Consider the following 71,632-nt stretch of genomic DNA (forward strand, 5'->3'; position numbering starts at 1 on the left):
CAGGTGCTTGTTTGCCCTCTGCTCCAGGCATGGCTTGCTCTGCATGGAAAGCCACTGAATAAATACTTCCCTGCTTTTGGGGAAGCCCAAACTGGACCACAGTTGGCTTCAGTGTGACTTTCCAAAGCCCCCCCCTGCCCAGAGCACAGGGGTAAAAACATCCAGCTGTGAGCAAAGCAGCCCATCCCAAAAAGCTGAAGGCAGAGGAGAAAAATCGCCAGAGCATTTCACCCCATAGGCCATGTGCCCGTCACGAAAGGGACCCCACGAGCAGCCACCTGCCCCCAAGAACCTGTGCTGGCTGCTTCAGCTGGGGGCTGCTGGGGCCAAACCCCTGTGCCCCACCACCACCAGCAGTGGGACAGGCTGCTGGGGCGACAGGCGCTTCGCGGTGACAGCCATGCCACCGCCGGTTCCAAAACACCCCAAAACCAACACCGCCTCTCTCTATATATACACACACCCCTCTCTATATATATCTCCAGCTATAGAAAGAGACCGAAAGAAAGAGGGGTCGTGTCTGGCTGGGCCCCAGGGCAGGAGGAAGGGCAGGGAAGGTGCTGCCAGCCGGGGAGAGCCCCGCTCCCCTCCCGCGTGGGCGCCGGCTGCAGCTCCCGGCAGTTGCACTTTTGCTTTGCACAGAGAGGGGTGGGGACCGGCCGCCAGCGCCCGAGGCCCGCAGGGTCACACGGCAGCAGCCCGCTGGACACAGGAGGTAGGACCCAGGTTCTTTTCTCCCCTTTATCACTCCGTGGGTCAGGCTAGTGGGTTTAAATGGGGCTTCTCTTGTTAATCACCACATCATAGACTCGGTGCGTCTTCCTGCTGGCGGGAGGGGTGCTGCGAGGGGACGGGGACACCCCACTGAGAGCAGGAGGGTGCAGCGGTACCCACTGACCCCCCATGAGCCTCCAAAGGTAGAGGGAGGCACAGGCTGAGCCCAGGTAGGGGCGAGGAGCCACGACCTCCCCTTGTGAGGAGAGCAACCCTTGCAAACACTGGAGAGATGCTCTGCGTGGGGAGGGAGAGGAGGGCAGCGCTGGAGCCAGAGCAGCCAGCCATGAAGTTCAAACCCTATTTTCTGTTACTGTTACACAACCATCAAGACCCAGTGTTGGAGAATACCAACAACTGCAGCAACTCTTAATGGTTGCCCAACCCACAGCTGCTTTGGAGGGGACTTGAGGACTTTTTGAGGCCGTCCAGCCCCATCCCCAGAAGCATGAGGGGAACTGGGGCCATTAACTCACTACACCCAGTCTGCGTGGGTCACTGTGTCTGCCCACTGGACTTTCTGTGTGGTCTGTGCCTCTCAGGAGGCAGCACGCTGACTTTCCAATGACAATTTTCCACTTCATGGTCAGCACGGGGGGAGCAGGAGGCCGGGTTATCTGTGCCACAGCAAGGCTTGCAGCCCGGGGAGCCCCAGCACCAGCCGCGTGTCCCTGGGGGGAAGGCTTGGGGGGGAAGCTCACAGCTTTGGTGCTCCTTACTGCACAGGTCTGCAGGGGGTGCCAGGAAGGGAGGAGAGGGGTGGGGGTTAGGCTGCTCTGGGTTTATTTTCCCCTATTGACCAGGACACACATTAACACAGGACAAAGAGCTTTTCCAAGGGATTTAGAGGCAGAAGCAGGACACTTCACATGGTGTTAAACCAGAGTGCTTATTTTTTCCTGCATATTCTTGGAATTCACCCAGCCAGAAATCCCCCTGATGTCCCCAGCTGCCCGCATGCCTGACTCACAGCCCAGCTGCCCCCCCTCCAGCAGAGCCCAGCCCCCTTCCCACTGAGCTCCCTGCTGGGGATCCAGCCCCTTCCCCAAATTCCAGTGCCAGAGGGGGGATCTCTCCCAAGCAGATGCCAGCAGCTCTGACACTCCTCCCAGCATGGAACCCAGCCAAGGCACTGGCTGGGCATGCTACAGAAACACTGTTACCTTCATAATGAGCAAACGAGGAATTAATGACAGTAGAAAGAAGCCTCCTCATTCTGCTGTCCCAGTGCCCCACCACACTGACCTCTGAAACCTCAGCTGTGTCACTGCTGCACCTCAGGGGACAAACATTCTCCCCCTGTAGTGAGTCAGGCTGCAGGTAACCGCAGTGGGTGATGGGATGAGCAGGCACTTGCTCTGGGGTTCTACAACGGAGCCAGAGAGAAAAGGCTGCTCTCACCTGTACTGCTCTGCAAACAGCACTTCAGCAAGTACACCCTGGCAGCTCGGAGGGGGTCTGGTGCAGAACAGATGCTGGGTGAGGGGGGGATGCTCGGGGGGCTGCTGATACCCAGGCTGGGAAGGTGCTGCTGATGGGAGCCTGGCAGTGCCCAGGCTGGGGAAAGGGAACACAGGGTGTCAGGGATCCTGCCAGGTCAGGACAAACAAACATCACAAAACACAGGGGACCCCAAGGATGCCCAACAAAACCCTGGGGGCAGATACTACCAAAGAGGAAAGAAAAGCGAGGTCAGCACAAAAGCAAAGGGCAGCACTAGTCCAGAGGGAGAGGATATAAACCCCAAAGGTCTGCCAGACATCTGCTCCAAGGCAGAAGAGCCATTATCCTGCCCTCAGAGTTGTTAGGAGTAACTGGAAAGCAACCCCATGTAGCAATCAGTTTATATTTCCATCATTTCTAACTTCAGTTGGTACCTATGAGATTTACTACTAGTAGTAACCTCCACCAGAGCAGGAGAACAGCACTGCAGGTAACATGAACACAAGGGGCTGCAGGGAGAAGCCCAGCACAGGACATCGCTGCCCTACTCTGGTCCCCAGGCCAGCCCCATGTCCCCAAACCTCTGGCCAACATGCAGGGAGGGACAGAACCACCACTGCACCATCTCTGCTTCAGCAGGAAGCTAAAGCTCCTCCTGAAGTCACCCCTCTGCATGTTCTTTTATTTTAGGCCATGGTGGAAGAGGAAAAGTAGAAGAGGCATCTCAGCCAGCAGCACACCCCAGCCTCCCCCAGAAGGGTAAGTCAGCTACAGGCTTAGCACATTTTCACAGCCTAAATATCAACCCCACACCAAACACAGGGTGCCTACAGACCCACTGCTCACCTGGGCCAGCAGCAGTCCTTGCATGGAGGGTGCTGGGTGGCAGGATCTGGCCAGGCTGATCTCTTGCCCTGGCTCCAGGAGTTGGGCAGGGTCCCAGGTTTCCTAAGGGCCTGAGCTCCAGAAAGGGACCAGAACAGGATGCCACATCAGACCCCAACCACAAACTGCTTTCCTCCAAACACCTCTCCCCCACCCAGCTGGGTTTAATTGCTGCTGTGGCTTTGCTTCCTGGGGTAAAACCCATGGGATTTGCTAACGAGGGTGCTGCCTTGACCCCAGCAGTTACAACCACCCTCAGGTGAGGAGCAGCTTTGCTGATGGGGGTTGTGAGGAGCTCTGATGTGGGCATGGGGCAGAGCCCTGCTGCACTCCAGGCCCATGGGTGCTGAGGCTGTAAGCGGTGGCTCCCACAGCTCCATCTCCTGTTCATATGGAGCATCTGGAGATGCAGCTGCCCTTCAGCATGTAGAAAATACTTCATGTGCTGCATGCCCAGCCTGAGCAAGCCCTGGCTGTAAAGGCTGCTTACAGAACCTACCTGGTGCCTCTGACTCACGAAGCACAAACAAGATGTGTTCATCCAGGGCCCTGATGTGGCCAACTTGGCCAAGTGGGGAGGGAAAAAACATCTGGGGTGAAGAAGGAAGCTGTGCCTGAGGAAAGTCTCACACCTACCGTTGCACCCAGCCCCCTGCAGCGAGGGGAAGCGAGCACAGAGCACGCAAAGCAAAATTTCCTCTTTCTGGAGCCTTTTTTAGCATCCTGCTGGGTTTACAGAGCTCATTTGTCTGAACTTTGCAGTGTTACTGCTCGGGATTTCCAAAGCGTGGCTTCTCACATCACCATGTTTTTACCTCCCCTGAGGCTGGCTGCTCTTGTACACGTGTTTCTGGGTGCCTTGGTCGAGCCCCCTCGCTGCTTCCTGGCTTGAGCTGGGCTTTTTGGGACCCTTTGCACAAGGGGAGAAGCAGAAGGTGCTGCAAATGTATCCCCAGGATGGGCTGGAGGGGTGCAGGATGGCACAGCGGGGAAGGTGCTGTGTAGTGGGGATGGGGAGATGCAGCACTGAGGGGAAATGAGAAGGACGCTGGTGTGCACGTGTGAGCACGTGGGTGTGCACCTGGGTGTGCACTGGGCTGTGGACAGGCAGTCAGGCCACGACTGCACCTTGTCCTCCCCTCTGCATGTGTCTCACAGCACAGGAATGGAGGGAGGGTGGATGTGACCACCCGGGAATGAAGCCGGAGGAAAAGGAGCAGGATTCAGCCTCCCTGATGGGCTGATGGGCAAGAGAGAAGAGGAGGGGAAAGGCAAGCTTGTTAGGAAAGATGAATGTGAGAAATCAGAGGTTGATGTAGGTTTAGGGCTTCATCTTGCATACAGCCCCATAGCCAGGCACAGCCCATCCCAGCAGCATTCCCAGGGTGATGCCAGCCGGGCACACCTGGGGGGTGGCACCACAAAGTCACCCCAGCTCCTGGCTGCTGGAGTTCCAGAGCGAACTCCAGGCAAGAAGTCCAGACATGTGTTTTGCTCAGGTGCCCCAGCAGGACCAGGACCTGAGTGGGGATCCCAGACGCATCACCCTGAGGGGTTGGCTGTAGTGGTAAAGATGGGTGCATCTTCCCAGGGCCTCAGCATCACTGTGAGAACCAACATGAAAGGCAGCATCCCTGCATCCCTCTAAGTACCAGCCCCCCAGTGCAGCCTGTACCTACACTCAGCACTTTCTCAAGCCCAGCAAGGCAATTTCTAGCCACTCAGGGAGGATGTACTGGTTTTGACCAACTGCTTTGGTTCAATCTCAGTACAGAGGAGTAGGGAGGAACCCCCCTGAAGTGGGTGCCAGTCACAGGAAGCCCTGAAGGGTTTAATCTCTGAAGCCCCGGGGAACCCCAGGGCATGACTGGTACTGCCAAAACTCAGCCACATCCGCACCCCCCTCCTAGTTGCTGGAGCCAGTCAAGCTCCAGCAAATGGAAACTGAAGCCCTTGGCCCCAGTTACCCACCAGTGAGAGATGGATAAAGCCTAAGGAACAGGTCAGCACCAATTAGTTTTCCTGCATGAGGAGATTCCTCATGTTCCTAGAACTGGTTGTGCAGGTTTGTGCAGCAGAGGTTGGGGAGTGAATTCATAAAGGAATTGGGAAGTCTCTGAACAGAAGGATAATTAATGTGATGGCTTATTAATTGTCACTTCTGAAGTTTAATGGGATTACTTCACAAGCTATTTTGCTCTATTGATTATGCTAAGACCTGAATCCCTGCACCAAAGGAAAACCTTTTGGTCTCATTGGGCTCGTTACTCGGTGGTACCCAAGGGAAACTGGATGGGCAGACAGAAAAGCTGCCTGTTATAGAAGACTTTCTGTTTCCACCCAAAACTCCTTCAAAGTTTCACTGCCATCTCACTGGCAGGTGTTGAGCATCAGCTTCATTAATTGAAGTTCAGATTTTAATGTCTGTACCTGAAAGCACAGGACAAACCATCAGGGATTGCAGCAGGACAGGCATTTGTAAGAGGCATCTTGGCTGATGCCTCCAAACTTCTCCCACTGAGACCTGTAGGTCAATTCTTCATTCTGAAGCAAAAAGCACACCCCAGAATTTGGATAGAGGTCTGAATTTCCTTTATATTTATCAGATCTGTATTGGGTTTTTTTTTTCTGACAGATTCAGATGATATCAACTGCTTACTATGCAAACAGTGTTGAAGTGAAGTCCACTTACAGTCACCATAGTGACTGACAGACAGTATCTGGTATTTCCAACAGCCACCATGGTCCCATGCACAAGATGGGTAAAAGAAAGACTTAGAAGGAAGTTGAGCAAGCCAAATTACCATAATGCATGTCACTCTGTGGCTAAAAGGGTTCAATAAATGGGCTGTGCATCCCTGCCCACGTGCAAGTGTGTTTTATCTTCTGTTTATTAAAGTGAAATGAAAATGTTGACCCCCAGTTTGGTGGCAGCCACTGCCCTGGAGCTCCCACATCACGCTGCAGAGGCTGCACCAGTGGGAAATGTTCATTCAGGCCTGTGTGTCAGGCTTAGTTACACCAGGAGCAGGTTTTGTTCCACCAGCTCAGCTGTGCTGCAGTGGGGAGGTTTCTGAAGGGCTTTGCCTGGGAAGACCAAGAGAGTTAAATTCATGAGGCGGGAACATCCCTCTGCCCGAGGTAGAGAGGATGGATGCAGGCAGGGTGCTCATCTGGAGCATCTCTACACTGGCTGTGCACTCAGGCACAGGGAGAACAACATAACCAGAGGCAAAGGTTGATTCAGGTGGAAAAGCTGGAGCTGGGAAAGATGCAGCTGCTCTTGGCAGAATGTTAACTACACCCAGCAATTGGGTGTGACTTCTGCTTGGTGGTACAGCACGGGAGGTAGGTTTGCGGCAGCTATCTAGCACAATTTCTATTTATTCCTCAGTGGTTTTGCACCTCCCTTCACCAAGCAAGGTATGATGCTTGTTAGGCAGAAGAGCTGACCACCGTGGGTGCCATGAGCACTGGGTTTCTGCTGAAGAGGTGCTCCTCCTGCTCCTGCAAGCTTTGCCTTGGCTTCTCCTTGGTAAGGCCAGCATCTCCCGGCAGTGTTGTAACTGTGCCTTTCTGTCTTTCAGCTGCAGGACCACGTTGGTTGTCAACTGAGAGAAGTGGCTGAAATGCCACCCAAAAGGTGACCGAGGTGCAGCCCCGGTGACTGCTCTGGCACACAAGGATGCGTGGATTCTTGGTGTGGATCCTCAATCCTCTCCCTGTCAACCCTGCAAGTGACTAGAGTCAGGTCAGGTAAATTCTGACAAAGAGCATGAGCAAAGCACACCAACGGGACTTTAATTAACTCACTTTAATTAACTCACGAAGCTCCTCCTCAGAGCTGACACAATGATCTGGTAACCAAAGCCTCCCACACAGATGCCAGGGCTGAACCTTTTCATTTAAGCACCGAGAACCTGAGGACAACCGGGTTGCAGGAGGCGAGTGAGGAACATGTTATCATGCTGGGACTGAGCACAGATCTGGAGCACAACCATGATGAACAGTTCCAACTGCACTGAAACAGACCTCAAGCCCTACTATGCCATTACATACACTTTCATCCTGATTCCTGGACTAATAGGAAACACATTAGCTCTGTGGGTCTTTTATGGGTACATGAAAGAGACTAAAAGGGCTGTAATATTTATGATCAATTTAGCCATTGCAGACTTATCACAGGTTTTGTCCTTGCCCCTGAGGATCTTCTACTACTTGACTGGGACATGGGAATTTGGAGGAGGTCTCTGCATATTTTGCTTCTACCTGAAGTATGTCAATATGTATGCAAGCATCTACTTCTTGGTTTGCATCAGTGTCAGGCGATACATGTTTCTTATGTACCCATTCAGATCCCGCGACCACAAGCGCATCTGTGACGTGTACATCAGCATCATTGGGTGGGTGGTGGTCTGTGTTGGCTGTTTGCCTTTCCCTATTCTCAGAATTCAGCAGAATAATAAAAACACCTGCTTTGTGGATCTCCCTGTATGGGACATTGACCTTTCCGCCTCCATTGCAATGATGACAATGGGTGAATTGGTGGGGTTCGTAACACCCCTGTTCATCATCCTATACTGCTCCTGGAAGACTATCTTATCATTAAAAGAAAAAAATTCAGCCTCACATGACCTTGGAGAGAAAAAAAAGGCTTTAAAGATGATCCTCACCTGTGCTCTGGTGTTTCTGATTTGCTTTGCACCTTATCATATCAGCTTCCCACTGGATTTCTTTGTGAAAACCAAGAAGATTAAGAACGGGTGCGTGCAGAAGGTGATCTCGGCGTTCCACGTGGTGGCTTTGTGCCTCGCCAGCCTGAACTCCTGCGTGGACCCAGTCATCTACTACTTTACTACAGATGAGTTCAGGAGACGCCTTTCCCGGCAGGATTTGCAAGACAGCATCCAGCTCCACAGCCTCAAGTACCCGAGGAAGCACTCCAGTGATGTGCACAGGGAGGACACCATGGACTGCTAGCTCTGGCCTCCCCCAAACAGTTGCCAGGACTTCAAATGTTCCTTACATTTTGGGGTTTTGCCCATATTTTTTTTCCCCCTGGGACACTGACAGTGACAACTCAAGACAAAGGTTCTGCTGATTTCAGTGTGGCTGAAGAAAAACAAAGAAAACCCCCCAAAACCCAAACCAGATTGAAAATATGTTAATACTTCAGTTGCAAATTTTCTCTGAATATAAATAATGTGGTGAGGTTCCCACAGGCCCAACCTCTAAGCTGGGCAGCCAGGAGATGGGAGATTTGGCAGGAAGAGGAAGACACGGACCTGTGACAAGAGGTGATGCTGTGCCCCATTGTCACAGGTGGGGCCATTGCCTGGCCATGTCCACGGCCTGCAAGACACAGCAAAGATCTGGGATCTTTCTATGCAGAAAGAATTTGATCCCCCAAATTAGTAGGCGACAGAGTATTACGTATTTCTGAAGCAAAAGACAACCTGGCAGTGACTAATTACTATGGGGAGTTCCAAGAGCCTGACTCAAGCCACGTTCACCACCGAGCAAGGAACGTAAGGTGGCCCCAAAGGACTTGTCATTTAAATAACGAACCCAGCCTCTATTTTGGGGTGTAGCAAATAACATACCCCAAAACCATAAAGTCACTGGAGTGTCCAGACACTATTTTTCTACTATCAGTTCCCATTTCTGGCTGGAAACCTTGGATAAGCTTTAAACACAGGTCATCTTTTACCCAAGATGGGTCAAATTCAAGGGATAACAGACTCTGCACCATCACATCTACTCTTCACTAACAGCAACATGACTAAAACATGGCCAGAAGAGCCAAATCTTCTCTGAAGATTACTGTATGGAGTCAAAGGTGCCACCCAACAGGCTACAGGGACTCAAACGTGGACGTGTTTGCGACACAACGTCTTCAGGAACAAGCAGCAGCAGCTTTGGGCTCACCAGGTTTTGCACCTTCTTGTAAAATGTACTCTTCTGTGAACATCTCAAATGTTACATTTTGAAATGTAGGAATACTGTGAGAACAGGAGGTTTTATTTAATGCAAATATTGTTTTACAGATTTAATTTATAAATATATATGTTTTGTAGAAAAATGATCAAAGAATCAGAGAATTATTTAGAGTTGGAAAAGAGCTTTAAGATCAACCATGAACCCAGCACTGACAAGCCCACCACTAACCCATGTCCCTGAGCACCACACCTACACATTCTTCCAGGGATGGTGACTCCACCACTTCCCTGGGCAGCCCGGTCCAGTCACTCAGGAGAAGAGGCTGACCCCTTGGCTACACCCTCCTTCCAGGTAGTTCTGCTTGGCCATCCCAGCACACTGCTGGCTCACGTTCAGCCAGCTGTTGGCCAACACCCTCAGAGGTCCTTTTCTGCCAGGCAGCTCTACAGCCACTCTTCTCCAAGCCTGTAGCCTTGCCCAGAATTGTTGTGACCCAAGCACAGGACCTGGCACTGAGCCTTGATGAACCTCAGATCGTTGCCTTGGCCCATCGATCCAGCCTGCCCCCATCCCTCCATAGAGCCTTCCTACCCTCTAGCAGGTCAACACTCCCATCCAACTTGGTGTCATCTGCAAACTTACTGAGGGTGTGCTCAATCCCTTTGTCCAGAGAAGATCAGGCCCTTCAGGACTGCCTCCCTAGCGTCTCTGCCAACCAGTCTCCTAAACAGCCCAAAGTTTGCCCTACACCAGTCTAAGGTTCTGCTGACCCCCTCCTTACTTCTTTGAGAACTGAAAACTCAATCATTCTGTGATGGCTATAGCCAAGACAGCTTCCAACCATCACACCACCCACAAGAACTTCTCTGTGAACAACAGCTCCAGCAGGCACCTTCCTGAGCTGGCTCTCCCACCAGCTGGGTCAGGAAATTCTCTTTCACACACTCCAGGAACCTCCTGGACTGTTTCCTCTCTGCTGCACTGTATTTCCAGTAGATGTCTGGTAAGTGGAAGTCCCCCAAGAGAACAAAGGCGAGCTATGATGAAACATCTCCCAGCTACTTACAGCATATTTTGTCTCCCTCTTCATCCTGGTTGGGTGGTCTGTAACAGCATCCCCCCATGATAGCTTGTTGGCTTTCCCTCTGATTCTTCCCCAGAACACTCTACCCTATAGCCACCATCATCAAGCTCCAGCCAGTCAAACCACTCCCAAATATCCAGGGCCACCCACCACCTCTCCTTCCCTTGCCCAGCCCTCCTGGAGAGTTTATAGCCATCCATTGCCATACTCCAGTTGTGTGAGTCATCCCACTGTGTTTCACTGACAATAACCACATGATGTGAATCCCAGAAGATGCTGGAACAGACAAATAGGGTTGCTTTTTTTTTCTCTTTTTAAAACCTCTTCTACCTAATAAACCAGAACCCCATCACCTCATCTCTACAGGCCTGAGCCAGTGCATCTGTACCTGTGTGGTGGCTGAGTAAGCACTGCTAATTCATGGAAACCACACGCCTGTCACAATTCGTTCACAGCAATGAAATTTGTTTTTTATTTCCTGTTCTGTATGATGAAAAAAAATCTTTTTTTTTTTTTTAAAAAGACCCAGTAATTCTTGTCCCCCTCTCCCCTCTGTAATTGCCTGCACCACCAATGCAGGCTTCCACTGACCAATGCGTGGCAGCACTTGGCCTGCCAACACCCCTCCAGCCCCTGGAGAACATTTTAGAAGCCTCTTCCAAAGGATTTTAATCTCTCCCTTGCACTGGGGTGAAAAGCAAAAGGCTGGTTTGCAAAGGGAAAAAACAGAGCAGTGAACTGCAGCTCCTTATTGCCCCCACAAGAGGTTTATCAAGACAATGTGAATTCCTACAGCTGGAGACCAACACTCACAGAAGCCCCTCACCATCCTTTCTGGCCGCTGCCTGTCCCTGGCTGCGTGGGAGGGGTGTAGGATGGCCCTGTACAACCCCCTAGAGCTACTTTTAGCTTCTGAGGGAAAAAGATGTCACACAAAGCAGTGTCAGAACTTCAGAAATTGTTCAGTGAGAAAAACCTCAGGGAGCTTTAGTTTTCTCATCTAGAAAATGCTGTGGGTGCAACACGAGCCGGGTCCCGGCTGCCAGAGTGCTGTGGTTGATTCAGATTAGTATTAACGGTCTCTTCTACCAGGAAGTCGGCTGTAATAGTTGCAGTAGCTCACGTGAGCTGAAGTCAGTAGAGACCTGCCTGCCCTCCCCCTGTCATCCCACCTCTGCCTTAGGTGGGGTGACTTTGATTAACAGAAGGTGGTTTTCATGTCCTGTTGCTGGCTCAGGAATCCACAATTCCAGCCCCTGCTTGAGCCCTGAAATGATCACACACCAGCAGAGATGCTCTGCGGTGTTTCTGCCACCCAAGAACACCTCCAATGAGGATGACAGGAGGTTTGGAAAAGACAAGCAACACCTAGCCACCACAGCAGCATGGTACAATTGTTGCTCGATCACTTCTCTGCCCAGCTTTGGGCTCTGTGTTAGGTGAGATGTGATTCTTCAGCTGGACTTCGCTCAGCTCTGACTGTGGTTCTCCATTACCCTGCTCGCAGCCAAGGGAAACTGATTCTCCCTCAGAAATCTTTCCTCCAGAAATCCTTTTGAGTAAGAAATGGTCTGCAGCATGGGCCTGGGAACCTGAATGAGAACACAGCAGAGAGCAAAAAATAACTAACTCCAAACCATCCCCTTTATTCTGCATGAAGTATTTAATCCGGGTGCTCAAGAAGCACCTCTCCCCTGCGAGGGTTGTTGCTGCCAAGAAGCAAAGCACTGAGGTATCCAGCACCCAGAAGTGCCAAGGGCTTTCTGACACACTGTCAGGTTTAGTTTGTGCTGAGACAAATAAAAAAAAAAAGATATGAGGGAAGGTCTCAGGGGATGCTTGGGGACAATAAGCTGGTCAGAAGCAGCATCAGGTTTATATTTTGGGGTGGAAGCATTATTTACACATGAAACAAGGCATATGAGGATGACACAGCTCTGGGTAGAAGCAGAGCTCTCAACCGTTTCCGAGGCTGCAGGTCACAGCCCCCCTTTTCCATTGACTCCTACACAGCCCTGTGCCTCCAAACCCACTCACTGGAAAGTGCAGGCGTCGTCTGCAGCAGCTGCAGATGATTTCATCACACCTCAGGCACCGCTTCACACAGCTTCCTTTGTGTCACTGTCATCATGAGAAGAGATGTGACAGGGGTAGGTGGCTTTTTTTTTCTCACACACTGAGCAAAGGCTGCTGAAATGGGAGAGTGGACACCACTCCCTCTTCACGTCCTCCTCTCTACACCTTCTCAAGATGGTTGTGTTGAGCCAGATCAGAGACCACTGAAGGAGCTCGCTTCCTGCTGATGGTGGGCTCTGGGGGAGCGCTGAGCTCAGCAATCCTGCCTGGGCACAGCTCTTCTCCACTGCTGGTTGCGGGGCTTCCTGCAGCCGCACCGAAAGCATCGCTCTCCAGAGCCCTGACAAGCTCTTTGCCAACCTGCCTGACCACTGACAGCTGAGCCCACTGGTGCCTTAAGGCCGGGGCAGCAAATTCCCTATTTTAGTTCTACACAAATTGCTCGGAAACATCTCGCTGCTGCTTTGAACCAGCCACCTGACATCTTCTGGTGTCCCTTCCTCTTGCATCACGAGCAGCTGGTTCCCTTTTCACCTCCCCTGCACCACCGGTGCCTCTGCAGAGCGAGGTCTTGCCCGCGCTCGGGACACCCTGCCACCTCCTGCTGCCACCCAGAGATGGGAGCAGAGCCACACACTGATGGCTGTTCCTCCAACACCCTGTCTTCACCCCCTCTGCCATCGTCAGCCGTTGCCTGTGAGCTATCCCTGTCACTCAGGAGATCTCCCTTCTGCATGAGGAGGGCTGGATCACAGCTCCTCTTACCTAAGCTGAGTTTTTCCTCCTGCTCATACATCTTGTCTTTGATCAGCGCTAGATTTTATTTGCTTTTTTGTCATCTGGTTGCTCAATGGCCTAAGAAACCTCCCCATTTCTCTGTCAGCGGTGTCAAAGCTGTATCAGCAGCAAGCTCTGACACTTTTTACTTCACTCCCTACTTCCTTTTTCACATTTCTGCTAAGAGGCCAAAAATTAGTACCCTCCCCAGCGTGACAAAGCCAGCTCACTGGCCATAAAGGCACAGAGACCATCAAATGGACATCACACCTTGGACCTCAAGAACTGAAAAAATTGAAACAAAAAAACAAAACAAAACACCCACCCTAAAAAAACCCCAAACAAAAAACACCACAGTGAGTGACCCAGATACAAGTCAACCTCATCCAGTGCAAAACAACAGCTACAACACCCGATAAAAATCTTGTCGAAGATCATTTGATAAATACCCCAACACAAAGAGAGCAGATAAATTGGACCTGACTGGAGAGTGCTCGCTCCACACTGCCCATCAGATGAGGGCAGAGGAGCTCCAGCATTTGGACTGATAAATCAAGCTTTGTATCGAAGTGATCTATGTAACACACATTAGTGGCCAAAAGATCTGATTTTGTACAAAGATCCAGTCACTTAAAGCCAATAAAAAGATAGTAATCAACCCCCAGAATGTCTGCAACAGCTGTTCTGGGGCCACCATTTGCTGCTGTAGGAGTCTGGTGGGACCAGCAACTACCATCGGATGAAGCTGATTCGCTCCCCCTGGTCTCACACAGTGACTTGTACTTTGGAATTTAAGGGCCTGGGAAGCGCTGCTGAGAGAGAGGAGGACTAGAATTTCTCAAAACTTACAGAAAAATAGGCCATAAAGGAGAGCACCTGGGAGACTGGGAGCGATGACGTGACATTCCAGTTGAAACAAGCAGAGGGACCTGTGTTTTGCTTATCACCAGTTCTCTCACCCAGTGTTCCTTTAACGTCTTCCACTCTCCTGAAGACTCCCCTGATCTCCCAACACTGATACACACAATGTCCCAAACCCTTCTGTTGTTCAGGTCCTTTTTACATTGTCCCGTATCTCCCAAGACTGAGCTCCATACAAAGACACCTGCTGAGGCCAGCAGGCTCAGTAATTCCCATTAACAAAGACACTGACCTTCCCCAGGAGGAAACACGGATGGACACCATGATAATTTTGGATAATGTGAGGTGATGTGAGAAGGTGGCCGTGGTGCAGCCTCCTGAAGGCTCAACCCTTGTCTGAGGCTGCTCCACCAGAGCCTGGGCAACCACAGGAGAGAAACAATACAATGTCCTTTCTCATTGTGCTTCATCTAGCTACAAAGGGAATGATGGCACAGCTTGTTGGCCCAGCAGGCCTGCATCTAGGAATAATCTCCAGCTGTAACAGAGACTGCTTTTGGACATCAGTGTATCTTATTCCAGGATTGGCATCATCCTTCTCTTCCCCAGAGAGAAGAGAGATGTCTGATCCAGGGTCAGTACACTAAGGGACAAATTCAGCATAGGATTGGGGTTTCTAACAATTCAGCATCCCCTGGATCTCTCTGGGAGGAGCATAACCCAGTCCTAAAACATGGGGAAGGGATAAGGTTGCCACTGCACCTCCCTCTAAGTACAGCCCTTGTCTAAGGAGGAAGGAAAATGGTTACATTCCTTTATTCAAGAGGGGATTATAATCCCTGTTTCACCTTGCTAAAATGCCCTGGCTAGTCGGTATGAGGACAGCCTCTACTGCCCCAGCAAAGCTGTGGAATCAGATAAAACATGAAGAAGGGCAGCCCAGCAGACAGGTCCTGGGTATGGGGAACAGATGTGAACACGACACATGACTCTTGGTGGTTAGTGCCATCTCCTCAAAGGGGAAGACCTGGATGCTTGTTCCTGCTCCCAGCTCTATTTCTGTACCTTACGTCAAACCAACATGGGATACATCCCATAAACCTCACCAGCTGCTGGTAGGTCTGAGGTGGGTTTTTCTGGCTGCAGTTATCACTCCATTTTAAGGGAGCTCCATCCTGTCCATGTGGGGCTGATGACTGAGCGACAGCTGTTTCTAAGAAAGTGAGTCTGACAACATGTCCAGATGTCCCCAGAGCCCACTTCAGCAGGAGTTAGGTCTCAAGAAGCACCCTCATCCCAGTCAGAGCCAGTGTACTGTCTGGGCACACAAAGGGATAATACATGAAGTTCAAGGGAGAGGAAAAATGAAGCCTCTTGGAGGTTAGGTACCTCCCTGGTCTGCAACTGGCTGAGCTACAATCATCAGGATTACAATTTTTGATTCCAGTCTGCCCAAGCTTCCTCCCACCCCTGCTTTTTCCTCCTAAACCTAGAATTCAGGAAAAGAAACCCTGAAAACCAGAACTGCTACCAGAGGTAGGATGACCACAAATGACATAAGATTGCCATTATGGCTTGTGAGAATTAACAAGTCTCTACTCATCTGCCTACCCAGTTTCTCAGGGAGCTCAGCAGTGATGTAAGAAGAAAACATTATGGTGGGGCTCCAGCTAAGGAAAGGTCGTGGCTTTTACCAGCCACAACATGATGCTGACAGTGGTCTGCTCCAGGCACCCAATGGCAGCTTTGTCCCTCTCTTTGTCCTCCCAGGAGTCCCAAAGGAAAAATCTCTATTTTAAAGCTGCAAATCCAGCCAAACCCTTGTCTTGGCTGACTCGTTGCTGTGATCTGCTGTCAGCGTGTTTATCGGCCCTGTGATTCAGGGCCATTATCTTGCAGGAACACCACTATTACATGACATAGTTGATATTTAAAGAAATGGTAACTCCTTGTGGTCAGACAGAGGTCTGTACAGCTAGAGAGAAAGTTCCCAGGAGACCTACATAAAACAGAAGCTAGAACTCATATGGTTTGGAGTTTCTTGTTAAACTAGACGTTTCTTATTTAAGCAAATCAATGCTAACCATCACAGTCCCACATCTCAGCCTGTTCCTGTTGGTTAACAGCCTGTAAAACCCAGAGCAGCACCATCACTAGCCCAAAGACAAACATAGCACTGCTGACCGTGCTGGCATGCTACTGTTCCTGCAAGTTCCTACACCCAAAGCTTCACCCTCTGGGTTTGTTTACCCACAGCTGACCCAGCCCACATGTGTCCCACGAGACATCAAACCTCTGGTGGCATCTTTGTCTGCTTCCTGGTTCACTGGGTCTCCTACAGCAGCCACTGGCTTGGGCCAAGGCCATGCTGTCCCTATAGGGCAGCAAAGGAGGTATTTACCTTCCAGTCCCCCATTAATAATTACACCTTAAAGCGACCCATGGGCTGTGTATGACAGGCTCCAGGGGACATGCTGGCCACAGGACATCCCTATCCCCAAACAACTGCCTTGCCTCCCATGGGTGTGCAACCTTTGCAGCCATGCAATGTGGGCAATGCCACAGGTACTTATTTTTAAGGTTTCCTCCTATTGCTCAATAGCTGTTTGGTGACTGGACAAATCCCACAATTTCAGCATAAGGGAAGATTGTTTCTGGAGATCAAAACCCCTTTGGAGATATACCTGCTGCCCAGGCAGCACTGGCAACGCCCAGCAGCACGGCCCTAAAGCCAGTTTAATGCTAAACTGGTCAAACACTCTTAAGTTGAAAAGAAACAAACCCCCTAACTGTAAGCTATAGAAATATGGCACATGAGCACTTGACTAAATGCAGAAGAAACCCCAGATTCAAGCCCTGCTGATGACTTCATTACTGATGGGTTTAGTCCTCAGATGTCTGCTGCGCTGAAGTACACCCATGCACTTCTGAAGCTCACTCTGAATTGTACTTGGCAACGGGAAGGTATTCTTAGGCTGGCTCAAGGCCAGGTCTAAGACTGGTGCTGGGCCAAAACACACACAGGCTCCCCACAGCTCAGTGCCAAGGCCTCGGGGGTCAGTCATCAGCACGTGCAAGGGCCTCATCAGGGTGAGCTTGCCTCCATTTGAACTGAACAACGTAAGCAGCCCTTGGTAGAAATACCAGACCAGGCACCACAATGTTGCTGGCTCAAAGGCAAGAGGAGGAATGCAAAAGCAATGCTGCAAGGCTGAGATTTTCCAGCTTTGAAGAACATATCCATGTTCCTCAGCGCAACTGTCACACCCAGCATGACCTCTTCTATGTGGAATGGCACATGAGAGGAATGGGGCAAACCAAGTCCCCTACAACCATCTCTCCTACAAAGGGGTGATGCTGTCCTGGAGGCTATTTATAGAAGAAATACAAAAGTTGTTGAGCTGTAGCACACTTCTTTCTCTTACACTCAAGGCACTCTGCCAGAAACTTTGTTTTCCCTCCAGTCAGTATGAGTCATTTCCCTATTGAAAGTCAAGGGTCTCAACCTATGGCCTTAGAAATAAATAGACCAGCAGCCCTAGGTGCAAGCTCTCCTCAACCTATATACATGCCTGCTTCCTAGCCACATCCACCCAAGCAAGTCTTTGCCATAGTAAACACTTTCAGGCAGTCAGCAACACAAGCAGTCTGTGTCTTTTGGGCATCATTCCTGCCTCTCAGCCTCTGAATCGATCGGATTCAGCAGTGGTTTGCAAATCGTCAAGAGCAGTTAACACGGAAGGTTTGATGAGCAGAAAAGGACTCAGACATCAAGGAGAGCAGCTTCCACTGCAGCACAGATGTACAAGATAAGCAGAAATGCTTTCATTTCTTTTCAGACTAGAACCATAAGCGAAAAGCCAGCAGTTACAGCTCACAGCCGGGGATGTGCTGTGGTTTGCTTTGTTGGAGGCTGAGCCCACCCTCCCTTCTTTTTGGAGGAGGCGGCACAGCCATAACTGCTTCCAGCTCCGCAGGAGGAGAGAAGAACAGAGCAGCCTGAATGGTGCCTCCTACACCCCTCTTATTCTTCTAAGCATTAACCAGCGAAAGGGGCTAAGAACGAGATGACAAAGAAGCTACGACCACCAAGCGCAGAGAAACCACAGTACTGAATTACCCACTGTGGAGCAAGAGCAAGTTGTTACCACCCCAAACCAAACACCCCACATACACCCCCTCCCCACCATGGGAGTTTATGATCATCAAGTGGAAACAGCAGGTTTATCTATCCATGGCTCTAATCCTGAAGAATCCCACAAGCAGGCGTGATCGCTCTGCAACACCCAGCCCCACTCCCACAACGGATTCGGTTCCTAGGAAGGAAGCTCCTTACTCCACAACAGCTTCAACACTGACAGGGAATAAAACAGAGCAGCTCATCCGAACCCCAACGCTTCTCTAACACACACAACGGCTATGTCCACACTCAGAATGACTTTCAGGACAGTAAAAACCACTTTCACATTTTGTTAGTGTGGAACTGAGGTAAACAAAGTAGTTGAACCATAAGAAATAATTTCCTTTGGAGGTGGAGAGCCTTTAATTATTCTCAAGACAGGAAATACACCCAGCTATATTGCCCAGGTAATAGCACAAATATATATGCATGGTGATGAAATAATTGTAATGAAATAATGTGACTAATTATACATATTATAATTATTTTGGTCAGTGTCAAAGCTTCCATCAGTGCCAGCTTTGGGCTCTGTGCCACAGCTGGCTGCCACGCCACCCCCCACGCAGCTCAAAATTAGGACAGTCAAAGCAGCTTTAATCCTTCCAAGCCTGACCCAGAGCAGCAATTCAGCCACACAGCTAGCTGCTGTGCTGCTGCGGGGGTGCCGGGGGCTGCGCTGCATTTCTCTGGCCCTACAATGGTTCTTTTCTAGCGTTTTTAATTTATTTTGTATGCAAGATGAAATGCAAGAAATCTGGCAAGTGGTAGGCTGGAAGAGTCTGCCTTCAGTGAAACATCCTGTTTTCTTTCTCTCTCACATTCCTCAGTACTTCAGAGAACAAGAAACAAAAGCATCAACCTACAAAAGCCGAAGCTGGCAGCTGCTCGATCATTAACACAGGGACTGTCCAATTCAGCTCAGGCTGCTGCAGACAGAGCTGTAGCAGAGAACACAACCCAGGCATGGGGACAGGATTTAAAAATAGCAAACCAGAACTTCTCAGGGAAACCCAGATCTGATCCCAGTGCCCTGGTATTTCTGCCATCATTCAGCACTGACTCTGCTGAGCACATCTGGATTGCTGGCAGCTTTCCCTGCGGTGCCAAGCAGGAGTCATCCAGGCTCACTGAAATCCTAACAGGCTCTTTGCCCTCCAGGCACCTGCACACACGCTGACTCTTGCTGTGGGTGTGAGGTGAGAGTTTCTAACTACCACACTGAGCACAGCTGGGCTGCAGCAATCCACAGGAGAGAGTTGAGCTTACTGTGAAAAACCTCACTTTTAGATGAGTTTATCCAGCCTGAGGTGCTAAAGCTCTGTTTCATACCACGTTAGGCCTTGGTATGTCTTTCAAAGTCTCCACACCATCTCCACTTTTCCTTCCCTGGATCTTCACCTCAAGGTATTTATATATGCAAATAAGTTTAATTCCTATGATATTTTTACAAGTCATGCTGGAAGCAACTCTGAAGTTCTAGTGTCAACTAGCACCTACTCTAATGGAAGAGTCTGTCACACACCCACTACCAGCCCACACCTTACCAGTCACACTCAGACAGAAAACTTGTCAGGCTTCTGAGAAACTCAACATCATCTCCTCCAAGTAACAACTTTGTTGTTCATTGTGATTTCTGGTGTGCCTGATTACTTGAAAAAACCTCACATGTAGTGCTGGAAAATAAATCATGTGAAGCATTTGACTGCTTAATGTTCATAACGATATTGAGAACCTGTGTCTAAACATACTGTGTCAAAAAAAAAACCCACAACCTGCAAGGCAGCACGAAGAGAAGTTGTTATTAACAAGTGCCCAGAGACCATCGGTTGTCCCGTGCAAGCCACTGCTTTGTCAGTAAACACACCTGTAAGCAGAAGCCGCTGCAGTCCCCAGGCTTGCCTTTGCATGTCAGTAATGTAATCCCTTCAGTTACCACATCCACCTTTGAAGCACAGTCTTACTCAGACATTGTGTGGGGTTTTTACACAGACTGCAGTTGTATTTAGTACAGGTAGAAAGCAAACGAAGACACCAAGCGCCACCTAGAGCAAGCTTTCACCAAGCCACTTTTTTAGGTTTAATTTCATCGGAATACCCAAAGCCCCAAATTTTTAATCAGGTACCACACTTCACACCCAAGCGCTTGCTGCCTGTGCCAACTACTGGTGCCAAGCAGCTCTGACTCACAGCCTCTCCTGCTTCCTCACACCAGCTGAGCTCTGGAACTCCTCAAACCCAGTAACAAGGGCAGAAGATCCCAGGAATACCAGCTGTTTTCACAGCAGCAATCTTCTAACTGCAGTCCTTTGATTTGAATGCCTGCCTCCAACATCAAGCTATTGGGGCCAGACAATAAGCCCAACACACCTCATGCATGACCAAAACCTCAGCTACATTCTCAGCACAAGAGCACCCAGCAGGTAAGAACAATCTGTTCCTCTGAATAGCCTGGCTTTTTGCCTAGAACATCTAATAAGCTCTTAGGAACTGACTTAATTTCTTCTAAAATCTTTACCAGACAAAGGTAAGAGAAACTGTTTCAGCCTATCTGGAAGCACGTCCAGCATTCCTTGTACATGCCTCAAGGCAGGCAGTGGGGTAAGGGCTTTTACAGAGAGCCATGCACCACGCAGCTGCTCAGAGCTGGAAGGGTTTCTGGGGTTTGTTTCCAATAGTCAAACCCCGACACTGCAAAGCAGATGCTTCTTGCTCTCTGCAAACAGCACAGCTCCAAAGCCTTCCACCTCCAGACTACCATAACAAACTAGACAGCTAACCCACCCTCGTTATCCTCTCACAGAATCTGGAGAAGGAAATTGCAACAGAAACTTGCTCAAGCACATAGCAAGTCTGAAGCTGAAACTTGTCAGTGCAGCTGCCTCCTCCAATAAAAGCACAGCTAACTCCCAGTGACAACTGGAGCTTTCCATCCCCTTCTATTTAGTGAGGTATACAGTGAAATACTCTCCTACACCTGACTTTTTGGAGGCAAGCAGACCAAAGCTCTAGTTTTGGGGCACACCCTCACCTTGGGAGAAGAGCTGTATTAGTTTAGACAAGGCAGAAGCCCTGATTGCCCAGGAGCTGGGCTCTACTCATTTCCTCTGCAGTTTCATTAACTGAAAGCTACTTCTATCCTCACATCTCCCTCTCCAGTTCTTAGTGCAGAAAGCCTGCTTACTGTTTTATTTCCAGCTGTATTACCCAAGTTACTTTCCAGGAGAGCCAGAAGGGTTCAATACACTTCAGCTCTCTGCAACCATCCACATAGAAGTCTCACAGCGCAGTGAAGCTTGCAGGTGAATGCTGAAAGGTGTTAGAAGCCAATCATTAACCCTCTCTCTTGGTGTATCATTTGATATTAAGAAGACTTCTCATCAACACTGCCATAAATACAGACAGCAGCACACCTTTCATCACCAGCATTCAAATGGATGGGTTACAGACACATCCTTCCTTCGCTACCCGACATGGGCCGTTCCCACCCGGGTGCCAGAGGTCTGCTCCACAGACTCAGCTTACAGCACTGAACATCACCGAGAATCGCCCACAGAGCAATCAAGTCTGAAGCAAGATGTCTCTTCCTCCCCATTCCCCAGCTTTGTTTTGCACCACACAGCATTTCCACATCAAGGGAAAGAGGAAATTCCACTTCACAAGCTGAAGGAGAGGTAAAAGTGAAGAGCGCTGCATGCTGCCCCCAGCCTGTAACCATCACTCCCCCCACGCAGGCCATACCCCAGGCACTCTGCTCAAGCACCATGAAGTCACACAAACACCAGAGTTTTAGAGAAACATTTATTATAGGGTTGCAGAATTTATGCCAATATAAAGTCCCTTAATAAAACTCTCAAGTTCAACTGCAGGTCACTAACTCTTCATTATCTTTATACTGCAGCTTTCAAAAAAACCCAGAAACAAAACCTGAACAATGCTCTGACTGCAGCAGTAACGCTACTTGCTCATAAAAAGTTGATCTAAAAAGTTTATATAAGCCAGAGTAGTTCTAAGTATACAACTACAGTCACATTCACGAGTGAGCTATACCAGAACAGATTCTTGAAATAGGAAGTTACAGGATAAACCAATTCATAACCAAAAATACTGACAAGCTTTAAGAGCAACTCTATCTGAATCTAATACCACAAAACCAAAGGTAGAAGAATTAAACGAAAGCTCAGGGAAGGTTCCAAATATACATACGAATTCAATACAGTAATTGCACAAAATGAAAGAGGGTAGTGTTAGAGAGGTTTGTGATCACTGAGGTTGGATTTTACATGCTTCACACATGGCAGTTAAAATAAACCTTTAATGATACTCATCAGAAGGATTTTTAGCCGGGATACGGAGTGCAGAGCTATCCTACAGAACTACACAAGATGTGCAAACCACAGATTATTAATAGTAATCATCCTGTGAAAGTTAAGGTGAATAGAATTGGTTCCAGCCACCTAACTGGTTAACAGTTTTTATATACTTTTTTTTCTGCCATTCCCAGAATATGCTAAATCAAACCACATTCAATGGATAAACTGGTATTTACCATCTAAAAAGTACTCAAATTTAAGTTTTACATGAGACAACTAAAAAGTTATACCAAGGATCAAAGAAAGTGAAATGGTGACTGTCTTCTGAAATACAAGCAATACACAGAAAATGCATAAGGCTTTTGATTATCACTGCACATTTTAGTTTAATAAGTCGAAGTCTAATGCTCAGACTTCTCAATCAAGGTGTGAACTAGTCACCTCCCATCCACCACCTTTCACTGCTGACAGATCTTTGTTTCAACAACAAAAGAGTTTTCAAAGTGTCTGATTGAATGACAGTTCTCCACTGAGCGTTTCTGCAGACCTGGGGATGAGAGAAGATGAGAGCTTAAGTAGAGCAGAGCTATAACCCAGCAGCAAGTATTCACAGGTTTTGTATCATTACCAACAGCAGCAAGAGACAATCGTTCAGCACACAGTGTTCCTACAGCCATTAATTGGCACCAGAGCACAACATCAGGTTCTTCTCCCTCAGAAAGCTTCCCTCATTTTCAGAATGGTAACAACAGGGGTCCACAAACCACGCAGGGTCAAAGCAAGCAGATGCTTTTTTGTAGTATCCCACCTCAATTTTAGTGACAGAAGAGACAACACTGAACAGATCACTCGCAGCAAAGTTTCACCACAAGTAAGAGGCAAAGCAAAGCAGCCTGAAGATACAGGGTAAGAGCTGACAAACCCTGAAAGGGTACACAGGAAAATAAACAACCCTTAACTCTAATCTGCACTTCCCCACACCCAGCATGTACTAAGACAGAGTGTGCTGCTGCAGAGTGGCCTTCACCTTGAGGGGAGCTCTGTGAGGATTTGCCACTCAGCTGATGATCTTACTCAAGTTTTTGCTAACACTCTTAAAGTGATTTTCTCTATTTTGGGCCATGCCAACATTGGATGGGACCCAGGCAGTTTACCTGTATGAACTGTGATTCTTTCCTAGGAAAGAGGTATGTAGTAATCCTGCCATCAAAGGCAAACTGCTCAATTAAAGCACTTCAATATACCACAATTAGAGAAGGAAGATTTATAGCCAGTTTAATAGGCAGAGAATCCTTCAGAACAAGCAAAAGACACTCTCTGTTCAAGTCTAGAAGCACTACTGCTTAAACCAAACTGAGGAGGGCACTGCTTTAGTTTCTAAGCACTTAAAACATAGGCAGCCCTTCAATTCAGCTCAATCTAAATGCCAATGGCTAACAGTCAGGACAACCTGCCCTGTTTCTCAAACACCTTCAGCTGCAACTCCAGGGAACTGCTGCAGAACCTGAGGTCACTTTAACTGGTGAACTTTACAAAGCCTGGAGGCCGATGCAGCACCAGCTAAACAAGATGACTTCTCCACAGGATTTTAACAACTCCAAACTAATTATTTACATGTGCAGGGCTTGTACACACTAAAAGAAAGGTGCGCTAGAGATTTCATCTGGAGGGCAAGACAAGCCTTGTCACTGAACAATTTTTTCCTCAGCAGCAGTCTTCCATTCAACTTAGATTTCCCACCCCCCTCCACTGCAAGGGCAAACAAGGTTAGTTACAGAGCAGACACCGTACCAAGCAGTATTACTCATTTACTAGAATCCCTTTGTTCAAGTATTCCGTAGAAGTCTTACACTGTGCAGCAAAGATGTCAACAGTGTGCCACAGCAAGAGGATTTAAGGAACTGTCATAAGAGCTCTTTGCAGTACTGTCTATAGACCATAATCTTTCAGTCACAGCAGCACTCAGTTTAGTCTTCTTCACTGGAGTATCTTCACAGTATCTAACAGACATACGCCTCTATCCCACAAAAGCGACATCTCGTGTTTCCTCATGTGCCCTACCCTGTTAGCTGCTCAGGACCAGCGTTACACTCCCTCACACAAAGCCTTCCATCCAGTAACTAGAGGATGCAGTCTCAGCAGCCATGGCTCCTGATGCTGCAAGCTGTAACTGGACCGAGGAAAGTCTTGCCCAAGAGCTTGGCAGGAAAACCAGAGCAGAGTGTTTTGACAACCCAAACATTTGCATTCTGAAGGGCTGTAACTGACAGAGGATTAGCTCACTAAGTGTTCGCTGCTCTCACTGAGCTACCAAATGCTTTGAGAACTGCAGCAGACTGAAATTTATAGCTTGAGATTTCTGTACCCCCAGGTTCCTTCCAGCACATCATACCACTAGCACTGCAAATTCAGGCACTTTCACAGAATAGCAGGAAGGTGGCATGAAGAGACAGGCAATAGAGAAACAGAACTCAGAAGTTCCTATGAAATGTTCTTCCTCTTTTAGAGAGTAAGTCTGGGATAGCTGGAGCTAGCTGTTCAGTTATTTTTTCTTCAGAGCAAGCAAACTATTAGATAATGCTTTTACTTGGTGCTCCTATAACCCAGTTTTATATAGGACAGTGACAAACTAAGCTGCCTCACATTATCAGATGGATTACATAAATTTTGAGACCAAACTAACTTACAGCCTGAACCAAAAGATGGAACAGATATAGGCTTCGGTTCAAATTTGGCTCTGGCATGTAACCTCTAATTTCATAACTGAAACTGTGTCTCACCATGTTTGAACGAAACTCGTGACATACATGAAAATAGAGGGAAAATACCCATCAGCTCTAAGGCCAGTCTCAGCTCGTGTTGAGCACTCAGATATCCCAAAATTCCAAAGGTTTAAGTTGCCCCACTCAGACAACAGATGTATTTTTTTTACTGAAGGGAACTTACCCGTTATCTGGTCTCTGCGCTGAAGCCTGAACGTCTCTTTTCCAACACAGAGCTGGTAGATGAAGATACCCAAATCAGACACATTATCTATCTCCTCTGTAACCACCATCTCTTCACGGACTAGGTAGGTCTGAGGCAAGTAAGAGCCAGTCTAAAAGAAGGAAAAAACCCAAACCCTTGAGATACAGTATTCTGTTACCAGTGGACAAACATCACTACACTTCACTCTTTGCTTTGGAAGGGCTTCAAACACTAGATTTCAGCTTTTCTTCTTTTCAATACTAAGATATGCTAGTCTTCAACAGGTGCATACCAGAGAAAATAAAACCGACAAGGGCCATTTCAAACAGTTGCAGTTACATCCAAATAAACCACACTTAGCATTGCTTCACATGAAGTGAACATAAGTAAAACCTGTTTGAGTTCCTGTAAATTGCTAACTTTCTGTTGCATAAAGAGGAGAAAAAGCACTAGGTGCAGAAGAGTCAATGACTCTTCAAAAAAAGTACATTTGACACTCAATAGCTCAGAATTGTATTTAATTTGGAAGTAGCAGTAAGCGTATCAGCTTGACCAATAAATTGCTTTGGAAAAATACCAGTTTTAGTCACTGAAGTGTCAAAATGTTTGCAGTGAGCTCATGACTACAGCACCAGTAGAACAGAAGAACAAGTTAGCATTGTTCTTTTCATTAAAACTCTCACAGGGCAAGCGAGCTTTCCGGTAGTCACTTTCAGGTTTAGGCTTTCAATGATATTTGGAGCTTTATCAAATTCCTTTATAATAGCTAAATTTAACCTTATTTGCTGGTTGCTTTCAGCTTTCATAAAGCTAGGTATTAATAAGAGCATTAAGCATGAATCTACTCAACGTAATATACACTGACAGCTGGCCTTAACTTCAGTACAGCGACTGAGCCAGGGGGATTATGTACTTTGATGGCAAGAGGACTGTTCTAGCAAGAGACTAGTTCAGGAGCAACACCCAGCACTCTTATCAAAAGCCATCTTGTCAGCATAACCAAGCAGTGAAGTTTCCACGTACCGCCAGCTTTGCGAAGAGATCCATCAGATTTCTTGGTGGCATCACTATGGATGTGTTCAGTGGGATCACGTAGCAGTTACCCAGTTGCAAGTCAAGATACGCCGTCAAAAGCTGTTTTGAAAACATGTTTAACCAAATTAAGCATGGCCTTTGGTTATTTGAACACAGTTCTGTAAGGACTAGGAAGGAAGCTCAAGAAGCTGGAGATCATTCACAGCTAATACTAAAGCAATGCATCCAGGAACTGTCTAGTGTAAGAACATAGCTAACACATTAGTTATAGCTGTGGATAACTTTTGTAGACAAGTGAGAGCCAACTATAAAAGCTGTTTCTATCATAATTTTAAATAGTTTCTATTATTGCAGAGAAAGTATTTGGGAGCATGCTCTTGTAACTGAGGAAGTCCAACTAAACACAGTGCAAACGAAAGGCATCCAGTGCTGATGAGCAATGGTTCCCTGTAAACACTTCCTCAGAAAGAAGTACTCATCACTAGAAAGTCACATCAGCATTACCACCAAGTGCAAGAACTGCAGAGACTGAACTTTTCAACACATCTACTCCTTTTATCACAACTTGCCACAGCATTTAGCCAGAATCATCTGAAGTTCTTAAGTTGCCTGAATCCCTTAAGTTATAGCCAAGATTCTGTCAAGACACCAGAGATAAAGGCTGCAAAGACTGTGAACGCAGGCAGCACAGCCTGGCTGTGTGGCATTCCAGGATACTGGTAAAGACAGCCCAAACAGAGGTCGGTTCTAGTGCCTTTATCATCATTGTATCTGTATTAATTTACAAGTAACCTATGAGAGCTTTCATAGCTGACAAAGGGTAACTATTAATACCAGCAACACAACTTCTTTATTAATGGGGAAATTAAAAGCATCCTCTCATCTTTGCTTTAGACAAACTACATGCAACACAGCATTTTCAAGTTCCAGCCTCCTGCATTGATTTTCCACCTCACTTACCCAAGGCCCACGCTTGTTTGGAATTCTACATTTTGCTGTAACAGTGCGTGGCAGAACCTCAGACTAGATCCTCAGTTTCCCCATTTCTTACCTCAGAGTTACAATGTCCTCCTACCCTCATTTATATAGCATTCTTAACCAAATAGCAAGTGTCACTTCCAGGCATCCTACAGGCAACAGTATTTAAAGCTGCATAGCACAGAGAAGCATTCTTCTGAGAAAGGATCCAGTCAAGGTCACTCCTGGTACGAACTCCTCTACCATTCTTGTAACACTTTACCAGTGCAGAAGTCGTCTACTCTGAAGATAAGAGTCAGATTTCCTGTATTCAAACCCATCCCCAAAGAGAGAAGCTTGCATCGACAGTAAGTTTTGACGGTCTCAAGACTGAAAACGCTGAAGCTGTTATGATCACCACCTGCTTTGCAGCTGCCCTGCTTGAGGTCCTGGAGCGAGTCCAGAGAAGGGCAACCAGGCTGGGGAAGGGGCTGGAGGACAAATCCTCTGAGGAGCAGCTGATGGAGCTGGGGGTGTTCAGCCTGGAGAAGGCTGAGGGGAGACCTTATCCCCACCTACACTGACCTGACAGGAGGGTGCAGAGAGGTGGGCGATGGTCTCTTCAGCCAGGGGACAGGAGATGGGACAAGAGGAAATGGCCTCAAACTGCCCCAGGGCAGGGTCAGATTAGAAAAAAAAAAATTTACTGAAAGAGTTGTGGGGATGTGGAAGAGGCTGCCCAGGGAGGGGGTTGAGTCACCTTCCCTGGATGCATTTAAGAAAAGGGTAGATGAGGTACTTAGGAATATGGTTTAGCTTAGGACGGGAACAGTTGGACGTGATGATCTTAAAGGTCTTTTCCAACCATGTGATTCCATGCCAGGTAAGCAGTAAGGCCAGCCATTCCTCAGCCTTTCATCTCTACTCACCCTGTCAAAGTCATGAACGATGGCTGCGGGATCGCTGTCCGAGAACTTGGGGACGGGCACGTCGATGATGGCGATGTTGTCATCCTCTCGGATGTCAGCTTCCTCCGCAATAGGGAGGAAATACGGTTCTACTGCACGATCACGATTTTCATTTTCAAAGTAACACATCTCACCACGGTACACCTTATGCTGAAAGGAAGCACAAGGTGAATCATTTTTACAGCAAGTGTTCCTTAAAAACTGTATTTCTCACACTTATGCTATGATGAAGCACAGGTCTGTCACACCAGCAGGTTTTGTAAGGGACAGAGCACACTTCACATTCCAGTTATTGAAGGTTTTCTATTAGAAGGGAAGTTAATTTACAGTCAACAGGGGTTTTTTTATTTATTCGGGGATGCCTAAAGAAAAGAGAATTTTTACATTACCTTAGGCATGAAGTACTTGTAGATGCAGGCTCCACCAACAACAACTCCTGCCAAGATGAATGCTAGACCCAGCAGAGTCAACAGACATCTTCCAGATGAGTTTTCACCTCCATGTGTAGCGATTTCTGGATCCTTTAAAGAGGGATGAGAACTTTGAAAGTGCAGCCATCCTGAATTTAAAGTAAGCTGTTATCTACTGCTCCCCTTTGTTCTAAGTATGCAGTGAGAATTGTTAAGTCAAGCACTGTATCATCAGAAAAACACTTACATTAAATGCTCCTGCATCATATTAAGATCAGTTTCAAACAGCACTGAATTTTCTTATTTAGAGGATACTTCATAGATAAGCCTCAAATAGTTTCTGGATAAAGGTTTAAGAAATTTAGATAACTAACAGAAGACACAGTGCTGCAGCCACAACATAGCACAAGGAAAGCACGATTTGTAGAGCAAGGTCATTTTAAGGTACACAATGTTTTCGGGCCTCTTCCCAACAGCCAATTTCTTATCCTCCTCTTGCTATCACACAGAATAAGACAGCACTACTTCTCTTCACAAAGCTGGACTAACAGAAAAGCTGAGATGCAACCTTGTCTATTGGCTGGGGAATAAACTCATATTATGCACAAGTGAAATTCACCACTAAAGAGTGGTGAATCAGCTTCACAGCTACTTCAAATTATGCCAAATAAAACAAGTTCACAAGGCACATCCTATCCTGCAGCTCCAAAATACACTTTCTTCCACCCAAGTCTGAGGAAAACTTTCTTTCTAGAAGCCTGAAACTTGAGTTCAGCCACTTGCTTCCCTGCCCTCAAGTATTCCCACAAACAGAGGACAACTGCATCCAGAGGCAACAGCTATCACCATCACATAACACCCTGAGGAGAGGTATAATATGCGGTGTCTGTGTGGCAAATTTAACACTCAAGAGTTCTTTCAGCGCCTTTCTAAGCCTCAGGTGAAGCACTCGCAGGAAACAAGTTGAGAGAACAGGAAAAGCACTGTCAAATAGAGACATTCTACTAGGGCAAGCACACACTTAGTTTGGGTCTTTAGAAAACCACAAAAAACCAAACAAATCCCAACGAAAACAAACCCTAAATGTTTACATAACCTATACAGTTGGTTAAGTACGGCCCTTGAATGATTCCTGACTCCAGGACTTATCTGCTCACTCTCAAGACCTTCTCTTTGTACTAGTCAGGAAGAAAAGTCGGATTTCTCAGCAAAAGATCTTTCCTTGAGTTGCTCCTAGAGTCAGCAGCTAGTCAGCACAGCAGCTTCCACAGCCTTTTTTTGGTTAATCTGGGTGCCACTATTCGCAGTTCTGCAGCACACAGTATGTTTAAGTGATCTGTGATCACAACAAGCCCCAGTATTATTACAAAGTCTGCACATATTTCCACGCTCAGCAAGATATAGCGGCATAAAAGTCAAACACATCAGCTATGCAAGTACTGAAACAAAAAACAAGCTGTTTTGTGAAAGTCAATACTCCTACATTCCACTCCTGCATCCTCCAAACAGAAAAATGTTGGTTCAGCAAGACATAAGCCACTACAATTGGCTAGTTAAGCATTTGTGGGAAAAAACCCCACACAACCCAACAAAAAAAAGCCAACCCACCCAACCCAAACCTAGTTTCAAAGCCAGAATTATGCCACATTTATGTGGCATTATGTGAAAGCCATCTTTCCAAGCTAACTAGCTCTTAAGATCAAGACTAATTCTGCTTTCTTCATATTCTGCCACCTGCATCTACACTATTCAGCAACTTACCCATCTAGCCTATCATTACTTGAACACAATAGTCTGCAGCAGGTTTTGGTACCCCAGCCATCCCAGCGCTTGGATGCTGCAAACATGTCATTAGCTACACTTGCACTACATCCATTTCAAACAAAGCAAAGGTGTTTATCATATTAAGCAGCAAGTAGGCAGCCTGAATCTGAGAAGAAAGAGTTGACAGAGCTGGTAAGAGAACACCATACCAAGACTTTGCTCCAGCAGACTTCTCTGCTCAAAGATAATAAAAGTCTCAAGAAACCTGCAAAGAAAATATGCTTCTTAGCTGTGCAGCAACAAGCAAAGCAAGCTTAGCAGTAAGAGAGGTGAAGAAAAGTCACTTAACATCTGCAGCTAGCTCAAGACACACTGTTGACACAGCTCCAAAGAATCTGCAGGGAGAGTATTCTGCAAGCTCAAGTGTTCTGTGCACATACTCTAGGAGACTTTTATTGTGCTGTTTCAGCCAATATTAGCCATTAAGCTTGTTTGCTCTGCACAAATATTCCAGCAAAAGGAGACATTAACAAGCACTAGAACAAGTTTGTCTTGGAGTAAAATTGTGAACTTGATGTTTACATGCAACTAAGCCCTGAAGTCCAATTGAAGTGTTGTTAAAATCTCACGTCCACATGCACAGACCTTGAGAATACTGTGGCATGTAAGAAAACAGCATGAGCAGGTCCTAAATCGAGATGAGTGGCTATCACAAAAAGAAAGGGTGTAGGTGTATATTAGAACTATTACATGCAGAACTTGCACACTAAAGGGCCAGTAAAATATACGTATGATGAGTTGGCTCAGGAGTAAACTGAAAAGTTTGTCCTACAAGAAACTAGCCAGACTAATGACACTTTCAAAGTTTAAATTAGCCCTGCACCTACACCGTTTTCCTACTTCACCCCCCTGCCTTGAGCTAGTAATTCAGTGCTACTGTAATAACTGCACACACGTACAGCTCCTACAGCTGACTGAGCAATAACACCAGGCTGCAGCCTCCCTTTAAAAGGGGAAGGGCTATTTCAGGAAAGGCAGAAGGCAGCAATCTGCTTTCCTGATTACAGCTTACAGGGGAAGGAAAGACACTAGAGTCCAAGTCCACAGGTTTTGGGGGTGTTGTTTTTAAGCCTTCTTACTCCCTGATTACAAATGAACTCATCCCGTGTTCCTCCTCTAGATCTACTGATTTACCTAGACGCTGATCTTCTTCATCCGACTAAAAAAACGTCAGCAGCCAAGCGAGACACCTTCAAAATAAAGTCTCCCACAAACATGGAAAGTTCAATTCAAGTCAGTGACACGGCAGCTCGTTAGGAAGGAAAAGCCAACCACAGAGCACTTGCCCGGGTTTCTATTTAAAACCCTTTATGGCAGGTTTCTTAATTTGAGCTAGACATACCAGAAGCCCAGGCACCTCACCACAGCGCCGCTCTCCAACTCGCTGCAGGGTGCCGGAGCGGCAGCGAGAGCAGATCCAGCCCTAACCCACTTTGGTCGGAAGACGCAGATCAGCTCTTTCCCGAGGGAAAGAACCGAGCTGCCCCCGGGGACCCTGCGCCTTTCCCCGGGCCGCCGGCGGCGCCCGGACGGAGCCAAGCCCCGGAGCTCGCCAGAGAGCAGGATTCACCCGCCTGCGAGCCGCCGAGGTTTAAAGCCCCGTCAAGAGACGCGGCCCTGGCACAGGCCCAGCTGCGACATAAACAGCCGGGCCTGCCCGCTGCGTGCGGGCCGGGAGCTGCCCCGGTGTGTGTCACGCCAGCCCCGCACCGCCCGGGGCCTCCCGAGCGGCGGAAAATGGCTGCGGCGGGGGAACCGCAAACCGCCGCGGCGAGCGCGGGCCCTCCCAGACCCGCAGCGCCCGGCGGGCGCCTGGCAGCCCCTCGCGGCTGCAGCCCTGAGGGAAGCCCCGGCCCCCCCTATACCCCACCCGGAGCAGACCGCAGAGCGGCCCACCCGCTCCAGAAAGCTGCTCCAGCGCCGGGGAGCCAAAGAGAGCGGCGGAGGGAACCTCCAGGCGCGCCAGAGGCTCAGCGGGCTGCCGGCTACCTTTCCCCGGCCGCCGCGAGAAGATGGCGGCGGCTCCCACCTCCTCCACCTCCCCCGCCTCCCACACACCTCTGCCCCGCTCCTCCCGCCACGACCCAGCAGCAAGAAGACCCCCACTCCCCACACACCTTATCGGCCACCAACGCCTCGGCCGCCTCCTTCTTCGGCTCGTCCTTCTGGGCGAAGGGGGAATTAAAAGCGATCTTCACCATGGCGCCGCTACTACGCACCACCGCTCCCCGCTGAAGAGCCTCCGGGCGGCGGGGCGGGGCGGGACAAAATGGCTCCGCCCCACGTGGGACGGGCGGCCGACAAGCGCCGCCTCACGGGAAGTAGCGGGAGGAGAGGCGTGTCGCCTGCAGGCCGGGCGCCTTACACTGAGGCTCGCCGCGCCGCGCCTGGGGAACCGCAAACCCGAGCGCGGTTCCCGGCCCTGGGGAGCGGGGAGTCCCTCCGCAGCCCTACGAACCTACTTCCCCTCAGAAAGTGGCGATGAATTAGGAATGGAATGACGCTCAGGCGCCGGTTCAGCAGGCCGGCACGTGTCATAATCTCCTTGAGGGTGACCAAAACTTCCTCCCCTCTTCGTGTTTGTGTGCGGGATGGCACCCTGTCCTCCGTGCCCAGGCTCCCTGAGCAATGCCACCTGCCTTCAATGCCAGGGCTGAGCCTGCCATGGCAGCCCCTCACACAGACCTGGTCAGAGTGGCCATCATTCCTATAGAGCTTTCTAGAAACACCACGACTCTCCCTCCTGTGGGGTTTCCACAGCTGGATGTGGGGCTTCACGAGCAAGGACAGGGACTGAACCCCCTTGCCCGTGAAGCTTCTATATTAAAAAGTCTGCATGCTGAAACTAGCCCAGAACGTGGGGGAGGCTGACTGTGGCACAGGGATTGCAAGGGGCTGCAGCGAGCAGGCAGGAGCCAGCATCACCCTGTGTTCCTCCAGCCTGCCTCTCCATCAGGCATTCTCTGCCCTCCCAGCTTTGTGCCAGTGCAGATGTACCTACAGCTCAACCTCTGTGCTTTAAATTGGAAGAGTGTCACTGGTGAAAAGGACGTGTCTCTGGGCCGCATTTTGTATGATACAGAGGTGGAGATATTTTCAGCCAAGCTGCCTCCCTTCTCGTATGAAATATGGCCTGCGGGGTCTGTGACAGCCCAGGAGACAGGCCAGGCATCAGCATTCATTTAATGTCTCCAAAGGAGAGAAGAAGAAAAGGCTTCACGTCTGAAATGAGCTCCTTCATATGGATGAAAGCCTATGCCTATCTCCCTGGAGTCAGACTTTATGGCTTCAGAAAGGAATCTGGTTTGAATCTGGTGCTTACACCATTGAACTCTTCCTTGCAGACAGCTGTAATTAAACAGAACTGAACACTATGCAAATATTGCAATAAGTAATTCTTCTAAGTGTAAACAAAATGCAGCGCGCACGGCAGCATTCAAAGCATGTTCCTGTATGCTACAGCTGCAATACCACTGTTACTTCCTTTCAAGATCCTAGGCTTGATCTTGCTCCCTCTCATGTTAATAAGAATTTTGACTTTGACTTTCAGTCGGAGAAGAACAAAGTCTCTTCTGTCACTAGTCAGGTTAAACAGACATAAAACACCCTTACCTCATTTTACAGAGAAACTTTTCACACTTCCTAGCTATAGCACGTTAGGAGTAAGTTGACCCATACTCTCATACCCTGAGACACGGATTTAACAAACAGATTCCTGTACGGCCAATGCAGTGTCTGTACTCTACAACCTGGCAGCTTATAAATTACATGAACAATTTCAGTGTCTTAATCTAGTATAATCACCTTGGCCTTAAAAAAAAAAAAATCCTTTATCTTCCAGTTACCCAACACCACAGAAATAAAACTGAAGCAGAGCCTTGCTATTTATCAAGCCTTGCTATATATCCATACATCCCGCTTGCTGACGTATTTTCTGTTTGCTGTGGGGGACGGACACACCTGGAAATACTGTGCTCTGAGAAAACATTTTAGAAACAAGGATTTTTTTACATTTATCTGCACACATTGGATTTGCAAAACTGGAACTCTTGGGAGGTTTGCCATGATTTTTTTCTTTTTAGTGCATTGCTATTTGTAGCTTCTGGGACAGCCATTTACCTTAACATGTCCAAAACCAGTTTAAAATGTGCAGTGTCCAGAAGAAAGCAATTCCAGTATCATCAAACAGTTTTTCCCATCCTTACATGTCTGACAACAGCTGTCAGTTCAGCCAGTAACTACTCCTTCCAAGTAAAGCTCCTCTTTTGGTAGTCTGACTGTATTTTGTAGAGCAGTTGCAATCTGAGACACCGTGTCTGGCAAGACAAATTCCATCCTGAGATGCATGGACATAAGAAAATTGAAGTTTATTTTTCTTTTGCCGTGCTGATATAATCTGGCTGTGGTAGCTAATAAACACTAGAGATCTCCATGGGTCACTCCACCACATCACTTGCCAAAATGCTTTTGTGACAGCCTCTTCCTACCAGCCCAGTTTTCTTTCAGGCTTTTGCTGGGTGTGTGTTGGCTGCAGAGTAGGCCTGGCAATCCCAAGACATCTAAACAAGTAATATCACTTATTATTTTGAATTCCATAGTGTTTCTGATTGTTCTTTGTACTAAAATACCCTGGGTTTAGTTTACCAGTATTTATTCTGAGATCATCTCTATCACCTCTGAAGGCAAGAGATTATCTCCTTATCCTTAATTATCCTTTTAATCCTTCTGGTGTTTGTAATGTTAAAGCAACACTGCTTAAAAATTTTACAAATATACGGGCTAGATTGTCTCAGAGACGGGAGGAATTTGGCCCAAAGGAGGGTGAGCTGTGTGCCATAGCGGCTCCGGTTCTGTTACCTCTGAGCTTACTCACAGAGAACAGCAAACTGGATTTCTTCAAAGCCATGCTAAACTCCAGCACCTCCCTCTTTAGAAGGGGAGATGATGCAGGGAGCACAGACAGTCTGAGGATATTAAAGTCCAAGGTTTGCAAGGTGAGGTAGCATCGTTTATTGGACCAGTCACTGGTTCACAGATGATGCCACTTGGAGCATTTTTAAGCAATCCTACACAGCACTAAAACTCATTTTTACTGTGTAGGATTTTTTTAAACTATTCTAACATGCTTTTTAAAAACCTGGAGCTTGAAATCACATCCACCTTCATTCTATCCCATCATCTTGTGATGCCAGGAGAATACTTCCTTACCTGTTGAGAACAATAGGAAAACATACTTGTCCCAGCTTGTAAGGTATTCTCAGTCTTTGAGAGATGTTTCTGTGCATAATCATCAGTCATGTATGTTATTTTAGTTCAAACTAAGCTCTGAGCAGGAGAGCCACAGCCTGGTGGGACATACCAGCCCTTGCTATACATTTCAGTGGCCAATCACAGCTTAATGCTAAGCGTGTGGTTACAGTTGTTGTTAGACCTGACTGTACGTAGTTAAGGGCTGAAGTGTGGGTTCACATAGTGAGAGCCTCGTACTCTCACTGCACATTGTTCACAGGTGACGGGGGCTGTCCCCTACGCAGGGTGCTACACGTGCACAGAGCACTGCACGGCTGAGCCCCAGACTTGAGGTTGCACACGTAAGGAAACAACAGTTAATACATGTAATTAATAATCATATTAAATACAGGCTATATCAATTGATTTATTTTGTGAGTAGCATAATTACGGAAAGGACAGCGAAAGGTAAACGATAAGTATGACAGATGGGACTGTTAGAGAAGAGCACTGCAAACTTTCTCCTTTACAGAAGGAGACCTACTCCAGGTTTGATGGTTTAGCCAGATGTCTGAAGTTACACTTTCTGCCTCCAGTCCTTTTCTGACTCTCTCACTAAGAATTCCTCCTCCATTGCCTCTGGTTTCTGACTCCGATGTTCACTGTCTCCATTCCTTCCCTAAACCCTGGGACCACTTCTGCATTCCTACCTCACTCTTGGTTATAAAGCTGTTTCTAAGGCATCTCTCCATTTCAGACTGGGACCCTCATGCTGAGAGCTGCCGATAAAACCTCTGTGGGTTGAGTTTGGTCCCTTGGCCGAGGATCTCTCTCTCTGGACAGCAATTGCTGTGTTTGCTCCTCTGACTTCCCTCACTGCCTGGCATGCTTTTCTTCACAGCAGCGGTATTAGATTAATATCTATGGCAAAACAAGCATACATTACTCACTTCTACTGATTCCCCTGTTACAAAATACTCTGGCAGGTATATTAGCTAAATGCTAAATAGCCTATTTACATGCAGGGGAAAGTCCTGAGTCCTTTTTCTCTGCAGGGACAAACTGGAAGTGATGAGCAGAAAAGCAAGCCTGAAGGAGATGGCGATGAACAGGTGACTGCTGATTAAGCAACAGCATCAGGAGGACGTCCTGTAATGGCCATGCTCGGGACAATGTTAGAAAGGACTCGCTGCCCACACAGAACAGAATTCCACAAGAAATTCCAGTCCTCCAGAAAATCTGCTGAGCAAGCAGCATGCCCAGAGCAATCAGCAACCCCAAACGATTAAAGGGCCAAGTTCGCCTGTGGTGTAACTGCAGTGAGGCAAGGAGAATGGCAGCAGAGATCCATGAGGAGCCCTGAGCCTTGGCAAAGCATCACTAAGCACTCCTGTTAGAGGAAACACAACAAACACTCAAAGCTCCAACTGTCTCCTACTGAACTGACCAAACACACATTTTTGGACAGAGATTGTTTACCTTGGCACTGAGGGGTGTCATCTTGGGTTCCCCGTTTTTCCTTTCCAGCACACCTTTTCCTGGATCCACCCTTTGGGATGGCACACCCTGGCAGTTCTCCTTCTGTCAGGGCTGGGCCTGCTTGAGGCTCACAACACTCCACAGCTCAGCAGCACCATGCTGCCAGGTCTCTGGCCTGGGGCTGCTATCAGTGAGGACCCCCACACCAAGCAAGAACCACAGGCTGATCAGGGGCTGTTACTTGTTAGACACCCTAAATGGGAAAGTGCTGGGGTTAACCCCACCCCTCCATCTCTGGGTCCTCGTCTCTACATTAGGGTTAGCATTTTCTCTGGGTCCTAATCTCTGCTTATTAGTAACAGTTGGGACATGGCAGAGCTCACACTGCCTGAGACTCAGCAGGTGTTGCTGCAACACCTCTTAACCACAGCAAAACAACCAGGTGTTGACCATGCCCGTGACCACGGTCATTGTTCAAACTTTGTTCAGTGAGGAGCGTGGGCAGGGGTACATCTTGTTTGGCTGCGCTGTCCCCTGCCCCTGCTGAACTCAGTGTGTAGGTGCCTACAAGATGTTCCCAGATGAGCTGAGCTGTGTTGGCAGAGATCCCTAAGGTGCTGTCAAGGCTCTGCACTGACTGGTGTAGCTCGTTTGACTCGTGTGTGGGTTTACTTTGCAATGTGCTGATGGGGCTGTGCTCACAGTGGCTCCTTTCTGGCCTACAGAAAATACTACCTATAGGGACTGTAGGTGCTCCTAAACTGTGTAAATGACTGTTCTGTAGGCACATCATCAGTTTAACACCAATTAAGGCTTCCAGTGAAGATATGGTTCCAAAAAAAGCCAGGGAAATGAGACCTCTGGGTTTGTCTGATTCTTTACATCCGTGTGTGTTGTACACACATTGCTTGAATATTGAGTAGCTGTATCTGCTAATAGGACATTAGGAAATGATTTACAGCTAGGCAATGTTCCAGCTGCAGAGGTTCCTTATTTACAGGACGATGTACCTGTGTGCCCAGTTGGAGCACTGCACTGAGAGGCTATAGGAGGGTTTGGAGGCAGGGTGAATGATCACCAGTGAATCTTTCAAGGGCTTTACTGGAGTTTTGTTAGTCATGCATCATACATCAGATTTGGAACTGATAGTACCTAGTTAGTAAAAGCCTTATAATACAATTAGAGATACCTTTCCTGCAAATATCCTTTCTTTCTACTGATATACTTTCTATCAGTTTTCTATGTAAATAAGAGCCAGTATATATTTTAAATACTATAGCAATACAAATAATTCAAGAAAACCTTAAAACCCCAAAATATTTTATTACATGACCTTACCTACCAAGCCACCAAAAATCAACCTCGTACTTGCCTCGTCGCCAGGTTTTGCAACCAGCTGCACTGCCCTTTGGCTTTCTTTAACCTGATTATATCATAGGAGCTTTTAAACCAGAAGCACTTACAGAAAATGAACCTGCCTGCCCCCCTCCTCTGCTCTTAGGGGCATTTTTTTAGAATACAGGTGTCCCTTTTCATCTGTGCGAAGCCTATCCTGTCAAAAATAGAAATACCACAGAACACCTGTCCTAACAGCGGCTCAGGGTACAAATATTGTCAGTTTAAAGAGATTTGTTGCTTTTTTTTCCCCTTCAGATTGCAGAAGGATTGTGAAGGGGGGAGCAGATTTTCTGTTAAGGGGCAGAACAGGTGATAGCGGTATCCTGTGTCGGTATTTATCTGTGAGCAAAGGGGCTGACAGCTCCGAGAGGCAAAAGCCTCACCGCAGTTGTGGTGTCTGCTCCTGGGTGAAGCTCTGAGGCACAGGCCGGTGAGCCCAGCTTGCGTTTCCTCTTTGCAGTGCTGAGAGGAAGAAGCCTGTGATCACACACACACACGTACGTACACACACACATACACACACACACACGTGCACACACACAGAGCTTCCTCTTCCCAGTGCAGAGGGGAAAAACCACCATCACACACACACATCGTCATGCACACCCCAGCACATAATTAAACTGAGTTTAATCCCTACATAAGATATTATGCTGTCAAAACAGACCCTAAAAACCCCAGTTTGGGGTTCTTTTTATGTATTAGTTTTGAGAAGGTGAGTTTTGACCATCTACAGCCTTTCCACAGGCTGCAGGTTTTACTGCAGAAGGTGTTTTCTGTTCATGATCGATACCACATCATGATACAGGAGTTGACTCGCAGCACTTCATTTTCCCCTTCTAAGAAATCTCTTCATACCAAGCAGATATCTGGTGATGTCAGAAGTCTTTGATGGGACCGCATAGGATGCTGTTTATGAATGTGTTGGCTCCTCAGTGAATAGCATTTGTGTTTTGAAGGAGTGGAACTAAGGAATCCCTACAAAACTGGGACTATTGCCAACATCAGAACGGGATTTGTGTAGCTGAACGACACTAAGGATGGAGACTCCTCAACCCTCCTGGGTAACCAGTTCCTGTACTGCACTATTTTTCTACAGATCTTGGGTTTTTATTTCCTCTGATGTCCAACCTGTGTCTCCCAAGCCACAATTTGTGGTCATCACACTTTGTTTCTATCTCCTGGCACTCTGATGGGAGTTCTGTATTTCTGTAATTGCCCTTCACACAGCTGTGGGCAGCCCTTCGGTCACCCTTTGGCCTCTTCTTCAGGCTAACAAGCAAGTCAGATGTTCTGAGTTTCTGGTTCATATAATTAGCATTAAAAAATATTTAAAAATTAAAAGCATGTTATGGACCAGTTGGAATATTTACACCCAAAGTCAGGAGTGAGCTCTGCTCCTTGGCCCTATTTCCATCCCTTTCACACCTTCAGGTCTCTTAACTCTAATGGTGTGGAGGAGTTTCCTACTGCCCCAGGTCTGACTCTCGGCTGTTCCTCTGCTGTAGGATGAAGTATTTCCTTTCTTGCCTGAGTAAATAAATTTCAAGTCTTCTGTGGATTTTAGTAGCTCTTTCTGGTGTCAACTGGTTTGCCCTAAGGAAGAGCTGTGTGGAGGCAGCAGTGTGTTTACCTCCAGTTCTCTCAGGGTTGCATCATGGAGAAGTAGAGTTCTCGACAGTTGTGGTGCAACATTTCCTTCTCATAATGCTTGAAAACACGAGGAAATGAATAATGTCCCAGGTTCATGTAATGATAATCTCAAAGTCCGTGTGTTGGGAGTCCTTGTGGGACTGTTTGCCTTCACAGACAATCTTCACAGACTCTTCCTTTGGGCTTTCTAAGATTTTCTAAGGAAATCAGAACCGCTTCCACTCTTGGCAGCCTGTTGCACTTGCTGCCATGAGAAGCACCATCCACATGCCCATGATAGTCAGCAGGAAAATTAGTTCAGTCTCAGCACTACTCGAGGTCCCCACGGGGCCATCAGGAGACTGATGACCTTATTTCTAGGTTATTTTCTTCTTCTTCTTCCCAGGTGAATATTCCCATCAGTGAAGGACATGATCTCCCCCACTGTGTCCCCCTTACTCCATGTCATATGCTGGAGGCCTGAACATGATGTCAACTTGAATTCCAGTGTAACCCCATGAGAAATGTGCATCACCATGCTCCTGAAATTTAGCTGCTTCCTCTGACAGACTTGGTTGGGGTTTGCTGATATGAAAAGTTGCCACTGAAATTAATGGCAGCATTAGAATTTCTTCCACTTATATCCTGTGTAACCTCCCGGGGTTAGTAATAGGCAGAGTATAACAGAAATAGATATGTCTTTGGAATTGCTTGCTGAGAGCATTGCTTCAATTCCTTGGATGAGCTGCTTCTTCACCTTAATTAGCAGAAGGGCGTCTGGTTCATTTCAAGACTTATTGAAAATTAATATTAACTGAGGCCAGTTTCTGTTCAATTAGTGTACTCAGAGGATAAGGTGCAGCCTCAGTGCTGGTTTCCATCACACAGATGCTGGAAATGGTCTCTCCACTAAAGATATCACACAGATTGTTGTTTATTGATAAAGTTGTTGGGTTTTTTGTTGACAAAGTTGCTCTCCATGGTTCAGTCAGACTAAATGTCAGGACGGGAGGTTTGGGAACTGCCAGCCACAGGCAAGAGCTGGGGAGGGAACAAGTGACACGAGCAGGAGTAGTGAGGCAGGGCAGCACTGGGGCAAGAGGGAAGGAACTGTTGCTGTAGTGTAAAATCTGGTGCTCTGTAAAAATATGCTTCCCTTCAGACAGTCTTTGTGGTCCCTTGTGCAGGTATTGCAGTCACCAGGCAGCCCAGGGCTGGGGGCACTTTCGGAGCCTTGCTGATGCTAAGGGGGGATGCTGGCTGGACTCGAGCATGTCGCTGTCTCCTTGAGCCCCTGTCTTAAGCATTGACATTTGCAATAAACAAACAAACAAACAATCAAACAAACAAATAAGGGGAAGGAAATTATTTACCGAATGGTTTAGGCACAGATACAACTGAATTATGTATAAATGGGGTTTATTTTTTTTGGTAGAAAGGAGCTGGCACAAGAAACCACACAAAAGGGTGTTGGCTTTTTATCTTAAAAAGACAAAGACCTCTCTGAGGGAGGAGTTCCCTGGGGAAGGGATTGCCCAATGCCTGGACATGCTGCTGCGGGGCAGGGGAGGCAGCTGCCTGCAGGAAGCCTGCCCCATCCTGCCTGTGCTGCAGGGTAGCCATTCGCTTCCTGGCCTCTTGCACCATGACCATGCTCCTCAGCTTCTGTTGTTGGCTTGTGATGGGCTGGGGTCCGTGGCGTGTTCCACAGGAGAAACTGGGCAGGTAAATTTGCCCACTCCTCGACAGGGCAATGGGCAGCTGGGAGGATGTCAGCAGCCTGAGTTGCAGAGCACTGGGAAGTTCAGAATGGGCAAACCCAACATCAAGTTGACCATGATGATGGATGCACTGATCCAGCACCTCATTGTCTCCACTTGGACTGTAGCAAGCAGCTGGGGTTTGGGCCTTTGATGCTCTGCTCTGCTCCAGATAGAAAACACTGCTGAGGGTGGAAGTGAAGAGGTTGATCCCTCCCATTCCTTTGGGATTCATGCACAGGAGGAGATAGGAGACCTGCAGTGAGCCAGGCAAGCCCTCGTTATCACCTGCTCAGTGATATCTGCCAGCCCACCTTGCCCTCACCCAACTGGGACAGCCCTATCCACCCCACACCTTCTGCTGAACTCTGAGCTGGACTCAAAAGTTGGCTTGTTCTCCCCCAAATCTTCTCCTTGCTGGCCCAAGTGGGAACCACTGGATCTGTGTGACTATTGCCTTCAGGAGTGACACTCAAATACAAAAGCTTTGGATTTTTTTTCCACAAAACCCACTTTCAGGGATTTTTCAAGAGTTCAGAGACCCTCAGAGAGAAAAGCCAAAGCTCACTCCTCCTCTCAGTTTCTCCACAATAACGTCAACCAGAAGAAAGAAAACAACCCACCAGCAAAACACAAGCAAAAGTTGCAGCCCTCCTGGCCAAAGGGAAGTGAAATCAAAAACTGAAATGCTTTCTGCACATGTAGGCTTGGTGTTTTGGGGAAGATGAAGGTCAGGAAGGAAATGCTGCTGCCTTCTTCACATTTTGCTGCTGATTCTCAGTAAAACACTTGCACTGATCATTTTCTATCATGCTTCAGAAGTTGCTGTGGGATACATAGTGATGGGATTTTGCAGAGGTAAAACTGAACCACAAGGTAAATGAGAAAAGAGAAACCCACCCCAAAGCCTTCCCAAAATACCTTCCTGGTATCCCTCTTTCCTTTCCACAAAGCACTCTTTCTTCTACCATCCCATCCCCTCCCAGAACATCTCATGCTTGGAGAAGAAAAGCCCCATTGTTCAACATCTTCCTATACAGAGTTATACCAGCGGCACTTACTTTGGCAGAGGCTTCCGAGTTTCCTCATATCTGACTAATAAGAGATGATGAAAAATATGATTCATTAAAGAAACACCGATAATTATCTGAGAGAATTAAACACGGGTCTTTAAATGTGGCTTAATTTTCTTAAATGACAAGCAAACCTCAAACAAATGGTTTAATCTCCAGGCTCCATCTGGTGGCAAAGCAACGTAAATCCACTAATTGTGAAATTAATCTCCCCCTCATTTCCACCCATTCTTCCTGACCAGCTCCTGTAATGAGTGATGATGGAGGGGGCTGGTGGCTCATGCACAGGTTAAGTTGAATTTAATGCTCTTGAAAGCTGAGAGCAGCGTCAGGACATGTCCTGAATATCTTGACCTCCCGAGTCCTGGTGTCTGAGCGTGCCCAGGTGCATTGCTCCAAAAAATCTCTGGCAAAAACATAGGGTTTGGCACTCAGTTTTAGCTGCTGCCTCTTGCCTGGCCTCATTTTTATCCTTCCCATAGAACTGCATCAGTGGTGCAAAGCATGGCAAAAATTGTTATCATTATTATCAGGAAGGATTTTCCATCAGTTAGCAGGCATTCTGATTAAAAAAACTGCTTTATAAGTGGGTCTATAAGCACTGCAGCAAGGGTGGGCATGGCCTTGCTCACCCCCAGAGCCACTTGCCCACTCTTTCTGCTTGGAGGCCACTGTTATTTCTTAAAAGCCCCATCCCTGGCGCCGTGCCCCCTCGCCGGGGCGCCGGAGCTGGGCGGCTCTGCCTTCGACAGATAAGCTGTGGGCTTTCTGCTGGGCGGCTGAGGAGGAAGGAGGACCTTATCTTCCTTCCTCCAGCACCATGTGGGAATGAGTCATCTATTTTTATTAATTTTTTTCTTTTTTTTTCTTTTTTTTTTTTTTCTAAATATAAAGTAAGGCTGGTTTTTAGCACGCAGAAGTTCATGATGAGCTCCCAGGAGCACATCCCATGGGTGCTCCCTGCCTGCTCATCCACCTCAGGCAGCCTGGGAGCCCTGGGACATCCCAGCTGTGCCACCGGGCAGGTGAAAGCGCAACTCCTGGGTTGGGCTGTCCTGGCTGCTGGTTTTATCCCAGTCAAATTATTAGTTTGCATTCATCATCCAGGGAGCAAGGCATCATCTCCTGAAACATATCTTGAGTGTCCAGGTGGGATATCTCACTGGTGACAGGTTCTGGAGTGGTTATGAGCTGAGCTCTGCCTTCTTTGTGTCCACCTCAAAGGGGTTCACTGCTACTTTGGCTGGACACATGGAGAACTATTGCAATTTGAGGGGTAACTGTACTGATTCAGAAGCATTTACCAAACTGAAATATCATTCTCCTCTATGCTGCTTTATTTTTTTCCCACTCCAGCCACAATGTCAAGTAACTAATGAATGCAGCATGATGGGGTGTAAGGTTTAAAGCAGCTTTTTCCTGTTGCTGTTCCTCACACGCCAGTCGCACCCTTAAGGATCTTCATAGGAAATCTTTACTTTGAGGAGTTTGGGTTTAAGAGTGCCAAGTGTTCAAAGCCAGGCAAGGGGGGTTTGCTCTCCCATGACTTCAGTTTTTCCTGGAAAGAAACAGGAACAACAACAAAAATATATCTGACTTTGAAAATTCATGGGGATCAGCTTGGAAATCATTGTGTCCTGATAAATGAACACTCTGTTCTTGCTTGGGCGATCTGATATTAGCTTCTGTGGGACAAGAAACTCAAGGAAGAATAAACACTGGGGAAGAGTGAGGTCTGTAGTGGTGTTGCTGGTGCTGTCTGAGTGTTAATGTACAGTGTACTGTAGATATAGCCTTGCAGCTGTTGAAACTGGGGTCCTGGCACTGAGAAAGGGGGGTGAGTTCCCGCTGCAAAGCTTTCCTCTCCGTGCAGGCACCAGGTTTAATATCCCCAGTCTTTGAAGTCAGCAAAGCAGCAGCAGCCACATAATTCCAGTATTGCTTAAGGTGAAAACCTGTGGATATTCATATCTCCGCACACTTACACAGCCAGCCAGAGCACACACCTCACCTGGCTCAGGAACGTGGGGTTTTGGCAATGTGAGGAAAAACCCTGTCTTTTTCACCTTGGAAGCACTGTGGATGATGTTCTGTTTGGGTCATTGCTTGGCATTTGTGCCTTTAAAGCCTTCTTTCCAATCTGAAGGAAATGGCCCTGCAGAAAATCCTACATTAGTGTGGACTTGTCTTTGAGAGAATGTGTTAGCAAGGGAAATGAAATGATAAAGCAGGGTTATTTTAATTATTCCACCCTAACCACAGGGTTAGGGTTAGGGTTAGGGGTGGCAAAGGAAGAAACAGCTGAGTTGCCAGAAAATCCCTTGTGTGCTTTGTCATCTGCCATGAGCTGAGAAGGCAGCTTCTGTATCTCCAGCATCATCTTAACGGGTTTAGAGCCATGAGACTGGCAAGGATGGGAGCTCTCAGCCCTCACAGCTGTCCTGCTCTGTCATCCTACTCTGTCTGGTGTTTCCTTGGGGGAACTGCAGATAAAATGCTGTTTAGCTGAACCTGTGGCATTGCAGCATCTCTCTTTCCTGTTAGCACAGCCTCCTGTGCCCACACATTTGTTCCCTGAAGATACAGCAAACAGAAGTCATGGTCACATCCAGATAACTGCCCTAAAGACAGGCAGCGTACGAGGCATGTGCACATAGCTTCCCAAGGGATGGTTCCCATGGCTTTTTGCAGCTTTTCAGGCAGGCATGGCAGGGCCTCAGCTCTCCGGGGCTAGAGGGATGAGCCCGACATGGTGTGCATGTGCCAAGGACATCTGGGTACCTCTGGCCTTTCCCAGCCTATAAAATATACAGCCTGTTGCTTAAAAACCTTTAAAGGTGCTTAATAACCTCTTAAATTCCCAACATCTAACTCAGATGCCGATGTTTCTCAGGTCTCACAGTACCTGGTATCGGCCAAGACCAGAATCCATCCCATCTGGAGTCCGTTCAGGGGATGCTGGTGGGGAAGGAGAGGTTTCAGAAGCCAGAGGAGCAGCACAGGCCCCTCATGGTGTGAGAGTGGCCATTGCCTCTTCTGGGAGGTGATAACAGGATTCGTCCTGGATTCATTGGCATCCATCTCACCCACCCTCCAGTCCAGGAGGAAAACTCGTTGAACAAGGAGTCACAGTATCAACTCTTCTCTCTGGGGGATGAGCAGACTTTAAATGACACTTCTCAGCACCATGCGCTTTATTAATGATCAATAAAACCGTGCAGTTAGTTAATAAGGCTAATGAGCATTGTGTAAGGACAGCAAGCATCGACTTGGGGTGTCCAACCAGACAGGTTGACCTCCAGCTTCACTGCTGAATAATGAGACAAGGAATGTGTTCAAGCTGCTGAGCAAACCACCAGCATCTGTAAGAGATTTCCCATCCTTGTGCCTAATGGTCAGGACAAGTCTTTGCGGGCTCGTCTCACACCCGGTGGGAATGTGCTGCTCTTTGTCTGCTGAGCCAGGCTGTTAGACATCAGGTTGACTTCCTTTCACATGATTATTTTTGTCTTTCACTTGTTACTGGTTCACCAGTCTCATGTACACTGGAACTTTATCTGTGTTTTACCCGTTTACAAATCCTTGAATTCCTGTGACACCACGTACCATGTTTTGTTGGTCGCTGGGCCACGCGGCAGCAGTGGAGGCTCCAGGACACGGCTCCAGGGTGCAGCTCCAGGGACGCAGCTGCAGCGATGCTTTGACATTTGACAGCACTTCACATGCCTAACTCCAGCACTTCAACCCCGGGATCAATACAGCAACTGGTTTGATCCTGGGAACAGGCAGACCTTTTCCAAAGGGATGTCTTTCTGTTAGGGCAGGGGTCTCGTGTCTGGAGGACACACACCATCCCCTCCTTGCTCAAGCTGACTTCTGCAACTGTTACTGTCCCCACCTTGGTGTCACAGGCACTGAACTGAAATCCCTGAAGAGCTGGGTGCCTGTGTTTATTTTGAAGCACCACACTAGTGGCCCTGCCCAGAAGAAGACCCGCTGGCAGGGTGGCACCTCAGTGAGCGGTATCTACAGCAAGGTCCAGCCAGGGGTGCATGATGATTTGGGGGCTGATGTGTGGGGAGTCGACTGAAGAGATCCCGACCACCTTCTGGCTCCACACACAGCACCTGCTGACCAGGACACTGACAGGTCTGTTTGATTTGCAGTCCTGCTCTGAAGCTTCCTGGTTCCTGGTTCACAGGGATCAGGGAGTGCTCCAAATGCTGTTTCCACCTCCTGCCATTTCCTTGCCCAGAGACATTTCCTTGCTCAGCTGCACCTTGCCAGAGGTTGAACCCTCCTGTCCATCCCCAGGCTGCCCTGTCACCACCACCCCATCTCCCTGGGGGCTGTCATTATACCGGCTGCCTTCGCATTCATCAATCTTAAATCCTCACTCTGCCATCTTAGAGGAGTCAGCAGGGTGTTGCTGTTCCATCCTTTCCTGGGAGCAGGGTGGGCAGTTGCAGCAGCGATCCGGGTGTGTGGGTGTTGCAGCACTGGACCACGCTGCAGCATCCTCAGGCGGGTGCTGAGGGTGAAGGGGAGCACCCTCCTCTCAGGCCTAAGCTAGCATCCCAGCTCTGGCTTCTCTGTATTCACCCTTACAGCCCTAAATTAATCTTTTAAATGAGTTTTCAGCCCTGTGCCCTACCTGCCATCCTTACCTGCTTCTCCCTGAGGGGAGACACCACTGTGTCACTGCGCTGCCTGGAGCCTTGCAGGAGATGCCCACTGTGACACAGCTTGCAGTTGAATTATATTCACTCATCAATAAACCAGCAGGGCATAATTACACCCCAAAATCATCTAGACTTGAAAGCACAGCGATCGGTCCCTTGTTCTCCCCGAGCTGTAACTTAATGCAAAACCCTATGTCATTTTGCATTTTCTAGCTCTTTCATTCATTCTTGCCCAGTAATTAAAAATGGCTTATAAATAAACACCGGGGCTGATTTCCGAAATGTTCCCTATTTACTTGCAAGGCTGGTGCTCCTGTCATTGGCCCACTTAAGTGATTTTGAAAGATTGTATACAGGTTCCTTTTACAATGTATTTGAAGTTTGTAATCCTGCTTAAATACACAAAAATAGGAAGGATTAACAAACTGCCACGCTGAGGCCAAAAGAAGACAGAGCTAAAAGCAATCAAGGAGCAGCCTATCGGATACATGAAATAAATTGGGGGAAAAGTGGAAAACTGTCAACAAAAATAATATGTTATGGATCCTCAAGCTTTTGTGTTTATGCTAGAGGAAGCCTAAAATAATCTGTGGTTTCTGATGCTTGATTTAGTTTTCCACGAGCCTAATTAACACCAGATTAAGTTTGCTGCCACTATAGTTTATTGCTGAGACTGACAAATACTTGCTGTTTATTTGTTTTCTAAAATAAAATGACTGGAGGCAATAACAACATGACACAGTTAATAAGCTTGAAAACAATGCTGTAATATTCATTTTTTATAAATTTAGTCTTTGGGACATCCCCCATTCCCCCCCCCCCCCCCCCCCGACTTTCCATGTTAGATCCTGGTCCTACAATCCTTCTGAAGGAAAAAAATCCCGTTGATTGAACATCTTGTTGATTTAAGATACAGCCTGGGAATTTAAGCTGAAAATTAAGCACAGAATCACCTGGTTGGAAAAGACCTTTAAGATCATCAATCCAACTGTTCCTGTCCTGTGCTAAACCATATCCCTGAGCACCTCATCTCCCCTTTTTTTCAACCCTGTCAGGAGCTCGGATGCTTTATGGAGGCTGCATGGGGCTCCTGGCAGACCCTCAGCCTTCAGAGAAGCCATCCAGGTGGGGGGAACGGGGTATATCAGGTATATCTGAGTCACTAAGTGTGGGTGCAGATGAGAATGAAGGGGTCAGGCCAATAGATGCCTTCACAGCAAGTCAGAGCCCACATAGTCCCTGAGTTTTCATCCTGGAGTTTTCATCTCCCAGCCCAAAGCAAAGCCCAGAACACTCTTCTCTTCATGCTGCCCTGAGCCCAGACTATTTCTGGAAAGGCTGAACGGATAAAGCTGCCATTCAGCGATACAGCTGGGAGATAACCCCAAAGTCATAAGCCAGCACAAATGTCTGATGATAAGGGGCAAATGTCAGGATTTAGTGGCTCACTGCTTGTTTCTGCTCTGTGTTACGCTGATGGCATGAGAGGAACCCCCCTCCATCCCTGGGATGGCTCACACCTCTCTTCCCAGCTGTGAGAAATCCCAGCAGCACCCCGGAGCATCTTCTGTCTGGGCACTCAGGGACCTGTGATGCCTGCTGAACCTACCTTAAAGCTGGCACTACTGCCTGAAATTAAGTTTTAAAGGGTTTCTTCTTCTGAATTACTCTGAGAAGCTGATCTGTAGCGGTGCTAGGGGCAGCCCCAGGCTCGCTCTGAAGCCACCCTGAACAGAAAAGGACAGGATTTACCAGAATTGCACCCAAATGGAAGAAAAAAACCCTGAAGATTTCTTTTCTTCTAATATTCAGCTAGTGCCAGGCTAAAGAGCTCATAGCAGAAAGCTATCACCACATCTAAGGTGTGCTTGGGGAGCCGCCAGTGCAGCACCGCAGTTCATCATCCCCCATAATATTGTTAATTTTGCTAAGAAGTGAGTGAGACAGGCTTGGGCTGGAGAGCCATTTGGATTTAATAATACACTTCCATACCTTCTTAGCCCAGATTTCTCAACCAACTGTGCGAGGATTTATCGTTTGCTAACTGTAAGTGAATTACTACAGGGTAACACAATCCCGGGCTGGATGTGGAGGAGGAATGATGTCTTTCATATGGCCGGGGGGAGCCCGCCGTGGGCTGGGGGCTGCATCTGCAGGTGGCCCCCGCTGCAGGGGACACTGTTTCCTTCAAGGCAAGATGCAAAAAATAACCAGATATGAGAAGCCTTTTCTGGGAATTAAATTGTACTTTTTTTCTTAAAGGAGATGTGTCAAAGCCCAGCACTGCCCATCATGCTGTGAGGGAGCTGGGGCTGCGTGGCACTGGGCATGCTGGTGTGGCACTGGGCATGCCGGCATGCCTGCCTGCTCACTGCCCGCTGCAATGCATCCCCCCTGCCCAACCCCCGAGTACATGGGGTAGATGGCATCACCCTGGGGTGCCATCAGGTTCATCAGCTTCCCGCATCGTCTTTCAGAGGGAGAACGCCCGATGCCCTGAGCCGGGGAGCTTTTCCCTCGAACGTATTTCCTAATGGTGAGGTAGATGCTGAACAGTTCTGCTCTTTACCCTCCTTCTTGGCTCCTAAGCTGCTGTCCATAGCTCACTCCTCAGCAATCCTCCTCCTTTCCAGAGGCTGTGGCACATAACAGGGCAGATCCACACAGAACCCCCCCAGTCCTCGCACGAGCGGCTCCAGAGCCGGGGCAGCTCTGCCGATGCTGCACATCACAGGGGGATACAGGCAGGAGCCAAGCCCCACTGAAGCAGCAGTGCTCTGAAACCCCCAAGCTCTCACAGCTGTCTCTGCTAAAGATCTCAGTGGTGTCTGTTCCTCAGCTTCAGGAGCGGGTAGCTGAGCCATGTGGCAGCTTTAGCGCGTGTGTCACTGGGCTGTGGATGCACACGTGTGGTTTAAATCCTGTCCCCATCTGTCACAGAGGACAGGCTGTGCGGGGCAGGGGTCAGTCGCTCCTGGTGCTGGAGCACTCAGCATCCCTGCCTGTTTCCCAGGGTGGAGTGGGAAGTGTGTCACATTGGAGTTACCGGTAGGGACCTCTCTGGGCTGCCCTGTCCTCCCTCCTAACCTGATGTGTGCATCATTTATGGGCAGCTGGCTCCCCGCTGTCACTTCATCAGCTGCACCCCAGGAAAACCTTCCCTTCCCTCCTCATCCTTCCCCATCCCTCCTCTCCCAGCCACCCCACAGGCACCTCTGCTGCTTCACAGGGTTTGCTGACATAAGGATGGCCAAAGCCAGTGGAGAAGCAGTGGCACTGGGCATGCCACTCTCCTGCTTTAAAGCCAGTGGAGAAGCAGAGAAGGTCAATGGAATGTTCTCAGGAGGGACAGAGGCAGACAGGGAGAGGAAACCTCTCTCATCTTCTCCCCTGTGGGGCTCTGGCATGTAACTACAGAGTGAGGACTCCTCCCTTTTTTCCCACATCTTCTGAAAACAGCCACCGAGACACGACCTGACACTGGGATCCCACATGCATCTGGTACTTCCAAGCACGAGTCAACCAGACCCAATGCAGTTTTATCTTTCACCACACCTCCTTCTGCCTGCTTAGCCAAAGAAAACTTTTTAAAATGGAGTGGGTAGTCAGTAACCTTTTGAAGGTCCCATCTCCAGGTGGCTCATGAGCTTCCTGGGACTCCTGAGCCATTTCACAACCCCCTGGAAACCACAAAGCACAGGGCTGAGAAGTCTCTTTGGCTTTGGTGCAAGCCTCTGCTGATCCCCACACATCTCTAATTTACAGCTGACTTTTCTTTCCTTGACCCCTTTCCCCACATCCCACAGCCCCACAGCCCCTCTCCCCGCTGCTGTGGAACCCTCTGTGCTCTCTCAGGGGGTACACGGGGGATGATCCACCAGGAGTCTCACATCTCCCAGCACCAACTCTGACCCTGAGGAGACCATCAGGGCTGTGGCTGAGGTTGGGGTGCACACCCTGGCTGCTCCCCCATCAAAGCTCACCCCACGCTGGCGACTTCTCCCAGGGCTTTGCTACAAGGTGGCTTTAAGGGAAAGGAGATTTGGGGGATATTCAGCTCAAGCCTCAATCCAGGTCAAAGTTGATTTCTTCTGCTAATTGTGTCGAGTCTGAGAGCAGGACTCAGATTTGCAGGAGCATCAGGAGGTCAGCTGCACCTCAGCTAAAAGCTGCTGACACATTTTATGGGACAACATCACGCTGAGATCCTTCACACAGACCTTCTAACCGACCACCACTTGTTCCCTGCCATCCGTTGTCCAGAGCGATCCTTATACTCAGAATTTCTCTGTTAATTGCCATGGAAATTTGATAATTTCATCCTAAAAGGAGAGCTGAAGAGAACTCAGGAAGAGCTCCGATTACTGAAAACTGGAAAAAATTAATCTTGATTAAAGCACTTCCCCCATGGAAAGAAGGACCCCTGAACTCTGCCGGGAGCTGATTGCTGGGAAGCTGCTCTCTGCACTGTACTTGGGCTGGTTTTTCCATCAACTTTACAATGAAAGAACCTAGAGGCAGAAACAAACCTTCCCTTTAGAGGTGTCATTTAGTGACCTTGCCTCAGTTTCTTCCCCAGGAAAGTGCTGAGCAGTGTGTACTGCCCTCCCAATGCTGACAGCCTTATGAAGTGCCCATACACATCCTCAGGTCAAAACATAACACCTGAGCATCAGAGGGGGTTTTACCAGCACCCACAGAATCACAGAATCATAGGGGATGGAAGGGACCTCAAGAGATCATCGGGTCCAACCCCCCTGCCAAAGCAGTTTCCTTAGAAGGAGCAAAAGAGGAAACAGACCCTGTTTATTTGACCTTTTTAAGCTGAGGAGACAGAAATCGTGTTAAAAAATCAGTGTAGTTAGACTTCCTGTGTTCTCTGGCAGGTTGGTTCCCTCTGAGGTAAGGGAGGTTTGGGATAGGAAGTGCTACATGTCTGCTTCACAGAATCACACAGAATCACAAGGTTGGAAAAGACCTGTAAGATCATCAAATCCAACCATTCCTTCGTAGCTGTTGAGAGCACCTGGAGTTCACATTTAAAAACAAGCTGGTCTATTCCTATTCTATTCTATTCTATTCTATTCTATTTCTATTCTATTTTTTATTTTATTATTCTATTCTGTTCTTTTCCATTCTATCCTATCCTATCCTATCCTATCCTATCCTATCCTATCCTATCCTATCCTATCCTATCCTATCCTATCCAATACATCATTTCACTTCATTACTACCTTTAATTATGCATTTTCCCCACTGCCCTTGTGTCACCCATTTTCCATTTACAGAGTAGGTGTGTGGGTGGCTCTTCTGCAGCACACCATGTCCCTGCAGCATCCAAACCCTTACACCTTCAGACCACAATCCAGAGGAGCATCCTGTGTATTTTTACCCTCTCTCATCCTTGGCACTACAGATGCTTGCAATTATCTGCAGATGCAGAGTGGGAATGCAGATTTTGTGATTACAGTTTGCCCCCCCACCCCTCCCAAATCGTCCTTTTGAAGAGTTGTCTCTGAATTTCTCCCAGCTTTCAACACTGTTTGTTCAGTCATTGGCTCGCGGCGTGAGAGCAAACATCCCCCCTGCTCCCAATCCCCCTCAGCAAGGAAGATTTACTGCATTATTATGCAGAATTGTGCCACATTTTCCAGGGGGGAGAGGATGTGCCTGGCTGGAGCAACCTCAAGGGCAGCTTGCCCTCGGATTAGAGACCATCCCTGGTCCTCCCAATCCATGGAGAGGACCTGAGGACACGGCAGGGCAGTAGCTGCTCTTCTCAGCTTGCCTGGGGACATCTCCCAAGCTGGTATAGTCAAACCAGCACATTGTTCCCCCTCTTTGGGAGCTGTTTCTGCAGAAAGCTCCATGATGCTGCAGGGTCTCTCCATGTGGATTTTGCTGCCAGACCCTGTTGCTTCTTCTTCTTCCAGCTGCTTTGGAGATCAGAATGAAACAATGGAAGGAGAAAAGCAACAGAAGCCTGCTTTTATAGCTGAAAGGGCTACTGGATGTAACCCCCCCCCACCATGTGCTCCAGACCCCATCTGGACCCGTGATGGGGTTCATTTGGGTCTGTTCTTGGGGGGAAGTGAGTTTTTTTTCCAGATCATGGCCTGTTGTTGCTCCACAGGAGATGTGCTCCCATCCTGCTGCTCAGCAGAACCCCATGTTCCTCGTGGATGTGTTAGAGCTTATGGTACAGATCTTCACAGCCCAACCCCGCTTTTATCCATGGGGACTGAGAAGAGGCAAAGCCTACACGCTGCCTCTGATGTGGATGGAGCCCCAGCAGAAAACCACACAAAGTTCCAAATGAAAGGACCAGGGCTGCTCAGATGGTGTCAAATTCCTGCTGCAGAAAAGGCAAATAACTGGAAAAGGGAAGGATCAGTCCAAGAAGGTGCCTGTCCAGGGTGGGAAACACTATACAAGGTCTTGGCAGCATCAGCTCGTGCTCCTGGCAGCCCTTCCTCCAGCAACTCAACATGATGACCTGGTTTCTATTAAACAGATGTTTAAAAGACAAACTAAGACCCAACCACTGCCCTCCCCGGGCTGTTCCCGTTATTCAACTCATCCTTCACCTCTACAGCTTGCATCCCTCTGGCTTGGGCTGGTTTCCCACTGGACCATTTGTGGCAGAGAGGCACAGAGTGAAACCTCGAGCTTCCCAAGGCTAGCCTGGCCCATGGCAGGATTTTGGGTGGATGGGTGAGCAGCATCCTTCGATCTGAGCTACTGCAGTTGAAGACCAAGCTGCTTTCATTCCTATTTTCCAACTGTGCCTCAAGAAGGAGAACAAGGACCCTGGGGTGATGGAGATGTGAGGCATGCTGGGACCTGGAACCAGCTCTTTTTTAATTGTGGTGTTCACACTCATCAAAACCCATCACAAAACATGAAAATCTGGAAGAAATGCTGGCCTTTCCTGTCCTTCAGACCGTGATCTGAAGCTGTCAGACAGAGTGGAAACAAAACCACTCTTCAACAGTTACATACCCCCAAGGAGTTTCCATTTTCTCATTGATCATAAAATATTTGGCTTTTAAAGGTTTTTCCCTGATGCATCTGGGATCCATCCTCTGCCCTGGCTGCCAGGGCAGGTCCAGCCCAGGCAGAGTCTGAAACCCTTCCTTGGTCCCAGCCTGATGGAGGCATAGTTAAGCAAAGCAACAAAAATAGAAGAGAAGCAGAGATCCATGGGCCACTTGGCCAAGATCCAGACCCAAGGTGCTCAGCTGACAGAGGATCGTCACAGATTTCTCCCCCCAGGAAAACTTGATGCCACGAGCCCATGTTTGCTGAGAGATACCCAAAGCAGCAGGCTGGATCTCCACCAACCCAAGCTGCACAGACGTGTATTTGTGTCTATGGCTGCACTTGGACAAAGTTCCCATTACACAAAGACCCCATACACCAAGATGCAATTGCTGTACAGTGATTCCCTGCAGGATCAGGTCTTCTTGTGTGATGTGTGATGCACCTAAGGGCCTCTTTTTGGCCTTCTTTAGCATGTGGCTGTACAAGGTAGGGCTGAAACAGCACAGCTGGAGGGGATGTATCTATGTGGGAAGGCTGGGACCTTCTGCACCCCCAGTGCAGGGGCTTTGTGTCTCCCTTTCAACTATCTCTTTCAACAAAACATCCCCCAGACACCATAAATCACAAAGATGGTCAAGTTCATCCCCCCTTCACAACCCCAATGTTGCTCATGGTCCACACTATCATCCTCAGTGGTGGCTCAAGATGTTCCACCTATATCTCCTACCATGCCAGGGGCTCCACCGGTCCCACTTGCACCCCAGAAGGATGCCTCCAAAGGGGCTGGTGCTCCAGCCACGGCCGCTTCTCCTGGCCTTCATTATTTCATTGACAGCAGTCAATATCTCCCTGCTGAGGAATGTATTTACCTATAGGCACATAAGTAATTCATTTCTAAAATTGAATTATCTGACTAGGGAGATTGTGTGTTTTGATTGTGTAGCAGAACTTCTGAAACCGACTTAGAATTGATAAAAGCCAGATGGGAAGCGGAAACAGTCCATTTCATGACTCTTTAAACGTTTAAGTTGGTTAACCCTTGGACTGCACGAGTTTTGAAGTCGGGCTGTAGTGTGGAAGCAATTTGTTGGTGAGTTCTCAGGATGCAAACTGGGCTGGAAGTGCTCGCTGGGTTTTGTGCCGAGGGGGAAAAAGGAGCCTCTGTGAGGGAGAGATGCTGAGGAGAGAGATTTCAACTTGGGAGTTGTTACAGCTGGAAGAATTTCCAGGGAGATGGGGCAAAATCCCGACCGAAGGGTGTTTGGGTCCCGGGAAGGTTTCTGATGGTGCAGGATGAGCAGTAAATCACCCAGGCAGCCCCGTGGGGAGGTGAAGAAGGCACTATCCTCCTCCTCCTCCCGGCTCTGCAGTACTCCCTCCTGCATTGTGGGCAGCCAGGAGGCGGCTTGGAAATAAACCAGCCAGAAACAGGAGTGAAATCTGCCAGGCTGTCCCCCTCTGCATGGGAGTGGGCAGCAGAGGTGGTGGGCAGGAGTTTATTGTGTCTTAACCATGTTTCCATCATCAGAGAAAGGAGGAAGAGATGGGGAACATGAGGAAGAGCTTCCAGGCGTGCTCACTTGTTGGTGAGCACGAATCCAGCCCCAGTTTGGGCTGTGAAGACTCACCAGTGTATGTAAACTGCAGCAAATCCACAAAGTCACTTTATTTCTCTGCTCTTCAATTTTATTTTATTTTATTTTATTTTATTTTATTTTATTTTATTTTATTTTATTATTTCATTTCATTTTATTTTTTATTGTATTGTATTTTATTGTATTTTTTGTATTTTTTATTTTTTATTTTACTTTTATTTTTAATTTTTGTTTTATTTTGGTTTATTTTTTCTTTTAATTTAATTTCTTTTCTTATATTATTTTTACTATTCCATCCCCATTTGCCACCAGAGCGTATCCCCCGTCTCGGGCTGGATGCTGCCCTGCGCTGATGCATGAACCGTGTATGGAATAAATTCCCATCTCAGACGAGCCTCTTCCCTAAACCCAAACCTTTCCAAAATACCTACCAGTGCAATTAAAACCCTGCCTCAAATTCCCTAATAATTAAAGAAGAACATGCCACGACCTGCCCATCCTTTGTATCCACAGCTGACTGGCGGGTGCCGGGTGCCGGGGCACATCTGCACCGCAGCCCCGCTCCGTCTCTGTTCGCAATAACCTCCGCAGGTGCTGGGGGTGGTGTCGTCTTCGCCTCTCCCTGCATCACCACATCTCTCAGCCCCTTAAATTAAATTGTCTTTAATTGGTTTATGGTTCTGCTTCTGCAGCGGCCGTGCTTTGGAGAACCGAAAGCTCTCCAGACCGAAATGCTTTACCGTCTCCATCCCCTTAGTATTTTCCACGCCAGTTCCCTGTTTTCCTGTTGCCAAAAACACACATCAGCAAGGGATAAAATAATCCACACGCTGAGTCTTTGAAACAATTGTTTCTGCTCAGGAATTAGCAAAAACCTGATGCTTTTTTAATCTTGCTCTCCCAGCAGATGGGTTTTTATCACCGTTTATAGGGAGGAAGCCCGATGCTCACGTAACCCCCCCAACCCTGGTTTTGGGTCCATAACTCAAATTCCAGGGTCTGCTTCACTTTGAAAAAGGGTTATTTTTTCAGATGCAGCAGAACTGGGTGTTCTCATCAGTTCAGAAACGTTTCATCACAGGCAAAGCTAACAGGGAAGCTGCTAAAGGGCAGGCAAAGGGCTCCGGGAGTGGAAAAATTCCCTCTGTCTGGAGTTACTCCTTTCAGGCCTCAAGTCAGGGGAAAAGACTAATAAAATTGTGAGATTGTGAAAGGCCAGGAAAGGAAAAAAAAACCACCCCTTTTCACAGGGCACAAAGCCAAGGGAACTTCGCAGGCTCCACATCTTGCACATCCTGACAAGTTTCTATGTCCTTAAGCTATTAAGCAGCCCGTGGCCTGGCGGCCGCTTCTGCCCGCGGCGCATGAGTGGGAGTTAAAACCTTGAGGTTTTGAAGAGCTGAGGATTAAAACCTTGAGGAAATCTTGCAATATTCCCATTGGGATTTATTTTTTCCTGCAGCGTGAAGCCCATGGAGGTGCTGGTGGAACATCCCTGGCTGAGTTGAGCGCTGGGTAAATAAGTAACAACAAATATCCCTCTGGATCGGGGTGGATCATGTTGGGGTTTTGATAAAGGGTGGAAATTTTTCTATTGGTTTAATTATTTTTAGGGGTTTTTTTTAATATAAGAGGAATGGTAAATTAAATTTCCTCAGAGGGACCATTTCATGAAACAAGAACCAGCTTTCGAAGGAAAACGTGAAAAAGGGAGAGGGGGAATTTTGGCAGAATACGTGGAAATGCCGTATTTTCTCAGCTTAGCTTGGGGCTGAGTGCTTTGAGAGGGCAGAGGGAGATTCCCATCTCCTGCCCCCGACCCAGCCCTCGGCACTGGGAGTGGGATCTGAGAAGAAAACAAAAAAAAAAGAGGAAATTATACGTTTCCAACCCTGTGTTCCTCGTATCGGCTTTCTCCGAGCTGCCCCGGTTTTTGCAGTGGGTGAAGTAAAACCTCCCAGGGCAGGAGGAGAACTGGCTGCAGAGAAAGGAAAATATCAAATAAAATCAAATCAATAAAATCAAATAAAATCATAATATAAAACAAAACAAAACAAAACAAAGCATAAAATAAAATAAAACAAAACAAAATATAATTAAAAAATCAACTCCAAAAAAACCTCCAAAATCACTTGATGGAGTTTGTTGGTCAGTGCTCACCTCCAACAGAGCCTCAAAATCTAATATTGGGATAAGTGACTGATTTGGGCTGTATATAACCCAAAACTGATGTGGCTTCACCTCCTCCAGACTAGTTGAAATAATCAGTACAGCCTCAGGGGAAAAGGCAGAGAAAGACCAGGCTGGTCCTATGGTTGTTTCATGTTAATTTTTATTTGAGTAAATAACAATAAATAAATAATATTTATTAACATTAATAGAGTTAATTCTAATTAATGCTGGTAAAGCCTGAATCAGGAAGGAAAAGACATAAAATCAGGATGGGGGCAGAGGGAGAAAAGAGGAATAATTTTAATTAAAAATAGAAAATTGGGAATAAACCTCCTACAATATTGCTATTTTAAGGAATAAATGGGGGTAATAATAATTATAATTATAATGATGATAATAATAATAATAACAACAACAAGCACCTCTTCTATCACTTTGTGTTCCAAGCACTTACTGTTACAAATCATTTGATCCAAATATTGCCATTTAACGTAAAAATTGATACCAAGACCCTTGTCTCACACCAAATGGAGTAGAGTGAACAGTACCAAAAGTGAAATTAAGTGTTGGGGTGTTAACACAGGGCAGAGGCCATGAGATAAACCCATCCCTACGAGCTGAGAGCAGCGGCGCTCGGGCAAGCATCCCTCCTGGGAGCCGTGGTTTAACCTACAGCAGATAACCCTCGGTTATCCCTGGTGCATAGAAGTGAACATGTCACCTCCATACTTCAGGGATGTTAATTAATTTTCCATATTTTCTAGTAAAACAAGGTCTGTCACCTCATCACCACAAGAGCGTCTCTTCCCCTGCAGAGCTGACTCGATGGTGCTGGTCACACCCAGTCGCCGTGCCAGGGATGGTAAGGGCTCTGCTGAGAATGATTTTGGATAAATTCAAAGCTCTCAGGCTGGGTTATGAAGGAGCTTTGTCTCAGGCATATGGAATAATTTCTATATAGGGGGAAAAAAAAGGGGGGGGAGAGAGAAAATTAATTTCCTTCACCCCGCTCGAGTTTCAGAGGAAATTCCACATTATCACCCTCGAGAGCACCAGGGAGAGGGAACGGGGAGAAAGCGAGCACTGCTTCCCCCGTCCGACAGACATAACCCGACTGCGGCACCGCTTCCCCTCGGCTGAGCAGGACCGGCTGTGCACCCCGGCTCCGGGCTCTGCACCCCAGCTTCAGGCTGTGCACCCCGGCTCCAGGCTGTGCACCCTGGCTTCGGGCTGTGCACCCCGGCTCCAGGCTGTCCACCCCGGCTTCGGGCTGTGCACCCCGGCTTCGGGCTGTGCACCCCGGCTCCAGGCTGTGCACCCCGGCTCCGGGCTGTGCACCCCGGCTCCGGGCTGTCCACCCCGGCTCCGGGCTGTGCACCCCAGCTACAGGCTGTGCACCCCGGCTCCGGGCTGTGCACCCCGGCTCCAGGCTGTGCACCCTGGCTTCGGGCTGTCCACCCCGGCTCCGGGCTGTGCACCCCGGCTCCGGGCTCTGCACCCCAGCTACAGGCTGTGCACCCTGGCTTCGGGCTGTCCACCCCGGCTCCGGGCTGTGCACCCTGGCTTCAGGCTGTGCACCCCAGCTACAGGCTGTGCACCCCGGCTCCAGGCTGTGCACCCCAGCTACAGGCTGTGCACCCCAGCTCCAGGCTCTGCACCCTGGCTTCAGGCTGCACACCCTGGCTTTGGGCTGTGCACCCTGGCTCTGGGCTGTGAACCCGAGCTTTGGGCTGCTCACCCTGGCTTCGGGCTGCACACCCTGGATTCGGTCTGTGCACCCCGACTTTGGGCTCTGCATCCTGGCTTCAGGCTGTGCACCCTGGCTTTTGCCTGTGCACACTCGCTTCAGGCTGTGCACCCCGACTTTGGGCTGTGCACCCTGGCTTTGGGCTGCACTAAAAAAATAGGATTTGGTAGAAAAATAGCAAACTGGAGTGATTTGATGTTCCCATCCGTGGTGCAGCCTCCCCAGTGCCCTGCCCCAGTGCCCGTGCCGTGGAGCACTGATATTAAACTTCACAGGCAACGAGCATAAGGAGAAAATAGGGCCACGGACCAAGTTTCCAGTCCAGGACGCTGCCACGGGGAAGTCTCCTCCTTGGAGGGTTTGGGGGCTGGGGAAAAGCACGGCCTTGCCTCAAGATGGCACACAGGAGACTCGGATCTCCGCAGCGATGGCCGGGGAGGTGTGAAAAAGCCTCCACCAGCCCAGAACGTGCGTGGGGCTGGTACCACCCCACAGCCATATATCAGCACCCCCAAACCCCGGTGTTAGCCGCAAACTATGCTGTCAGCACCCCCAAACCCTGGTGTTTGCATCACAAACCGCACTGTCAGCACCTCCAAACTCAGGTACCAGCACCTCCAAACCTTGGTGTCAACATCCCCAAACCCTGGTGTTAGCACCCCCAAACCCCAGTTTTAGCACCCTCAAACCCCGGTACCACCACCACAAGCCTCCATGTCAGCACCCCAAACCCTGGTGTCAACATCCCCAAAACCCAGTGCCAGCACCCCTAAGCCCCAGTTTTAACACCCCCAAAGCCTGGTGTTGACATCCCCAAACTGCGTTGTCAGCACCCCCAAACATCAGTGTCAGGACCCCAAACCTTGGTATCAACACCCTCAAAACCCCATGTCAGCACCCCCAAACTGCAGTATCAGCACCCCAAACCCACCAAGCCCTGGTGGGACACCCCCAGTCCCATGCCAGCATCCCACCATCCTGGAGCCAATGTGTCTTGTCTCTGTGGCAGTCACTGGGGGACTCCGGGCGGGGTGTCTCAGCACCCACCTCCAGCCCTGGCAGCATTAACAAACGTGGGACAGGGGGGAGCTGGAAGGGCAGAGCTCACAGCAAAGACCCCCCCTGGGAGCAGGACTCTCTGGGGTGGGGGGTTCGGGGCCACATCCTGCTCTCTGTCCTGTGGTTGTGCAGACACTTGGTGCAGCTTCTGCTGCTTCTCATTAGAGATAAAGAAGTGATTACCCCAGCAAGGACACGTTTCCCTGCGATGGCTGTGAGCGGCTGCAGCCATCGGCATTTCAGGGGTTTAAATTCAGCCCCCCAGCACACCCAGTATTGCCCACGATGCTGTGGCCGTGGGTAAGAGGCCAGATCCATCACAGGCACAGGGAGATGCCACCAGCCTTACCATGTCCTCTGTTACAGCAGAGACCAGCACCCACCGACACGGAGAGCCATGGGACCGGCTGGCGCTGTGATTTCATCCCAGATGACGGGATGAGAGCAAGTCCCTTCCACTTACCTGCTGCCACCCATCCTCCCCTCCCCAAAACTGTTATTTCTGTGGGAAAATACCCAAGAAAGATGGTGTTGAGTCATTCAAACTGCTTAGGCTTGGCCACACACAACCTGCCTGCTTTTCCTTCTGGTCAACAGCACAGGGTTTGTAGTTTTATTATCAGCTGAGCCCTGAGTTTCTGCCCCACAACGCTGCCCACGGACGGTGACTGTGTGCAGAGGCACACATGGCACTGTACATCCCCACTTCAGCGTCGTGCCCATCTCATCAGACACTGGCAGCACCGTGAGGTGTGTTCCAAAAATCTTACAGGCTAAACACTAAGGTGGGATGGATTCAATTCAATGTCTGAATGGAGATCAGGGGAGAGGAATGGTGTTGGCTGCATGGTGCCGTTCATCCCTTGCGTGCTTTGCACAGCTCCTCCTGCCCTACCCAGGAGTTGGGAGCAGGGGCACAGGGAGATGGAAGGGTGAACTCATGGGCTCACGACTCTGCAACTCAAGTTCTCCTTGAGGATTTAAAACACTGAGGTGCAGCTTCAGTTTCACCTGACCAGTTTCACGTCTTCTTCCCTCTTCCAGGGCACCTAGACCTGGGTGCTGAGGTGCAACATCAAGCTGTGACAGAAGAAGGTCTTTGGGAGTGTGTGAATTAATACTGGATCAGGGGATTCCCTTCTGAGCCCTCCAAAGCATCTTTCCCTCAGGCCTGGTGTCGAAGGAAGGCAGCAGAGCTGCTTTCCCCGGGATGGCTCAGGCAGGAGGGTGTCGCGGTGATGGCACTGCTGGGAGTGGAGCCCGGTGCCCCAGCCCAAACCAGTTGGATTTGCAGAACTGCTTCTTGAGGAAGCCAATGGCACATGGCAAACCCTCAGTTCCAGTCTATAGCCAAGAGCAAACCGACAAAATACCCATCTCAGATGATGGGCTCTCTTCTTTACAGCCCTGGTAACCAAACTGAGCAGTACAAGGAGCATTGGCTTCCTGCTGTTGGGTGCACCTCAATGTACCAAAGAGCTTTTTGGAAGTCAAGTTTTGTGGTGGAGGATGGAGGAATTGCTGATCCACACACATCCCACGTCCCCATGCGTTTGGAGATGGGGTGTTACATCGCTCGTTATTACCAACATCCAAAGTGTATCTCATCTCCTGCCTCCGACTGCTGGGGCATCGTGTGCCACGGACCATATGGGCCTCGTTTGAAACCCCTCTGAATCGCAGGGGTCCATGTGCAACTGATAAAGGCGATTTGGGAGGGGGTGTGGGAAGGGGGGGGGGGCACCGCTCTCCAGGCAGATCCAAGAAGGACGCCCTATATGTTTCCTAAGTGCTAAACCCAAGGGAAATTACTTCATCAAAACCCGATCCAGACCACAGTAATGAAGACTGTGATGTAGCCAGTGTTCACCCATGTTGACTTTACAGTACTGGAATTAATCCATCTGCATTGCAGCTCGGTGAAATCATTTCCAGCCCGTAGCGGCTCCGGGGCTGACTTCATCCTTACAGACCCAGATGCAGAGCCCTCGGAGTCGGGGCAATTACAGAGAGGACCGAAAGGCTGGTCTCTGTGCACGGTGATGGCTGCCTGTCTTCATAGGGGGGTGGCAAATTTGTCTCGGGGGATGATGGGGACCCCGCAGCTCTGTGGAGCTTTTCAGTGGCCGTGCACGGCGTTACGCTCATCTGCTCCCATCACTGCGCTTCCTGCGGGGCTGGAGACGGGGATTTGCTGCTTCCCTCTCCCTCGATGAGATTATTCAATTTTAACCCCTATAAAAATCCCCGGTAATCTTACCGTGACCGTGGGTTATCCAGGGTGCAAATTCAGCCCGATGCTATCGCCCATACCTCGTGCTTCCTTGGAAAGGTTCTGTGCAAGCAAGGGGGCTTTCCCCGCTGCAGTAAGCCCCGGCTGCTGACCTGGCAGCATTATTTCTGTCTTTTAAGGATTCTGGATAATCTTTCTTGGTGCTATTTGCACCAGGAAAATGCAAAGCGATGAGATGCAAGTGCCCTCCCTGGAGCATGTGCTGAGAGGAGCTGAGAGAAGCCGAAATGTCTCCAGATCTGCCCATGCAATCCTGCCCCCCACCCCCGTTTCACTTCCTTTTCCATCAGCCCCCAGGTTTTTATTAGCATCTCCTTGGTAAAAACGCAATCAGCTCTGTTCTTGGTAGCTACTTCAGAGCATGCAAGCGTTCGCTGGCGGTGGAAACGAGGAGCTTCCGCGAAGCACAAACCACCACAACCCCCTGATCTTCACGGGGTTTCTTTAGTCGAATCAAACCGAAACCCTGTGGGAAGGATGCTGCCTCCTGGGGAAGGGAAATCCCCAGCCACAGAGGCTTTAGGAAGGGGGGTGCAGGGTGGTGGTGATGCCCCAGGGAGCCTCCAGGAACCCTTACAGGCAACCCAACTCCCTGCTCGTGCATAATTAATTGATGCTCAGCTTTCTGAGGAGCTTCCCCAGCTGCTCAAACTCTGAGTGAAAGCAGGATGTTAAAACACATATAAGGGAAAATGCCTTACAAAGCGAGGAGGTCTGGACATCATGCTGGGGGTGCATGGGGCACGGGACGGGGATGCTGCGGTCCCCAGGCTTCCTGGAAGGCAAAATGTGAGTATATCCCAAAGGATTTATCAGTTCTTATACCCTTGCTGGGCTTTGTGCTGTCTTACCTAACCCCTGTCATGTAATTGAATTAACTTTGTTTAATTTATTTTTTAAAAAAATGCATGTGGGACTAGTAAACTTAATTAAAAGGAAACATCGTTAAACGGCCTGATACAGCTATAATTTGATTTAAAGTACTGGATGATACCAACATTATAAATGTAAACAGATATGCCTTCTTTAAAAAAAAAAAAATTAAAATAATTAATGGAATTTAAACTCCTTCTCCCTTCACAGCAGGCTTTACGAGCCAGGGCTAATTGTGAAGGCTTTCTTCCTCCTGACCTGTTGCCTTAGGGCTTTTTTCCGTGGGGTAAGAAATGTTTCATCCCCCAAAAATGACTGCTGGATGCTGTGTGCTTTGCAGTCTGTGTATGAACCAGGCTTTTCCGCCTTTACTCACATAACACCAAGTCCTGACTGCCCAGAGGCCAGGGCCAGAGCTCCCAATGGTTTCAGGGGTACCGGGTGATGGGGATGATATCGATTCATTTCTGGAGTTATCATCTCCTGCATTCCAGAGGGGGAAGTTTCCTCTGAGCTCGAGTCAGAGAGGACCAAGTTCTCATCAGACCTTGTTGGTAAAGCCATTATAAGGTGTTAGATGTCCCATGACAGGGTATAACCCCTGGGATTGCACAGTAAGCCTCGGGGTCACCTCTTTTTCTGATGCATTTCACTATTTAAACCCTCCCTGTGCTCAGCAGCCCTCAGAAGCAGCTGCTGAAGTCAGCGGATGCTTCAGTCAATCTGTGTATCCCACACTGTGAAGTCTGGATATCTTTTACTTCCCCAACAGAACCCTCCAACACCTCCCTGCCCGGCTGGGCTGTGCAGTGCCAGAGATTCTCACTCTGAGAGAGAGAGAGAAAATACTTGGGAAGGCTGAAAACTGTCTGCAGCATCCCAACAGACACGGATGGGGTCGGGTACCAGTTCCCCTCGCTGCCTCTGGATCTGAGCTGAAGGATGGAGCTGGGTCTGAGGGTGGATGCTGAATGACACCGACTCCCCCCCCAACCCTCCAGCCACTTGCAAAACTATTTGCTCATTTGATATGAAAGCAAAGAGGTGCTTTTGTGGGGGGTTTTCCCAGCAGTGAGGTTATTTTGTACGGGTTGCTGGGCTGAAGTACCGACAGGAACATTCAGGGTGGGACGGGAGGTGGCTGGATGATGGGAACTGTGAATTTATCTTGCAGAGCTATAGAAAACCCCTCCCTTAGTGATACAGAACCGGACAGCAGCTTTGCCATCCGCATCCATCCGGCACTGGGGAGATCTCAGTGTGTAAGGGTTGTACTGGAGCAAGTCGTGCATGGGCTGGCAGCGGAGCCAAGCAAACTGAAGGCAAATAATCTAATGGATAATAAACAGTGAGATAACCACAGAAACATAGAATCATAGGGGTTAGAAGGGACCTCCAGAGACCATCGGGTCCAACCCCCCTGCCAAAGCAGGGTCCCTAGGACAGGTCACACAATCACTACATGTATTTGGCTGTCTGTTTCCAGAAGCTGTGGCTGTAACTCCTCTGATGCTGTGAGGCAGTCTTAACTCAACTCCACTTATTTGAATTTGAAAAAATCCATCCATATAAAAATCCCAATGGAAAATATCCCAGTCCTCACACCTCCCCTGGATTCTTAAATTTTTTGCCCCTTTTGCTGCCTTTAGTAACAGATAACAGCAGTATTGTTATCCCTTCAGCAGGAGGGGAGCAGGACCTGGCCGACAGATGCAGAGGACGAGCAGAGATGGAAGAGAAGAAGAGAAACAAACCGCTGAAAGTAAAAAATACACTTTTCCTCCAACCATGACTGATTACAGAGCTCTGAGATGCAATCATAGGCACAGAGGCCAAGCCAGGGAGCATTACAGGGTTTTAATTTAACTTTTTTCCTTTAAACTTAAAACTTTATCTAACTTTATGACTGAGAAACCACCCGAGAGCTCCAGCAGCAGCGTCGGCTCCGGCACAGGCGAAATCCCAGCGTGAGGTTTGCAGGCTCCCCGGTAGTGAAAGGTTTTTCATGTTATTTCTTGGAGTCCTTGATAAATTAAAGCTTTTCCTTTCGTCTTGTGAATTGTCCTCAATGTGTTCTTGATTTTTGCCAGAGTAAACACAGCCAGATAGTTTTCCAGCCGGGGTTTGTTCGCACATCCAGCATCCGACAGGAACTCGCTGGCTGGTTTCTGAGAGCGGCCAGAACAGGCAACGAACCCCCCGGTCCCACGGCCGAACCCTCTCACCAAGTCACAGCTCTCCTACCCTCTTTATCCATCATTTAACTGTGTTTGACACCCACAGAGACAGGATTATTCATTTTAATTAATTTTCTATCACTCTCCCTGCTCATGTTTTATCATCGATATAAATTACAGGGGGAAATAATCCCAGTGCTCTCTTCCCAATATTTCTTTCCCACCGTTCAGCAGAATCCCCATTCACTCCTTATCTCCTGGCTATAACCTACATTACAACAATTAGAGGATAACACATTTTTCAGCCCTCTTACCTCCAAACTCCAGCTGCCCGGATGGGATAATGCAAACCACATTGAGCCGAGCCAAGCAGGGCTGTGGTGGGGATGGCTGAGCGTCTGCAAGCGGCCTCAGAGCCACGACTGCTCTTTCAGACAGGGAAACGATCTCTCTCTGAGGCAACTGGGATTCATCACTTACAGCTAATTGAGCCCCGGTGAGCAGGAGGGTTCCCATCTGCTGGCTTTCTCCAACGGGCAGGGAGTGCCGGCGGCATCTCCCGTTCCCATCTCTGGGTGGGATGCTGCTGCTCGGAGCACCGGTTCCCCTTCCCTGAATCTGAGGTGCTCAGAGGATGCCAGCAGCTCTTGTGTAGCTCCCTACTCCAAGTGGGAACTGAGGCTTCCCAGCTCCTCAGCAGCTCACTGAGTTTACTGGTTCTGGGGTAGGTCAGGACTGGGAATTGGAGGATGTGCTGAGCAGGAGCATTCGGTATCATCGATGCTGAGTTTTGCTGTGTTTCTCGGTGAACTGGATTAATTCTGTAATATGTATGGAAGTGCTTGAAGTTTATGGAATGTGGGACAATAAAAATGAGCAGATGCATGAATGCAGGCAGAAATCCAGGGAGAAAAATACAGTCTGTCTCCCTGCAGCATATAGAAACTCCCCTGCCCCTACCTGTGCTGCCTTCCCTGGGCTCTGCCGGGCCCATCAAGGGGGGAAAGTGGGGTGCAGGGGGAAGTCAAAGTGCCTGGGAGCCTGTGGGGTGTCCCCGTGGGGCTGCAGCTGTCATCCAGGGCTGCAGACCCTGCTGCTACGCTGGAGCATCTCCTGCAGTCCTCGGCTCTGGGGAACCTCTGTGGGGCTTTGATGCTCTCACAAAAGCACGAGACGTTTCTGGACCACTCACCAGCAGTGGCACTGGGCATGGGTTGTTCTGGGATAAGATGTGTTTATCAAAGAGGGGTTTTCCCACCCAAACTACTTTTCTGGGCAGTTCAGGAACAGTCCAGCCTTCTGCCCTTGGTGGCCCTATGGTGGGAGCAGCAACATGTCCATGCTCAGCCCTGAGCCTTCAAACATGGGATTGCTAATGAATTACCTATTAGGTTTCCATGTAAAATGCCCACCAGGTTGCTCACAATGTACTTCTGCAGATGGAGGGGCTATTTACTCTGGTAACTAATGGGCACAGACAGACTTGAGCAGCACTGAAAGGTAATATCACTCCCAAACACAACCAGATGTGCAATGAATACACAACTTTGCGATGGATAGAACTTGCTGCGGAGCCAAAATCAGAGTCAGCTGCGAGTTCCAGGTCTTGAGGGTTAGGAAGAGGCAAATTATTTGTGCGTGAGCTATAATCATAACTCAGATTTCAGGCCAGGACTGGCAGAGCAGAGCATTAATGAAGGCAAACACTCCAGATCAAGGGCCTGATCCAGGTGTCCAGCGCTGTGGTGCCCAGTGACACAGTGGTTATGGGGATTTCAGGGCTCTACCAGCATCTCTTCTGCTTGCTGCCAAGGCTTCTCAGTGATATTATCTCCACAGCCCCGATTATAAATTGCAGTTTATCTAGAAATAAATGAAAGCACGAGGAAAGTCACTGAGGTTGATGCATTGCACACAACAAGAAAACCTGGAGACACTCAAGGCCAGGCTTGATGAGGCTCTGAGCAACCTGATCTAGTTTAAGGTGTCCCTGCTCACTGCTGAGGGTGGGACTAGATGGTCTTTGAAGGTCCTTTTCAACCTAATGCATTCAATGATTCCATTTTATCCCCTTCAAATCTTCCCATTTGGCATCATGGGCTCCAACCAAGGATGGAAAAACTCCTTGCAGATACTCACAGCCCCAGCTGGACAGGGCGATTTTATGTTTCAGAAAGAAGATCTTTCCTCCAGCATCTACAACTTGACCTGTTTTAATCCTGGAGACCTCAGAAGGAACAGGAGAGCTGGTAAGCTCCCCTCCATGTTCACCCTGGCTCTGGTGAACCCCAGGAGTCTGGGACAGAGCAGACTGGAGAAACAGTGCTGGGTGGGGGAGTCAGACCCTGAGGAAGGGCTCGGGGAACCTGTCCATGGGATGGAGCACTGATATCCAGGGAGGATGCTCCTCATGAGCCGGGAGCCCTGTCCCCGGCTGAAAGCCAACGGATGCTCAGCCAGAGCCAGCTCCACCTCGAGCCACAGCTCTCCCAGGAGCCTTCCTCATCTCACCTTGTTTTTCCATTACCCGAGGACAGAGCTTGTTTTTCAGAGCAAATCCCCTGCTAATGGTGCTGGGATTTGAATTTATGGCCATGGGAGGTGTTGAGCCACCAGGCCAGATGGTTAGTTGCTAATTTTGATTGTTTGGAGTGGTTTTTGGACCTCAGCAGAACTGTCCACATTTGCAAACAGGAGAGAGCCACAGGTTGAACGGTTTCACATATTAAATCACTACGAGGTTTTCTTCTTCCCTCCTTGAAAAAGACCACTTGATTTTTGGGCTGTATAATTTACAGCCCGCAGCCTGTGACCCGCTGCAGCCAGGAGGAAACTTTGGGAAGGGAGATAATACCATGGAGACAGATTTTCCCCTTCTCCAGGCTGAAATTCCTCATGAAGCTGAAGCTTATTGACCCATTCAGTTAAAGCTGATTTTCTTCCACTCCAGCAGTACTATCCAACAGCCTGCATAAGCCAGCAGGCTTCTCCCACAGCCTTTGTGCAGCCTCTACCTGCACGCCAACATGCACAGGTCACATTTACTCCTTCGGGGTGCTGTTGGGTGGCAAGTCAATCACATTTATTTATTACTTTAAAATTAAACCCAGAAAAGAACACCCTCCATCCCTAAGGGGACACTCAAACGAGCAGTTTCACCCATGGCGAGCTCATGAGGTTCTAATTTCAAATACAAAGCATAGATAGCTTGGCTGGGGGGGGGGGGGGGGGGGGGGTGTGACATCACCCTCCTCTGAAAACTTCATGCAAGGCTTTTCCTTGTTTTTAAAGCTCTTATTTTACATATCTGCCGACAGATATTTGGATTGGCAGGTTGCATGTGATACTAAGATTGTATCTTTTTTCTTTCATTTCAAAAGTCGCTTCCTTAACCCAAGCGCACGCTAACAACTCGTAAAACCTGGTGCTCTGAAGGTGAATGAAAGCTTCCTTGCAAACCTCCTGATTTATTGTCCTTCTCCCCTGTGCATCACCCCTTCCAAGCTTTTCTTCTCATCCCTCTGTATCTGCCTTTAGAGCAGTAATTCCCTGCGATAGCCAAGGGTGGAATAGCTAAACAAAGCCGAGTTTCTCCGCAGCCGGTCGATCTCTCCCAGGTGTGGGCTCAGTTTAAGGCCAGAGTTTACGTTTATCTTTCCAGACAGGGAGGGATGGAAAAGTCTGGGGTTGACTCCTCCAGCAATGTACTGGTGGTGTGGTGGAAAAAATCACTGGTGACCAGTTGGCAAAGTGCTCTGCTGGGGGGATAAATCATCCCATTTTGCTTGGACACACCTTTGCCACGGCCAGGGATGGAGGTAGCAGAGCTTATTGAGGACATCAGGGATTGGTGAGGTGGGAGATGGAGTCCCAGTAACCTGCCATTTCTGTGTGAATACATTCTCAAAAGGACTGTTTTTTAAGCCAGGCTCCAGAGCAGGATCTTGACTGCATCACCTGAGACCCGGGGACTCCACAGCATCCCTGTCCTGTGCCAGTGCTGCAGACATCACCAGCCACAGGGCTTCCCTAAGGAGTGAGCCCCGGCACAACTGACACTTGGGGAGCCAGTACATGGGGTGTGGGATGCTGCTGGGGCAGCGATGGTAAGGAAGAGGCAGCCTGTTAAAGGAGGTGCAATGGTCACCCCAATAGCCAGGGGCATTCAGCCAGGTCAGCTTGGCAAGCCCAACCCTCTCTGGGCTGAGTGCTGGTGCTGGAGACCCTTCAAATCAAGCTGTTCTCCTCAGCCCCAAACCGTGGCCATCACCAGAGACTTTAGCCCATTCAGAGCAGAAAATGTGATCAAGGCCACCTAAGGACCTTCTCCACAAGCACCAACACCCAGATGTCTCCCGGTGTCCTGTTACTACTTAACATGAAACAAGGCAGAATGTAGGCTGCATTTTGTGAAAACAATACAACTTTCCTCCTTAAAAAGCCTTTTCCTTGCAGGTTCCTCCCTGTGCAAGGGCTGATAAGGCCCCGTTGGGGGTCCCAAGACCCTGGGATGCTCCATGGCCGAACCCTGCCTGGCCCCAGCGCTGAGGGGAGAGCGCAGGAAACACGTCCCCGAGTCTGCTCGGCTTCAGTCCTGCCCGGGAATATAGAATAACTCGATATCAGCTTCCCCATAACTATTTTTAATTTGACTTCTCCTGTGTGGTTTCCCCAGCTGCTAAACAGAGAGCTCTGGCTTCTTCCTCCCTCCACTCCCCTGGTGAGAAGAGCAGGGGTGGCCCTGGGGACAGGGGGTCCGGCAGCTCACAGGACTCACACGGGGTCACCCTCTCCTCTCCCCTCCCCAGAGCTCTTCCCCATGGTAAAGCCAGACAGAATACATTTTGATGCCACTCTAAAGGTTTTCTGCTTCATCCATGCAGTTAATTTTGCTCCCCCTAAATCCCCTCTTATTACACATTCTTTAA

At 48.6% G+C, this 71,632-nt stretch overlaps 2 protein-coding genes across 2 annotated transcripts; one reads left to right on the forward strand and one right to left on the reverse strand.

Annotated features, from left to right (window-relative positions):
* Positions 1–7,101: 7,101 nt before the first annotated feature.
* Positions 7,102–8,082, forward strand: GPR174 (G protein-coupled receptor 174; the record flags this gene model as incomplete). The annotated part of the gene is made up of 1 exon (XM_084268977.1): positions 7,102–8,082. The coding sequence occupies one exon, from the start codon at positions 7,102–7,104 to the stop codon at positions 8,080–8,082; it is 981 nt and encodes a 326-aa protein (XP_084125103.1).
* Positions 8,083–21,804: 13,722 nt separating this feature from the next.
* ITM2A (integral membrane protein 2A) lies at positions 21,805–32,742 on the reverse strand. The gene is made up of 6 exons (XM_084269278.1): positions 32,609–32,742; positions 28,647–28,778; positions 28,219–28,407; positions 26,321–26,431; positions 25,277–25,427; positions 21,805–22,877 (listed from the first exon to the last, which is right to left on the reverse strand). Exons 1-6 carry the CDS (start codon positions 32,690–32,692, stop codon positions 22,789–22,791), a joined length of 756 nt encoding a protein of 251 aa, XP_084125404.1. The 5' UTR covers positions 32,693–32,742; the 3' UTR covers positions 21,805–22,788.
* Between the last annotated feature and the right edge of the window lie 38,890 nt (positions 32,743–71,632).

The sequence above is a fragment of the Gallinula chloropus genome (genome assembly GCF_964237585.1).
Source record: "Gallinula chloropus genome assembly, chromosome: 11".
NCBI lineage: Eukaryota > Metazoa > Chordata > Aves > Gruiformes > Rallidae > Gallinula > Gallinula chloropus.

Coding starts and splice junctions, on each gene's coding strand:
- ITM2A (XM_084269278.1), bottom strand. CDS start 32,692: ATGGTGAAGATCGCTTTTAATTCCCCCTTCGCCCAGAAGGACGAGCCG. Junction 25,428..26,320: donor ATCTCTTCGCAAAGCTGGCG/GTACGTGGAAAC, acceptor TCCTTCTTTTAG/ACTGGCTCTTACTTGCCTCA. Junction 22,878..25,276: donor GCGCAGAGACCAGATAACGG/GTAAGTTCCCTT, acceptor TCTCATCCCCAG/GTCTGCAGAAACGCTCAGTG.